Source organism: Halyomorpha halys, unplaced genomic scaffold, assembly GCF_000696795.3.
Source record: "Halyomorpha halys isolate HHAL.00 unplaced genomic scaffold, Hhal_1.1 Scaffold54.1, whole genome shotgun sequence".
Lineage (NCBI taxonomy): Eukaryota > Metazoa > Arthropoda > Insecta > Hemiptera > Pentatomidae > Halyomorpha > Halyomorpha halys.
The window spans coordinates 878,047-950,135 of record NW_027108734.1 but is presented as its reverse complement, the minus strand read 5'-3'; the positions used below and the strand labels follow the sequence as shown (position 1 = coordinate 950,135).

At 31.1% G+C, this 72,089-nt stretch overlaps 3 protein-coding genes and 1 long non-coding RNA gene across 16 annotated transcripts in view; 2 read left to right on the top strand and 2 right to left on the bottom strand.

The window, feature by feature from the left end:
- Window positions 1-5,138: 5,138 nt before the first annotated feature.
- On the bottom strand, window positions 5,139-7,024 carry LOC106692366 (uncharacterized). Its single transcript, XR_001344951.2, has 3 exons — window positions 6,855-7,024; window positions 5,913-6,031; window positions 5,139-5,268 (listed from the first exon to the last, which is right to left on the bottom strand). It is a non-coding gene; the product is annotated as an uncharacterized lncRNA (long non-coding RNA).
- An 11,258-nt stretch (window positions 7,025-18,282) lies between these two features.
- LOC106692385 (ezrin) lies at window positions 18,283-23,655 on the top strand. Its single transcript, XM_014438313.3, has 2 exons — window positions 18,283-18,369; window positions 22,476-23,655. The coding sequence occupies exon 2, from the start codon at window positions 22,494-22,496 to the stop codon at window positions 23,559-23,561; it is 1,068 nt and encodes a 355-aa protein (XP_014293799.1). The 5' UTR covers window positions 18,283-18,369; window positions 22,476-22,493; the 3' UTR covers window positions 23,562-23,655.
- A 2,566-nt stretch (window positions 23,656-26,221) lies between these two features.
- Window positions 26,222-64,181, top strand: LOC106692383 (tubulin polyglutamylase TTLL6). 13 transcript variants are annotated; one of them, XM_024358515.2, is made up of 18 exons: window positions 26,222-26,319; window positions 36,918-37,094; window positions 37,160-37,286; window positions 39,338-39,490; window positions 40,615-40,768; window positions 41,316-41,446; window positions 42,194-42,350; window positions 42,738-42,838; window positions 43,280-43,408; window positions 43,490-43,715; window positions 44,504-44,703; window positions 46,008-46,215; window positions 47,792-47,857; window positions 57,107-57,160; window positions 58,273-58,395; window positions 60,048-60,194; window positions 62,028-62,119; window positions 63,972-64,181. In XM_024358515.2, exons 2-18 carry the CDS (start codon window positions 36,986-36,988, stop codon window positions 63,982-63,984), a joined length of 2,190 nt encoding a protein of 729 aa, XP_024214283.1. In that variant the 5' UTR covers window positions 26,222-26,319; window positions 36,918-36,985; the 3' UTR covers window positions 63,985-64,181. The 13 variants fall into 13 exon arrangements, 12 of the variants coding, with proteins under 12 accessions (XP_024214283.1, XP_014293793.1, XP_014293792.1 ...); XM_014438307.2 differs by lacking the exon at window positions 26,222-26,319 and adding an exon at window positions 31,753-32,073 and having other exon boundaries at window positions 36,918-37,064; XM_014438306.2 differs by lacking the exon at window positions 26,222-26,319 and adding an exon at window positions 31,753-32,073 and having other exon boundaries at window positions 64,001-64,181.
- Window positions 64,182-68,055: 3,874 nt separating this feature from the next.
- Window positions 68,056-72,089, bottom strand: part of LOC106692372 (elongation factor-like GTPase 1) — a 422,109-nt gene continuing 418,075 nt past the window's right edge. The window contains exon 18 of the mRNA XM_014438286.3: window positions 68,056-68,635. Coding sequence (XP_014293772.1) covers window positions 68,447-68,635 — 189 coding nt within the window. The 3' untranslated portion in view covers window positions 68,056-68,446. The remainder of the gene's footprint in view (window positions 68,636-72,089) is intronic.

Genomic DNA, 72,089 nt, shown 5'->3' with positions numbered 1-72,089 from the left:
CATAAGTGAATGTTTTGATATTTCGATTCGTCATTTCTTTGTTTTTTCTGATCCCTGTAAAATAGAAAAATCCCATTTTTATCTTAAGTCTCCTCCTTCTCGTTTTAAGTAAATGTTTCAAAAGTGATAAAGGACCGTCGCTAAAGAGGGATTTTAGTGGGGCGGTTCGGCCGGGAAGGATTGCCTTATAATATTTTTTTTTGTATTGATCTCCTCTTGTAAGGTTGTGACATGTAAATAGATCAACATATTCGCTGTAAGTGTCTGTTTCAAAGGTAACATAAGTAAGGCTACCATGACTATTATAAATAAAATACTCTTCTTTTTTTTTTTTTTTTTTTTTTTTTAAATAATATGAAAAAATATTGTTTATTGCATTAAATAAGTTCTATTAGAAAAAAAATATAATTCAATTCTTTCCGGCAAACCCAACTAAAACCCCGATAGTACTTTGAATATTGCTAATATTATTTTTTTTTCCGTGGGTATTAGAAGGTCTGAGTAAAATACTTAACTGTTGGTTGGGTTGTTTTTTTCTTCAGAAACTATTAATAACTGGGTGGTAAGTTTCGATTCGTCGTACAAGCTGTTACGACTGTATTACTGTACAATAATAAATAAAGTTTCAAGAAAAATTACAAGCGAAAATACCAGATATAATTTAATAGAATTATTAATTTTCTTTAAATTTACAAATAAAATATACAAAATCCAAATAGTCATAAGTATCGTATTTGAAAGCTTGGACCGTTTGTCTAGTAAGGGTAGTTACGATTTGAATCCTATTCTTATTATCCTCTATCCCTTGGGTCTACGATTAATAGGGTCTTCTAACTCCAGCAATCTATAGATTCAAACGAATCAAGAATAACTGAGAAGTAAGAATGCTTCAAGGTAGAATATGTAGATTATCACTGATATCGATAAAAAGTTATCTACTTAAGTAAATATACTTCAAGGAAGCAATCTATAATTTTCCTAATAAAAAATGTATCACTTCTACATTGTGGATAGATTATATTGACTGCTGTATTTATATAGTAAAAAATAATCAGGCAGCTATTAACTTTTGCACTGCTAAATAAAAAACAAAAAAAAAAATCATTGAAATCTCTTAATGAGGCCTTAAGGCTGAAAATACGAGTTTTTGTTTAGCATTTTCTTTTTCTTTTGTCGAAAAATGGAATCAAAATAAATTGATTCTAAAGGTTTTTTTTTTTTCGACTTTATTAAAAAAAAAAATACAATGAGTAAATGTGATAAATATTCCAAAATAGATGATAATCTTGGGAACTATTCTTTTGTTTGTATATATTTTAAGAGAGTTTTTTATTTTATTTTATTTCATTTTTTTTTATTTATTTATTTTTTTTTTATTATTATTTTTTTTTTTAATTTTAGTATGTATGAGATAATTCATCAATATTACCTATTGCCCACAACTGTGTGGCAGATTGTAATATCTATCAATCTAAAAAAAAAATCTTGGGAAGGAACCACTCTATGGTGGGTTGTATTTCAGTCATCGATTTAAATTAGAGGATCCCGCGACCATTTTCTTTTCAGACGCCTCGGAGGATTATCAGGGATTGTTATCAGATGGAATTAAGAACTAATAGCTTTGGGCAGGTAAGGATTTTGGAATGAAAGTAGGTATATCTATTTCGAGCCAATTCTGCAACTAATTCGATCTTGAGGTCTTTGTGGACGAGTGTATTTGTTACAGCACCAAGAATTTTACAGAGGTGTTTGAATCATGAAGGATTGGATACGGGTGGAATTTGATCGTTTGGTGGAGCTTCAAAGCTCTATCATACAGTATAAGGTTTTTTTTTGGTAGTAAAAAGGATTTTTTTGTTCGTATCCTCTTCTGGAAAAATTTTTAGCAGGTACAAATATAAATAAAAAAGTATATACAATTGCTCAATCCTTCTAACCCGGAGGTATTCTAAAGTTTATTGATGTATGTTCATTGTGTGCAGAGAGTTGCAGGCGGTATGTCCCGCTTCATTTATGTATATGTTGAGCTGGAGTAAATGGGAAATTTAGAGCATATGTCAATTAGGTGTTAAAGCAATCGGAATTTACGAATACCTAAAGCAATTCTAAAGGTTTATTTATTTATTTTTTATATTTTTTTAATTACTTTTCAAATATCAAATGAAATAATGATTCTTACTAGTCCGTTGTTTAATTCCGTTGATGTTCCCAAAGTTGGTCAGAAAAGTAATCTCTAATCTAAAAAACATTAGGAGTAAACAATCCATAATATGGACCGGATTTTTTAGTTATTTAAATATAAGTACTTTCGATCATTGAAATTCTCATGTCTTACATAAAGAAAAGTCTCGTAAAAAAATCTTTCATAGAAAAAAACAAATACCTGAAAATAGAGCTCTGCACTTGGCCCTAGTGATCTAGTTCAACTGAGGCATTCAGGTTCAAGCCACGCTCTGAATATGGTTCTTCCTGGGTTCAACAAGAACGTAGCAAAAATAGACTTCGCCTAAGAAATTCTACGTTTTTATTTTATTATTAAAATATATTTAAAATTATAAACAATTGCCAGCCTAATTAAATTACGCAATATTAAACCGGAATATGTTCTGATACTCTGAAAAGTTCTTGTTGTTCTATTTATTACTGTTTTACAAAACAATTGATTATAAATTTCTATATATCGGGTGAAGTGTGGTATTTTCATATTCTACATATCCCAAAATATAAAAATGGACCCTTATATGTTAGAAATCAGAAAAGTTAAAATAAATCGATACGCGACCTTAAAAACATCGATAGCATTTTCGTTTTTGGCATGTTGAGAAACATTTTAGAGGACCTTAATATATCAGAGACCAGAAAAGTTAAAATTAATCAAATAATTTTTTCGAATAAGAGATTATTTGTCCATAAAATTGACGAATACAAAAGTATTCAAATGGTTATTCGAATTAATTATTGGTGTAAAATAATGACGAATAAAAAAATATTCGGATGGTATATGATTAACCACGTTTTTGTACGAATGATTGATTATTCGAGTAGAAAATTCACGAATAAAAAAGTATTCGTCTCTCGTCAATCGAATAATATTTGCCCGACTAATTTATACTACAAATTAAAAAGTCGTTTTTCTAAAACTAACATACGAATTCAGCTGATTATTAGCTCTCGGAGTTGTTAAGTAGCACCTAAATTGCGTTACGGTATAGTTTAAGAGATTCCAATTAATTAAAAAATCAAGAATAATAAAACGAAACTTTGATAATTATTCCTATTTAGCACTTCCACGTTGTTGCAAAGCACACCAATAATAATTAGTGGACTCTAAATTATATTTGGATGTCAAAGGAATTTTTTATAAAAGTTTTAATTTAATAATATTTTTTAAATATATATTTGTTGAAATGACTTTAAAACATTCAAAACTATAAAAAACCTAGTGTAAATTATAGTGTACTCTACAGATCATGACCATTTTGAAGACGTTGGCCCAATCTCAGGCGCAAAAGGATACCAGACTGAGTTGGATATAGTAGAGTATAGTATATTTTTGTAAACTTCATTTCTAAAAACCAAATTATGAGTATATTTATATAATATATTTAATAGAAATACAAAAATTGTGAAGCCTCAAAAATCCCTTCGAGTGTTCTACAACTATTAAGGGAGTCTAAGTATAAATAGTAAAATAAAGTATATATGATACCCCCTTCCTAATTATATTAAATGTTTACATATTTAATCAAGTATATACGATGTAATTTATATATATAAATATAATGACAAAAACACACACAGCATGCAATAGTTGTACTCACATCTTTTTGTTGCTGCTCTGTAAAGATCCACTCAACTCTCATGTGTACCCAATATATAAAATTTTATATTTATTTAATGATGATAAAATTTAAAAATAAATTATTTAACAAGATTACTCTAGGAAGTGTGTTATTTTGACACTAATTTACTCAAATTTAAATTATTAGAAAAATTTTAATAATTATTAATTACAAAATTTTTACTAACTTTATACCCATCTGATAGTAATCTTTAAATTAGGAATGTTTATTAAAAAATAGAAAAATCTTTTATAAAATTAATGAAGTAAAATTTACTAATGTACAACAAGAAAATTGGTGTTGTGTGTAATGAGAGGAGTCCGCTGCTGTAGACTGAAGATCATGAAGAGACTCTCAACTCTCACATTAAAATAATAAAAACAATAACTTGAAAAAATATTTAATATTTTTATTTTATTATTTCAATAATAATTAATGAAAATACTGACATTAATTAACTGTGATATATTTCACAATCTTTAATAATTTTTAATTCATTCCAAATTTAAGATATATTTAAATAATCTAGATTAATAAAAAGTTGGAAGTAAATATAGTGCAAATATTGATTTTAATCATAAAAATGTAAATTGCTTATTTATTTTTTTAAAACAAATTTTAAAATATGTATATGAATAATAGTGATAAAAGAAACTAACAATATGTGAGAGGAGGTCGCTGCCGTAGACATAAAAAATAAATTACATGCGCATGCTCCATGCAACAAACACTGCCCACTACGGATATGTCAACTACCCTACCTTTCATGTAATAACTACTTACAATCTTTATCATGAAATAATTTATTCATATATTTTTTATTACTTTTATTCACTTAGTAATGAATTTAACTGGGAATTATCAAACAGTAATAATGTGTTTAAAACAAATGTAAAGAAACTAAATCCTTTTAAAAAAACATTTAATTGAAAAATCAATTAAAAATAATAAAAGAATGTAATATCACATTGTAAAGAAAATAGTAAAAACGTGGTTCCTATAACTTCAGTCTACAATGATCTAATATATAGATGTTCATTAAATAGTTATAGCAGTCTAAAATAGTGTATGAAATTTTTATTACCTAATAAAAAATAAACTTAAACATGCAAAATCCAAAGTGGGCAGGCACTATGGTCCGGATCAAACACAATTTTAAAAGTGGTAATTAATACATAATAATATAGTTTTAATAGCCCAATTTGTATTAATAAGAGAATATGCTGAAACAGCATTGATCATTTAATTAAATTAATCGTTAACTTCTTTATTTGTTAAAAGAACATTTTCTAGCAAAACATTGTTTGAGTGAAGGACCATAGTGAACATGCTTAGAACTTGTTCCACTGACCTCGCACTTTATGAGGTGTGTAGTCCCATAGAGTTGGTTGCTAGAGTCGAGGCCTTCTACATGTATTTCTCAGTCCTGTAATACAAATAAATATTAAAATAAAACAATAACAAACTTATATTACAATCTAAAATCCTCATTTCTTCTTAGTACGTCAAAAATATAATCATTAATTATGTTTCATATTAGATCTGGAAAAATATTAACCTTCAGCAAATTTAAAAACCAATCAAAACCAATAGTTCTTTAACTTGCTTCTTTAGAGGCCAAATAAAAGAAAATGACTACAAGACTTCTACTACTATAATGACATTTATTTTATTTGGAGTGTTTCTGATGGGTGGTATGTTTTTAAGTCACTGTCATGTCATATTAATCAGTAAACATATATAATCATTGTATTTTTTAAAAGATCTTCGATATAAAAACAAATTTAAAAAAAAAATGACATTAAATAATATTCCTCTATATCCAGTTCCTGATATTGCAGAGGAAGAACTATTCAGGACATTTTTCCCCAATGAAATACTGATTAGATTTGCTAATTTTTAGTCTCTTAAATACACGGATTATATTATGGAATCTAACTTGCAAATGAGACAATAAAAAAATTTAAAAAGAAATTAGATTAAAGAAATTTCAATAAAGTTTATTAACTTAAATTAATATTAATAATAAAAATATAATCAATCAAATGTTTAGCTAGAACTAACTCTTACCTCGCTCCAGCTCTGAAGGTTGTCCCGGAGACAGGAAAATCTGCATGGAACCGGATGATCTGCGAAGAAGATACAAACTTCTGGCAGATTGCAATAGTTTTGTGTAAATGTTTTTGATCCTGGAATGAAGAAAGGTTTAAATATAACAACACGCAATAGAAGTAGTATTTAAATGCAAAAGCAAACCATCATGACAAGATATCTAGGATTATTAGGTAATGAAGGAGAATGCAGGTTAGAAACGAGTTGGTTTGGGTGGTTTGGAAGTTTATCATGGAAGGATTGGAATCTGGTTCTGGCCAAATCGGCAACATATGAGACATTGAGATCCTTATGGATGACTTGATTTGTGACAAAGTGAGGAGCATTAAGGATTTTATGAAGGATTTTGGACTGTAAGAATTGGATTTGGGAGGAATTTGATGGTTTAGTGGAGCCCCGTTGCTCAACTCTGTATGTCCAGATAGGCCTTGTAATAGTCATGTAGATCAGTCTTTTGTAATGAATTGGAAGTTTAGACTGTTTGTCTAGTAAGTGCTGTAATAGTTGGAATTGAGCAGTTACCTGTATTTTCAGTCTTGTATGAGGATTCCATGTCAGTCGTTTGTCCAAAACAATTCGACTTAAAATAAACTCTAAATTAAGATGGTAAAAATAAAATTTATAAGCCTCCTTATATATTAAATTATTTATTTTAAAAAAAAAACTTATTTTATTTTTGTCACTTTATTCAGTTTTCTGAATACTATTAAATAAAGTTTCTAATAATTATAATTGCAAACATCACTTTCAAAAGTCTTTTTGACATATACAGTCAGTACCTCTTTTACATCAAGATCCTTTATTTAGAATATGGTACTTGGTAAATAGTTTCATTATACGTTTACAGTAACACATAAAAAAAGTATTTAAAAATAAATCAGGACATTGCAAAAAACTTACTTTATTTACACTGCATCCATTGTTACACTGCTTAATATGAAATCCTTATTCCCAGCTGGACAACAAATGGTATGACAATTTGCGGAACACCTCCTAGGAGATTCTATGACTCACTTGACAGAAGAAAGCTCTTCTTGGTAAATGAAACGCTTCACACTCTTGATGATCGGACAAACTATCTTCTGAAGTCCATCTCATCCCTCTTGAGCAGTGAGCAACTTCTTTCTTGTAGGATGGTCGAAAGGATCCGACTCTAACTCTTTACTCGGTCCGTACAGGGAAGGGCACCATGATTACCAATGTTCTTCAAGTTGTTAATCTCCTAGGAGTTCTTCTTTCGGGTATCTGTCTTAGGTGCAGATAACTTGTACCACAAAGGGTGTGAACATCAGTGAAGATCCTATGAAGATATTCTACAATGCACTCGACAGTGGAAGATCTTCTCAGTAGACGCAACGATTGACCATCTTCTATAGTTCTATTCATTCCCTTCTGAGTATTGAGCCATCCTCGATTTTGCAGGACGATGGGAAGGATTCGAATTCAGCACTTCTGTATTGAATTCTTCTCGAAAAGGATCCGTTGTCTTCAGCGTTCTTCAAGTCCTCAACTTCCTATGGAATCTTCCTTCTCACCATCACATCACATTTCTCCTCTTCCCGAATTTCCTTCTCTTTAAACCTATTCTTTCTCTCAAAGCTAATATTATCCGACCAGTTGTCCCGTTCTATCAAGAAAAGAGGGTAATGTACTGTTGAAACTGAGTTATTTTCTTATCAACGCTTACAAGAAGGAAATTATAACTATATTTTTAAAAATGGTAACCGTAATATCCTCAAATAAAATAAATAATTTAATTTTGCTCTCCATCGTGTGGTCATAGTGATAATACATCACATTCCGTATCTTATAATTTTATATCTATCAAGGATCTCGATCAATCAATATTTTTCCTAATGTACAGGGTAAGGTAACAAAATAATGTTTATTAAAAGTATTTCAAGGAAGTTATATATTTCTATTGATATGGAAATAGAAGTTGAACTTTTCCATTAGTCAATAAAAATAAAATCCGTAAATCAACACTACTGTAACGTGAGACTGTATCCCCCGAATATAATACAATCGGAAACGAATATAGATAAATAAATATAATACAATATTATAATCATTTTCTTAATTAATTTTTTCTTAGGAACACAGCCCCATTCTCAAGAGCCAGTAAAACACCAAACCAGGTTTATGTTTGAGGTCACCAGGTTTTAGGTACCCCTCAAATTAATAAAAATACCTCTCTACTATATCTAACTTGGTTTGATTTCCTATAGCACCTGAAAAATGAAGTGTTGCACTAAGACTAACGAAAGCCAGTGTTGGGTTGGGAACAGCATTTTAATTAATACTGAATTGCTTAAAGGGGATACTCCTGACAGAGCTCTACAACGGATGGGGTAAGAGTAACTTCGAGAGAAAGAATCGATCGAAGGAGAAGGAAATCCGGGAAGAGGAGAAATGTGATGGGGTGAAGGAAGATTCCGTAGAAGCAAGATTCAAGTCGAGGACTTGAAGAATGATGAAGACAACGGATCCTTTTCGAGAAGAATCGAACACAAGATCGAGGATGGCTTACTACTCAGAAGGGAATGGATAGAACTTCAGAAGATGGTCAACCAGGTCTTCCAGAGAGCCAATCGTTGCGTCTGCAGAGACGATCTTCCACTGTCGAGTGCATTGTAGAATATCTTCATAGGATCTTCACTGATATTCACACCCTTTGTGGTACAAGTTACCTGCACCTGAGATTGATGCCGGTGAGAAGAACTCCAGGGAGATTAACAACTTGAAGAACATCGATACCGCGGAGTTCTTCCCAGTACGGACCTAGTAAAGAATTAAGAGTCGGATCCTTTAGACCATCCTACAAGAAAGAAGTCGCTCAATGCTCAAGAGGGATGAGAAGGACTTCAGAAGATGGCCGGTCCTCAAGAGTGCAAGTGAATCGTAGAATCTTCTAGCTGGTCCTCCACAAATAACCTTGCAATGTGTACTACCTGCTAGACCTAGTTTCGCAACTTCCAATCAGTCGGCATTGCGGTACTAATTCGTAGGTTCTGAAAAAAAATAAAACAAAAGATAATTATTTATCTATAACAAATCATTGTGATACTTTGATAAATCTCAATGTCTATGTTTATGAACATACTAATAAATACAATTTATATTTATGATATTGATAGTACATTTATTTAACCATCCCTATCACTAGATAAACCCGAGATAGGATTCAGAATAGCATATTTTGTAATGTTTCGAAACTATGTAAATCGATATTGTTATATAACTATCTAGTTATAAAAAAATATATTTTTAAAGATTTATTCAGTAATGTACTTTTCAGTTCTGCGTTAAAAAAAAAAAAATTGCATCCACATAGTATATAAAATACTGAAATAATTAGATATAAAAAATATTTATGAAAAATAAAGAAAAAATAGTTGTGAACATTTGGTTAAGAATGATCGTAATAGTACGTTACGTCAGTATTTTAATTCATAAATATAGATTTCTATATTAATAGTTTAAATATTATTGATTTAGAAGGGTACTGAAAACTGAATTTAAAAAAACAGGATAATGTAACCAAAGTTGCGAAAATTAGTTGTATCAAAAATTAAATTTAAGTTAAATTAATAATTAAAAGATAAGTTGTTATTTGTTCAATCGTAACTTCTTGATGATAAGAAGATAGTTGACCGTAGATAATATATATGAGGAGAAGATTTAATTAGATAACTTAAATTTAATTTTAGCTACAACTAATTTTCGCAACTATGGTTACATTATCCTGTTTTTTATATTCAGTTTTCAATACCCTTCTAAATCAATAATATTTAATCTATTAATATAGAAATCTATATTTATGAATTAAAATACTGACGTAATAAAATAAGTTATTTCAACATATTTGTGTTATATTCTGACCGCACCACCAACAATCTTCTCCTTCCAACTTCTTGTAACTAAATTAGCTATCAGCTGAGATAAACAACTAGTTACTTTTTTAGTTATAAAGCATAAACAATTAAAAATATAGTCCACATTATAGTATGTATATATACTGTTAATTTAGGTATAATTTTAGCTACAGCCAATTTTTTACATATAATGTACAGACAGTGTTCGCCACACTAAGAAGAGTATAGACTAAAAAAAAAATATATATATATAACGGGAAAACTTCGACGTGTTGCCCACAAATTAAATTAAATATAAAAGTATTATATAATTCATTATATCATTTTCAATTGATACTTATATCTATGATTACGTGAGATAGATCTTCAACAAGAATGATTGGATTACCTAAGTCCTAAGCTACAGAGAACAGTTTGTCTCAACGTTCAATGTAATTGTATTTATTTAAAATAAAGACATCTCTTTAATTTTTATTAATAAATAGAACAATGGTTAAATATTTACGAGACTGCGATAAGATTCGATTTAAATATTAGGCAGTATTATTTAATTTATTCTATATATTAATTTCGTTGAATTATCTTATTTATAAACTACGCAAGAGTTGTATTAGTTTCTGCAATAAATTTCCCTTATAAAGATCAACTATAATAATTATTGGAAAATGCATCACTACAGAGGTTGGAATAAACTGAATGTGGTATGAGAAAAAAATTAACCGACTATTTTTTTTTTTTTTTTTTTTTTTTAATTTACGAATCATACAAAATTTGTAGTACAAGCTTGTACGTCTGCAAGTACACGAAGAATTTGTTAAACTGGCTAAATCTATTATTTAGAAACTTTATCAGTATCTTACATCTAAATACCAGAGGAAAAATTTGTTTATTTTTTGCTAAATAGATTAAAAATTGTGGATCATTTGTAGATAAAATGAACTCATGATATAAGTAATTATTATAATAATTGGTGCGCAGAAGTGGGCTTATATCACAATAAAGAAATGCATTTATTTTTCAACACGTAATAACATAGATCAATAAACATTTTATCATATCAGTTTGTATATCGGGTAATTTACAAGTCAAAACTATTTTTTTTTAATTCTGTAACTACCTCGTTTCGAAATTTCAAAAGAAGTATAATGTTACTTCATTATATATGAAGTTTGAAGATAGTAAAGTAATATATAATCCCATTACAACAATTAATTATAATTATTATTGCGAAGTGCGCCGGCATAGAGCTGGGACTAGACTGAAGGCGAAGTACAGGATACTCGAACATGCACGGACCTGTAGAGTCCGAAGTTCAATGTAATGGGATATGAGAAAATAAAATGTACAGTTGAAATTTAATTTACCAATTATAGATAGTAAAATCATTTTTTTTTATTTAATAACACGTAATGAAACAATTGATAATCATTTATTGTAAACTCTTAAACGTATACCAAGAATTGGTTAATTAAAAAGAAGGAAATATTTTTTATTTATAAATATTACCAGCATTTCATTTCTAAATAGTAGGATTATTGTTTTATTTTCCCAGACGTCGAAAACTTTGATTCATTTTTAGGTTGAATTAAATTAATTAATTAAGTAATACCTGTAATAATTATAGTGAAATATAACTTTTATTACATTAAAATAAAAATATGTAGTTATTTTTTAAACAATTAAAAGATTGATTGGTAAACTTTAGTGCTACATGCCTATGAATAAATCAAGAATTTGTTAAATTTTATTTTTTTACTATTATTTATTACAGTACCTTATTTGTATATTGGCGAGAACTATTTTGTTATTTTCTAAGATACATAGTTCATTCATTTTAAGTTCTTAATAGAAGCAATAAATTCCTTTTATAAAGAATAACTATAATAATTATTGCGATGTTCATTGGTACAGAGCTGGGACTAGACTGAGAACAAAGAGCATTGTGCGAACCTGCACGGACCTGTCGAGTCCAAAGTTCAAAGTAGCCGTTGAGAAAATAAAACGTTTAGTTGCAATATATTTTAATTTACGAATTATATATGTTAAAACGACTTTTTATTTATTATCTAACACATAATAATAATGGAATAATTGTTTATAAGTTGAGGTACATGATTATGTAACAAGAAATAATAATAATTTTAAATGCACTATATCATTTATTTAAAAATATTATCAGTACCTTATTCTTAAATAGTATAATTGTTTAAATGATGTGGTTTTACTTCCTTGGATTGTTTAAAAATCATGTTTCATTTTCAAGTGGAATTAATTCTAAATATAGGAAATAATTATTGCAGTAGTGGGAATAGTAAATGAAAATGAGGAAATTTATTCATTTTTTTTTTAAACATATTAAAGAACAATAAGTAAATATTTGTGGTAAATTTCAATGAATAAATCAAGACTGTTAATTTAAAACCCAATATTATTTATTAAAATATTTTATCAGTACCTTATTTATATGTCATATTATTAATCGTAAGTACTTAGAAGAATTAATAAATTTCTTTTATAACGAATAAATATAATGATTATAGAGAAGTGGACAAGTAAGAGAGGTGGGACTTGACTGTACGAAGTACAGGACACCAGAACTACCACAGAGATGACGAATACTAAGTTCAAAGTAATGGACTATGAGAAAAGAAAAAATATTATTGAAATATAATTTTATTTAAGGACCCGGGTTCAAAAATTGTTTTCTGTTACACTGTAGCCGTGAGTCAATCCTGTTAGTTCTGGAGCTCTCCTAGCTTCATAAATAGGGTACACTTAATTGGGTAACAATCTGACGGTCAAGCATGATTCTGACCAAATCACCCTTGACCCTTCATGGACTGTAGTGGTACAAATTTTAATTTTAAATTATTATTTAATTTATTATCTAACAATTATTGGAACAATTTTTAATGATTTGTAGTACCTCCCTGTACGCACAATTGGCCAATTATATTAAGCCTTCAAACCGTTTTAATCTATTTAGCACAATCAATGTAGAATTAATCAGGAATAATTAATAATACTCTAAAATTTAAATATTTTTTTTATAAATTTTTAGATTGATGGTCTCGATCTATAACAGCCTTTGTTATACACAAACCTTCAAGCGATAGGAAAAAATGTAATATTTTTGACCAAATTAGCATATTTGTATATATTAATTATAGGCTAACTAAATTAATTTACGACAATTAATTAACTACCGAAATAACAATCAATATCCTTTATTTAAAAATAGTATCAGCATCTTATTTCTAAATATTAAAGAAAATATTGTCAGATAATTTTTAAATTCAGCTTCATTTTGATATGTTATGATAAACACTTGATATAAACAGTAATTATAATTATTGTGATGTAGTGGGTAGTATATGAAAATGGCATTTCTTTATATTGCAACACATGTTAGAACAATTGTTAAATATTAGTAGTACACGCTTGTTCATAAATAAACGACCAGTTTAAAAACTAATATTTACAGAAAATAATTATCTATCACAGGCGGATTCGAACCCGAGAGACAAAGAGTTAGTATCATAAAATAAGAGAAAAAAAACCCTGCAGATTATTCGGTTTATCGTTCGAGTCTTTGAGTCAATTATTTATTATTCATTATCAGAATAGATATATTTATTTATTGATAGATATTACAATCTGCCACACAGTTGTGGGCAATAATTATTAAGTAGAAATGTTTTTACCATGGGCCACATTAAAAAAAAAATAAAAGTTTTTCCAGGGAAAATTTGGTTTTTGTGTCGCCACATAATTCAGTTGTATGACAACATTGATTGGTGTCATAGTGCGTTGGCAAAGTAACTTTTCTTTACTCCATTTGATATTTCATCTAAAAGATATGTATATTCATTTCATTAGTTGTTTTGTGATTTTGTTTATTTATCATGAATGCAAGCATTAAGCAATATACCTTAAAACTTTACTCGAAAACTAACCCAAAAAGACAATGTCACATTGTACCATAGGACGTTGCTATATACTGAAAATAATTAACCATGAAAGGAATATGGTCCGGGTGCGGTCAAGAAAAACTCAAATAGTAGAAATATACTATTTTAATGAGCCAACGTTTCGCCCCACGTTGCAGGGCTTCTTCAGGGCTAAAAAAGATACAAACACATAGTTACAAAAGTATAACAATATCCGCCGCAGTGCTCGTCTGTTTAACCGCCACTTTTGTAACTATGTGTTTGTATCTTTTTTAGCCCTGAAGAAGCCCTGCAACGTGGGGCGAAACGTTGGCTCATTAAAATAGTATATTTCTACTATTTGAGTTTTTCTTGACCGCACCCGGACCATATTCCTTTCATCTTTACACACGGTCAATCAATAATCTTCCAATATGTCCGAAAATAATTAACGCGTTCCCTATAAGGCGAGGATCTTACCTGTTACTTTTCAGGTTTTGAGATACATTAATAAACAAACTATTTTTATTTTATTTATTTTTTTTTATATATATTCGGGCATATCATTTAACAATTTTCCGTTTATCCTGTGCTATTGTGTTAATCAATCATAATTAAACATGCTATTTAGATAAATATTGCCCAAGGTACATAGAGAGTCACCCAAGGCATAATTACATTAACTGTACCTAGAGTCATTACTTACTCATTAAAAACAAATTGTTTGGTCATAATCTGAAGACAGAATACTCTAGGAATCACCAAATCATCCACAAAATACGACTAACAACGCTCTATCTCGAACATTTGAAAATTGTTGTTACTTCAGAAGTTATAAAGGATTGAAAAACCGGCCCATTGTACACTAATCTGCCCAAAATAAAATATCTGGTGTTTAGATACACAAAATGTACACAGAACAAAGAAGAATTAATAAATACAATAAAGTAGTTTTAATTAATTAAAAAATAAGAATGTTCTTAAGTATAAAAATATCTTTTGTTTATTAATAAAGGAATATCGCACACACTTCGTTTCCACCACAACATATCATGACAAGAACTTGAAAAGTGAATAAGAAATACATGACAAGGGCCCAGACACATTGTGACCCGAGATGTGAAGCGTAACTGACAAGTCCTGTGACGGATTCGATTTAGCGTGACTCAATCTTGAGATCAATGCTCACTCTTGAGAAGGGGTCGCGAAGATGATCGCACGGGTAAAATCCGCACCTCTGAGGCCGTGTCCTAACTGGACGCAGCGCGACCTGGCGACTGCGACGGTCGCTTAGGCGAAGAAATCAAACACAGGCAATATAGTCCAGTGTTCTAATTAAACACTTGAAGTTCTAAAGGGATATTAAACTATATAAGGGGTATTCATGATTTTTAATTTAACATGCTAAAGCGTGTTAAATGGAAAAACTTATGTTCAATGGAAAAACATGTCCTTCTTTTCCATGTTAAAATGATATAACATGGTTGAGAGTCTGTTACTAGGTCTGTTAAATGGAGAATGACTTCACGCAACAGACCAGCTGAGCTCGTCAACGTTTTGTTTGTTAATTATGAGAGATAGTTGACCGTGGATGATAAATGAGGAGAAGATGGTTGGGGGTGACTAACTTATTTTAATGTGCCGACGTTTCGGCTAGAGTTTCTAGCCTTCTTCAGGGCTAAAAACAAAACAAGATAACAACCACAGTAAGTATAGAAATATAAAAAAATAAAAAAGAAAGTATAAACAAAATAATTTTACACATACAATGAATAGTTTTACAAGATAGAATTAATAAAATTAAGTGATGAGAGAAGCGGGAAATAAAATGTAGACATAGGTAATTGAAAAAGTGGGTACAATAACTTAATTAAGCAAATGAAATAAAATTAAAGTTATATAATGTAAAGAAGTATGAACATATTATTTATTATTAATTTGAAATTTAAATATGGAAAGAAAATGAAAATAGAGAGGAAGAAAATATATGTAACAATAATAGATGATAAAGAGGCAAATTATAAGTATAGTGTACAAAACTTATAACGCGGGCAGGAAAAAGGATAAAAGTGGAGTAAATAAGGGGAAAGAGTAAAATAAGATAAAAGTAAAATAAGGGGAAAGAGTAAAATAAAGAAAGGGGAAAGAAAAACAAAAAAGCATGAAAACCAACCTGCTCGCTGAAAAGTTGAGCACCTAATGTTCGGTCGTAGCGCAAAATGGTCAAACTGAGAACTAAAAAAAGCCATTGTTTTGTTTGTTGTGTTAGATTACTTGCTCGTAGTTTGTGTTTTACGAGTATAATAATGTAATGACAGTTGTCTTAGTTCATCTTTATTTTCTTCCTCACAAGATAGAAGATCAACAAGACACTCAATAGCCAAACTTTCACTTGTCCTTAAATTAGATATGTTGTAATAAATTAATTTAATCAAAACTTAGAAGTAAACAATAACATGAAGTTTTGGAAGGAAAGGTTATAAAATAAGTTGCTCAGAAAATCCACCAGGATCTCTTATGCATTGAACATTCAACATGACTCTAATAGGGCTGTTCACAATCCTATACATATAAGATTTAACATGGTAAAACATTTTAAATTTAACACAACATAATTAATACTTCTATTAAAGGTCAAAACGGCCATCATCGATCCACTGGTCCAGGTCTAAGAAAAGATCTGAGAAAGGATAGATCTACAGTAGCCTCAAATAATCCCATCGATCCAAGATAATGTAAAATTCCGGATAAGAAATGATGTGATCAGTGAAAAAATATTGATATTAAATTAATGAGGAGAAAAAAATTCCAAGTTTTCAAGTTAGTAGCTTTCTTACCCTTTCTGATAAATCAGTTATTTCACACCAATGTTTGATTACTTTAATGAAATCTATGTATAATTACTAGTCAAAACTGACGAGTCTGCCAAGTATAGGTAGGGGGAATAAAAAATGGCGGCTGTTTCAAAGCGATAAAAAAAACTGATTTTTCATTCGGAGCTCTATATCTTAAAAAGTAGGAACACAAGAAAACCTAAGAGAACATCATTTAAAGAAGAGTAAATTTGCTAAAATATGAGCCCTAATAGAGTTATTTACGTTAAATAGTTTTCGAGATATACCTTTTTAAAAAGCAACATTTCATAAAAATTTTGTATGGGACGTACTGAAATATCAGTAGTTAGTGAATTAATTTTGAGAAATCTATATCTGAAAAACCATTCGACGTACAGATGTCTATTAGCACTCAAATTAAAGCTAGCTTAATGGACTATTAATGCAGTGTAGGACATTCATCTTCGTAGGAGTAATAGTTTTCATGATATTTACTAAAATAAATTGATTTATAGTTGTTCGGACAAATTTTCATTTGCCAAATTTATATTCATATGTGAATATCATAAACACTACTACCCCTACGAAGACAAGTGCCATAAACTACTTTACAGTAAGTTAAATTTCCTTTATTCTGAGTGTTGGCAGACATATGTGTGTCTTATGGATCTAGAGATATATTTTTCAAAAATCCAACATTTTATGCGAAAAACTAGAAATTAACATTTTGTGAGTTTATTTTGTCATATATCATAAAAACTACTACTCCTACAATGATAAACACAATTATCTATTTTGTAGTAGATTTAACTAGCTTTAATTTGAGTGCTGGTAGACACCTATGCGTCCAATCGTTTCTGAAATAAAGTTTTTCATAAATCAAATTTATTGTCCGAACAACTATAAATCAATTTATTTTAGCAAATACTATGAAAACTACTATTCCTACGAAGGTAAACTTCATAAACTTTTATATAGTCCATTACACTAGCTTTAATTTGAGTGTTACTATACATCTGTACGTCACACAGTTCCTGAGATATTGATTTCTCAAAATAAATTAACTAACTACTAATCTGTCAGTAGCTTTTTAAGAAATATTGATTTTTAAAAAGCTATATCTCGAGAACTATTGGACGTAAATAGCTCTTTTAGGACTAATATTTCAGCAAATTTACGCTTCTTTAAATAATGTTCTCTTAGATTTTCTAGTGTTGTTGATAGTTTTTAAGATATAGAGCTCCGAAAGAAAATTTAATGTTTTTTTAAGGTTTTGAAACAGCCAATATTTTTTATTCCCCCGACGTATACTTGGCAGACTCATCAATTTTGAATAGTAATTATACATAGTTTTCATTAAAGTAATTAAAAATTGGGGTGAAATAACTGACTTTTTTCCTCCCCGGTGCTACTTTTTAAGTACCACCTGCACTTCAAATTTCAAAATTTTCCATTAATTTTATTTTTTATTTATTTAATATCATTATTTTTTTTATTTATTTATTTATTTTTTTTGATAACCGGGAGTCATCTGAAGACGGACTATTTTATCCGCGATGATTCCCGATTTCTATAGAAGCCCAACTAAATGTCAGTGATTGCTCTAGCGGTGTGAAAAAGGAAATTGTCAGTATTGGGGGATATGATAGTTGCACAAGAGTCATTACAATCTGAATAGAGCGACCTCGGTTACGGGTTGGGTCTGTTGGCGCAGGTTGCGACCTAGTAGTCTGCTGGAGCTTGTCCCGTTCTAAGGTTGTCAATCCAAACATAGCATGTGAGTTTCACCTATTGCATAATTTTTATATTAGGATTATAATAGAAAAAAAGGATTATATTCCTTACAATATCCTCTATGTACGAAAAAATAAGTCAAATTCGCAAAATAAATAATAATGAAAAATATACTTAGCTATTCCACTTCAACAGTGTAATATCACAAAAAATAGTTATTTTAATACATGCACGTAATCTTTGCAATAAGCTGTAAAATCTATACAGTAAAACACAGAATCATAATAAAACTAATAAAATCAAAGTTCGGTGATATAGATATAGAGGAAATACGTTTGAACAGGTAGATGGGTTGAAGTATTTAGGTTCTAAGGTAACTAGAAAAAAACGAAATTTATGAGGAAATAAAAGCTAGGTTGAAGGCGGGAAATGGTTATTTTTCAATTTCGAAACTGCTTAGCTCGCGCCTTCTATCGAAAAACGTAAAAATTAGAATTTACAAAACTATCATCCTTCCCACTGTTTTTTATGGATGTGAGACGTGGCCTCTTACACTAAAAGATGAACAGCGTCTTAAGGTTTTCGAAAATAAAGTATTACGCAAAATATTCGGACTAAAAAAGGATGAATTAACAGGAGAATTTAGAAGATTACACAACGCTGAATTAAGGAATCTACATCCGGTAAATATAATTCAAGTTACAGCATTGCGGCGTATAAGATGGGCATGTAAGGTTGTAGGGCTTAGTAACGAGCGGATCCTTAAAATGGTAATAAACACTGAACCAACGGGTAAATGTTCGCGGGGTAGACCGAAACGTAGATGGGAGGATTGCGTTAAAACTGATTGGGTTTGGCATCACTGGAAGGATGTATGCAGAGAGCGTTTAATGGTATCGGCATCGAACCTTCGGATTCGTTAGGCCTTTATTATTATTTTATTAGTATAGTTTTGAACTGTATAGATCTTACCCTTATGGCTAAGTTTACATAAATATCACAAAATAGCCATTTTTTGAAATGTTACACTGTTGAACTGAGACAGCAATAAAAAACTGAGTCCTTCATTGTTGAAAACATAATAATAAAACACATCACGGGCCTACCCAGCCGGGGCAGGAGGGAGCAGCTGGCCCCCTATAAGTGGAAAAAAATATTACTTTAATAAAAAAAAATTTTTTTCAAGCAATTAATAATTGTTATTACAAATAAAGAACTACGAAATTGTATATAATTTTGATTTCATTTGCCTTTTCTGTACTGCAATGTCACAACCTGATTAATTATGGCTTGCCCCCCTGATTGACTATGGTTTACCCCCTATGCCCCCCTAAGTTTTGATCCTGAGTACGCCCTTGGAACATGTTTAGGAGATATAGAAGCAGTCCCTGCCCACAAAATCGATCTCAAATCCCGACAAAGGATTTAGCTTATTTTTTTAGAAGAGGTTGTAAATCAATCATACTCTTTCACGAATAAGTATTAAATTATATTTCGAGTTTAAATCATTTCATCTTCAAAACTGAAATATAATTCACAATTAAAAAAAACTATTTTAACATATAAAATGGTTTTTGAAAACATATCGCTGTTCGCTTGAATAGCGGCACATCTGACGAAAAAGTCTTTTTTTATTTATTTGGTGTCCAGAAATTTCAGAGAATGTACTCAAGACTGGAGAAAATATATAACAATTCTAATAGCTTTAGGAAAGTCTGTGGGATGACCTTAATAAAGAAAGTAAATGCAGTCTACTGTACTATATTTGGAATAGTACAATACTAAATAATCATTAAAAATTAAAAATAATTAAAAAATCACTAACTTTTTATTAATGCTAAACACATTTTCTTTACCATTCATCTTCGTTTAACATCTCCCCTCCCTTTATCAACAACAAACCGTCATTTTAAAACAATTGTTTAATTAATATAGCACTATAACCCTATGAAAAAGTTTTAATATAAATTCATTTTTGGATGAATAATGATGTTTTTTGACCTCTGAAATCAATTGGCGTCGCCCTTTACCCCAGGAGAACTATGTGAAAAACAAAAGCTTCCAGTCAAATCTCATTCAAAGAGATTTTTCTTTATTTCTCATTCATTAATTTATTTTCAATTTTATTACCTCTTCAAAAGAGAGCAAAACTTTATTCAAAAAATGTTTACTGCCCAACACAGCTTACTTCCCTAGGTAGGTAGGGATACCTAGGTAGCACACATTCCTAGGTAAACAATTATTTTAAAATTCTTATAATGTATAAGCAGTGTACAATAAGTTTATAATATATAATAGTAATACATGATTTTTTTATTTTATTGTTTTTTTTTTGTTTTGTTATTTTTTTCCTGTTTTCTTTTTTTTATATTTTCTCACTTCACACAATACATCTCTCCTTTTCTTCCTCCCTCTATAACAAACATAGAATAAAATAAAAAAAATAAAATTTCATAATAAAATAATAATATAGACACATAGAAGTCTTAAAATCGTATTTTCGCATATAAGTGCTATTTAATTAAAATTTTTAAAAATAAAGAAAACCTCAACAATTATCTACAAGGATATAACTATATGCATACATTCAAATACAGATAGATTATATATATATATAATTTAGTAGATAAAAATTATAGATGAAAGCTACTGCTTTCTATTTACTATAAATATATATAAAAAAAAGTAATAAATAGAAAAATAAAGTTTAATAATAGATAATAAAGTCATAATGATGAGAAGATAGTTGACTGTGAATAATATATATGATGAAAAGATGGTTGGGGGTGCGGTCCGTAAAGAACATAAATAAGTTAAAAACGTATTTATTGGTGCCAACGTTTCGATCAGTATTTCTAGCCTTCATCAGGGCTAAGAACAAAAAATGAGATAAAATTAAGGATATATAGAATGATTAAAGTTAATAATTGTAAAGAATGAATATAGATAAAATTAAAGTAATGAAAGAAGTGGGAAATAAAATGTATATATAGGTAATTAAATATGTAAGTAAAATAACATAATTAATGAAATAAAAATATAAAGTTATATAATGCAAAGAAACAACGAAATATGAATAATTTAATTTAATAATAATCATTTACAAAATAAAAGTTGGTGCCAATAAATAAGTTTTTAACTTATTTATGTTATTCTATGACCGCACGGCCATTCATCTCCTCATAGATAATAAAATCAATTTTAGATGATTAAAAAAGTAGTAAGTGTTTTATAGTGAACTTTCATTTTTAAATTTGTCTGATGATTATAGACAACATATTCAAAATTTGTTTAGTATCTATCAATTATTTTTCAAGGGTTATAATAATTATATTATATCAAGAAAAAGTTAAACCCTCCACACTTCTTTAGACCTTTATTATATAGAATGTTTCAACTTTTTTAACTCATTTGGACATATATATTACTTCTTATATCATGTATCTATTTTATCTATAAAATTATATTTGTTATATAATGTTTTATATTTTCTTTGTATCAATATTATCATCCAAATGTTTAATTTTAAGATGATAACATACAAATTTAACATTCGATGATAATATTGATAAAAAATGAAAAAAATAGAACAAAATGAAATATCAAATATAAAGTTATAGATGGAATAAATATGATATAGAAGATAAAGCATGTTGAAAATGATAGGGTCATAGACTCTGGCAATCTATGTCCATATTGATAAACCATATATTGGAACTTAATTTAAATTTTTTTTTAATGTATCAAACATCTTCGATCATATATTATAGACTAAATTAGATCATAACTCTAATAAATAAAAAATATACATAACATAATTTTTAGGACCTGATTTTTTAGTTAACCTGACTTCCATTTTAGAATCACATAAGGAAAAAAAAGTGGTCAGTCCATCCCATTTCCTTACTCTTTAAATCCCAAATAACTACCTAATTATGCTTAAAATTACATTGGAAACCATTCAGTAGTTCAAAAAGGATCAGAGATATTTCAAAATAGGATTTAACATAATTTTTAAAAAAATTCAACCAACTTTCAAGATTGGAATCAATTTAATCTGTACATTTTTCCAAGTTCCAATGTAGAAGGTTTCAATTAAAAATTTATAAAGTTTAAGATTTTTTTTTAATCCTTTCTTTTTACCTACAGGGATAATGTTCAAGAGCAATGAAATCTCTGAAGAAAAATTCTTCCAATAGTTTTCAAGTCATCATTCATTATATAACAGGGCAGTTGAGCTTACAAATAAATACTAAGACAACTGGTAAAGAATTATTTATCCAAGTTTGCTGTTGCCTAGGAGTCAAACAGTTTGAATATTTTGGTCTACAGTATGAAGGAAAGAAGAAACGTGTAGGATGGCTGCGACCAGGAAAAAAAGTATATCATACTATAGGAAGTAATGGCACAACTCCATTATTCTTTCTGGTAAAATATTTTCCTGAAGAGATAGGAAAACTGGGTGATAATGTGGCGATTTCACTGATATACAATCAGTGTAAAAAAGAAATAGTGGCAGGCACAATATTCTGTCCTCCTGAAACTAGCATTCTGCTTGCCTCTTATGTACTTCAAGCAGAAGAGAGTGATTGGCCACACGTCGATCATTACTCCATAGATCCAGCATCCATCATCCCGAGTAATGTTCTATCCCAATACACTATGTCACCTACTGCCTGGGGAGACAGTCTCAAAGATTGGCACAAAGATCATGAAGGGCTGACTCCAATCGAAGCGCAAATTGAATATCTCAAGATTGCCCAGTACTTAGGGATGTACGGAGTGAGTTATTTTAAAGCTGAAAATGGAGGCGAAATGGTTTGGATTGGGATCCACCCCAAAGGTATCAACATATACAAAGAGACCCTTTTGTTTCCAAAGACCATCTTGAAGTGGGTCTTCATTAAAATGGTTCACTATTCTTGCAAGAAATTCATTGTCCGTCTCGTATTACAGACTGTACAAGAATATGTTTTTCAAATGAAGAACATGAGAACAGCAAGACTCATTTTTGAGCTTGCTGTTGGCTACCATCACCTTCATGTTCAGAACAGATATTTGCCAACACAACCAAGGCATTATAATGAATTAGAAAAGGAGAAATTTAAAGAGTCTACTGAAGAGTTACACTCAGTTGAGACAACAAAAGGTGATTCCATCATGAGAAAAATCAAAAAAAGAAACTCAACCTACATACAACTGCCCACACTGAAGGAAGAAGATATTTCAGACTGAAAATAATTTTAAAATAGTTCTGTCATTCAAGAATCTATGTCTTGCTACTTCACATTACATTATATTGTTATCAATAAATTATTTTATAAATGTTTTTTTGTAATCGTTTACTTTCACTTACCTTCTTCTTCCTCTAATTCCTGTGTGCCATCAAGCATGGAGTCACAGTCTCGGTCCCTATCTCTGGTTGGTCTTATCATCTCCGGGATGATGCAGTCTCATGCTGTCCCTAGTTTTACAATGTACTCAGACTACAAGCACCTGGGTCTGTAACAAGAACATCTTCCTTCCGACCTAGCTTCAAAATACCAACTGGTTTTTCTGGTATTGTCCATTCTACAGACGTGTCCATTGCACTTCAGTTGCCACTCTTGCATGGTGCCACGTACTGATTTCATACTCAGATCCTCCCGAATCCTTTCATTTCTGACAGTCTCTCCTGGTCTTACCAAGTATTCTTCAGAGGAATCTAATTTCTGCTGATGTTTATTTTTTTTTCTTTGTTTTTCTATGTGCTTGTCGAGGGCTGGGCAGCTTTCTGATCGAGCTGGGAGGAGCACAGATATAAATATCTGTATTTTGGCATCTCTGCTTACTTCTTGCCTGCCTATAAGAGTTTTAGAAATCTGATGGTACACTCCATTGGCCTTCTTCAATCGAATTAGATCCCCCTAGTCTATTTTACCATCTTTACTTATTATGGTCCCTAGATAAGTATTCCCAAGTTCTATGGGTACACCATTAAACAAAATCCTAGTCTCTGCATTTTCTCTTCCGACATACATAATTTTGCTTTTGTTAGGGTTTATAAACCTCTTATCTTCAGTTCCTCATTGCATTCATCCAAGGATGTCTGAAGAGCCTCTTCAGAGTCAGCTATCAGTAAGATATCATCTACATATATCATGGATTGAGCCAGTATTGGAGTTAGGTTCCAAAAACTTACTAGTGCTCTTGGGCATCTCCTTTTACACATCTTCCATATCTGATCCATAAGGACGACAAACAGTAGTGGGCTTAGGCTGTCTCCCTGCTTTACTCCCTTACAAAAGTGGAAAGGACACAATGTTTGACCATTAAGTCTTACAATGCCCTTTAGGTCTTGGTAAACTGATTTGATTGCACTTACCAAATTTGCTGGCACTCTTCTTGTTATTGGTGTGTTACTTTCACTTAACTAAATATGAAATATATGAGCAGTTTGGTCATAAAACATGGTAACTGAAATTGTAGAATTTTAGGAAACATGTTATCTTCACAGAATGATGTTGATATTAAGTTAAGTGATTTCTGGTTGAAGGTAAAATATTGTAATTAACTAAAATGTTAACAATGTAAAAGTTTTCATTTTGTCAGCTATCATGTTTTAAGACTGAATGCCTCATAGATATAAGTAAAATGAAGTATGTTGTAATTAAAATGATATTTCAATAAAATATTATATTTTATTTAAAATTTTTCAGTTTAACCCTTTGCTTAAAAGAAAAAAAAAATAAGGGCTCGTGAGAAGAACATGATAAGCCACATAATGTAAATTATTAAATTAAACTTTTAAAACAAAATTAACCATTTAACCATTCAAATTAGTCCTCTTATTTTTCAAATAATCCTTTACTCCAATTTAATCTCAATCTAACTGAGAACTCAAGCAAACTCCTATTATAATAGCAAACCAGACAAAGTTTCCCCATAGTTAGATTTGAGAAAGTAAATAGATTAATTGAACACAGTTGAAAGTTTGATACCAATCAATACATTTAGTTAAAATTAAAACTACATTTTTATTTTCATTCACACATTTGATTAATGATTGAATTAATTATTTGTTATAATTACGGTTTCCATAAAACTATAATACAAAAACTGTTTCACATCTCATTACTAATATTGGTGCAATAAGGATCTATCTAGACCATTAACTATCATTGAGTATGATCATTTAGAATGTTTTGTAGTGTACAGCTTTCAAGTTATAATAAATAACAAACGAAGTGAAAATAGAACCTACCAAAAATTCTAAAATGTTTTTTAAACATGGATAAAAGTTCAGTAGTCATAGAAAATAAAAATAAATTAGATTAGAAAATAGATTTATTTCTCTCCCAGAGAAAATAGATTTCTCCATAACTATAATAGAATAGAATAGAATAGAAACTAAATAAAATAGAGATCCAAAACAGAATCGGATTTGAAATAAGGTAATTTTGGTGTAAATTAATTATGTATGAACTATCTAGGATAATTATTCTCAAAGTGGGTACCATGAAGGTTTTACAGAATTAAATTAAATTAATTTTTTTTTTTAAAGTTTTGGTGCTGTTTGAAAATAAACTAACACACTTTAAAAAAAAAACTACTATTTTTTTATCTAAATTTTATCACTCACATCTTTAAGATTCTTGAAAAAGAAAAATAATGGTATTAGGAGTGCCCCAAATTCAGTTTAATAATCTAAATGTTTCGTCAGACAAATAAATTTAAGAACCACTAGTCCAGCAAACAGCATTATTTGTCTCATCCACGTAAACATAATTTTACTTTGGAAGAGTTGGCAATAAAGCCAAGTCCAATGAAAGATCTGATTCTGTTATTGAATTCTTTAAAATATTTAATTACCAACAGAAATCAAACAAAACTTAACTAAATAATCTAAATCACATGTTATCAGTCTAGTAACCACTTATATAAACTTTTAGGTTATTCAACAAAATTAAAAACATCAAAATTTCTTGAAAAGGAAAAAACGCTCATTTTGTAGGTAAGTTATTACTTCATGTTTGCGTATAATAAATCTAATCTAAATTATTTTAATTTATGACAAAATTGTTAGTATTATTTTTAAATATTTTTGTTGTTTCGATGAGCATTTTTTTATTTTTAAATTATACTATTACTTTAATACTATCCTATCACAATATAAAAATTATTATGCAATAATTGATCAGTGTTGTTCCACCCCCCCCCCCCCATACCAGTTCTGTTTCACATCACAAAATAAATTTACTCTCTATAATTATTTTTTTTCTTGAGTTGTAAAAGGTTAATAGATTTTTATAAACTTACAATTGTTGAACTGAATTTCAACAATTTTTTTTTTTTTAAACAGAAACAATATTTGCTAACTGTAGGCAATTGTAATTATAGATCAGTTTTAAATTTTATAAAGTATTTAGAAATTTATGTAATTAAATGCTAAGTGATAATTTTGAGTACAATATTAAAGTTTAGTTCAAAATTAAAATTTCCATACCTATTAACTGTTCAGGGGGAATTCTTGAGGCATTCTTGTTAAGCTCCTCTAAGCAAGGCAGTAAGTAAAATAAAAAGTAATATTTTTATAAAGAATTAAATTTTCTAATAACACGGAGCATATTTAAATTTTTATCAATTAGACTATTCAGGAACTAGACGAATGAGCTGTAGTCCATTTTCGAGCATATTAATACCTGATAAAGTTTAAGAAGGCTAGATCTATCGGCAACCCAGAAGGTATGGCTTAGTAAACGGATAATGTTTAGTTTTTTTGTGCAGTTAGTTTTTATTGCAGATATATAGTATTGCCAGGTAATTCTAAGTTTGTGCGCTGAATCTGGACTATCGCCACTTTCGTTCAGAAGATCTAAATTAGCCATAAACTATAGTTCAAAATTATATCCACAAACAAAACATCCGACACATAAATATATTTTTAAACCAAAATTTTCTATTCTTTTTCGACAAAAACAAAATTCAACACTTCCGTTATCAGAAAGACTCCTCGGCTATCGCTTTTCTTAAAACGATAACAATTGACAAATGCAAAAACAATCATCCACCATGGAACTTCCAACGTCCTAAAACTATTCTCGACCTGTCCAAATACTCGAAAAATAATACCGAACCAGTTGAATATAAAGCCCAATTTTCTCGTCTAATTCAAAACATGCCTGAATCCTTTATAATCTATACAGACGGATCAAAATCAGACCAATCAGCAGCATCATCCTTTGTAACTAATGACTCAACGTTCAAAATTAAACTCCACAAACTATGCAACATATTCGCTGCTGAACTAAATGTAATAGCAGCAGCACTTCACTTCTGTTTGTCTTTGAACCACACCAACATAACAATAATTACAGATTCATTAAGCTTGATAATTAAGATTGTATGTATCCAGAGCATCCGAAAATTTCCTGCATCCATTTTCACTTAAAAACTCTACACAATATGGGTATGTAAGTTACATTTATATGGGTTCCAAGCCACGTAGGAATCACAGGGAATGAACTAGCCAATCATGCTGCAAGAGAAGCACTCGTGCTTCCAAGACGAGGTAAAGCAATTTTAACTCCATCAGAGATGAGCAACTTCTTGGAAAGGATGTCAAAGATAAAAGGCAATCTTTGTGGAATGAAAGCCCAATGAGTAAATTAAAAATTATTAAAAAGGATGTCAAGCCCTGGAGTACCTCCAGTCGCAAATGCCATAGAGAGGAAGTTGTACTGACCAGGCTGAGAATAGGTCACACAAGGCTCACCCACTCCTATCTTATTTCAAAAGAAACGCCTCTGAACTGCCAGTATTGCAACAACAATCTAACAATAGACCATATTTTCCAGCAATACCCATACTTTACACCACACCTCAATAGCTTAGGACTAAACCAAGATATCTCAAAAACCCTAGGAGACGATGATAAAACAATAGTCTGGTTGATGACAAACATATACAAATCGATTGGTTGAGATCTGGTGTTTAATGAATAGACGGATGATCATAGAGTGAGGAGATCAAGGGTATAGATCGGTTTTTTAATTTTAAAAATTTGGAATAGGAAAACACCAAAGAGGACTGCCTTCGGGAGGTTGGATAGAGCCACTTCGACTCAGTAGACCAATGTGGAACATGAGAGCGCCAAGGATAACCTGAAGATAAATCTTATGAAGAAATTTATGAGTCTCTTCAGTCTCAACTCTAGACTTGCAGATAGACCAAGAAACCATAGTCAAAGTTGGGGAAAACAACAGAGAATACTAGGAGTTGATGGATATAACAAGGAATGGAATCACGGAATCTTAGGAATTGTTTGAGTACAGTTATGGATTTTCGTGTGATCTGAGAAACATGATTATTCTAGGAAAAGTGTTGGTTGAAGGTGACTCCAAGGTTTTTTATTGTGGGTTAAAAGTGAATCGATTGGTTGTTAAAGAAAAGTAAGGGATAGTAAGGGAGGGAATAAAGAATGCATCAATTGTTTCAAATATTTACAGAATACGTCGATCTCAAAAATTTCTAAATAGAGATAACACTTTCTATTATGGCTAGAAAATTATGTTCAGTTTTATTGATTTACAGTAATTCTACCTCATGTTCCATCATTTTTATATATTTCATATAACTCAATTATAAATCCTACAGTAAAATTTAGAATATAGTTTTGTCTAAAAACCTAGCGTTAAAATAGAAGAATAAATACCAATACAGAGTGTAAATTAATTTGAATTAATATTTATTGATATTGTTCAAATAATGCTTTATTAATCTATTGAAAATATAGAACCATACTATTTCGGTTGCCACAGCAAACTTAATGTGACCTCCAACTGGGACCTGTTTCGTAATGAAAGTCAATAGTAATAGTCCATAAATACAAGTACACAAACTATAAAATACAAGCACTAATACATTTTGTTTCATGATGGGGACGATTATCAGTGATATTATATTAATTTAAAAGTAAAAAATTATCTGACAGAATTGTATAAATCTGTGAAATTGAGCCAAATACAAACTACAAGATTAATAGTATTAGTTTGTAGTTTCTTATGAAACAGGGTCCTGATATCTTCCTTTCTTACCATCAGCTATCATTGCATAGGGGCTACCATCTCTCTCCATGGCCGAACCACTAAAATAGTTGTTAAAAAAAAGAAAAGAAAAAAACTGTTATAGATTTTACCATATTTAACATTAAAATGACTGATTTTAAGGATTCAGTCATTCAGTCAGCTAAAAGGTTCAATTATACAAATTCGACTTGTCAGATTCTCTTTAAGAAAGATTTTTATTAAGATTTTCTCATAGAATAATTATTTAAAATTTACAAAAGAAACAAACAAGTAAAAATTAATTAAGATATATTTTTATAATTTCAGTTTTACAAAACTTATAGAATATAAAATTCTTGTTGGACTTCATATTGAAAAAGCTCTCCAAAAAAATTTAGATTGGCATTAATAATTCATCTTTTAAACTAACAACTCGATTATATTTAAACAAAATAAGTTTATTAATTCAATGTATTTATGACTTGTAAAGTATCCCTCTTATTTTAAATTTCTCCAAATAAATTATTGGACAAGGGTAGTATTTCATAATCTCTAGTAAAAACTGATTTTTTTTTTTCATATTTCAGTGATATTATTATTTAAGTCAATTATGTAAAATTTTAATGTCTTCAATCATTAGATTATCACAGTAGATTTAAATTATTATACTTATAGTTAATAAACCTCAACACATTTCTTAGCAATTTCATCACAAAATTGCCTCAGTAGTAGATAAATATGTCCTCAAAATATTTCTGAAAGGAAATAAATTAAGAAATATCTGGGGCAACTCACCATTTGACAGCTCTACACAATATTGAATTTTTATATGTGTTTCAAAAATAATACACATAGTTATATAATAATAATGTAATGCAGCACAATTAAGAAGGTATAATATAATTAATCGGTAATTTTTAAATATTTTATTTTATTAATACTAATTTTTTTTTTTTGGTGTTTTTTAAACTTATTTATCCATTCAAGTGTTTCCTGTAACTGGTTTTTTATTATATTTTCCTTTTAATATATATGTTAGTCTTATTCTCGTAAAATGTATCTATTTGTTTGTTCTTGGTAAACTGATCTACTGCTGTGACTATGAATGATGGTCTGATCTCACATTAACGTCTAATATTGAATTTGTTTAGCGGGTCACTGAAGAGGATCTAGGAGGGTGAATTCCGGAGAGCTAATTTGTTGATCGGGTGAATTGAATAATTGTGAAAGGGTGAAATTGGAGGAGCAGAAATGAGAAAGAAAAATAGGAATAAATGAAACATTTGTATTTGTTGTACAGACCGAAATGGATTGTAAAAGGAAACTGTGGGGGGGAAAAAAATTGTTTATTATATCTTATTATTGTATCTCTTTTTTTTTTCTGATTATACCATGTATGTGTAATTTATATATGTCCGATTACGGATTGATAAGTATGCTGTGAGATAGCAATCTAATGTATTTAGGCAGCATTGATAAATAAAGTATTTCTCTCTCTCTCTAACACAAATCGGTTTGGACAATAAATTCGAGGCACTGAGTCGTAAAACATATTACTGATGTTTATTGTGAATATAAGTTTTTGGATTTTTCTTATTCTTCAGGGCTGATTTCAGAGATGTAGGAAATTTGTATTTTTAAAAGAATAATAAATTATGATAGGTGACTCCAATTTTAAGAGAAAACATTTTAATTAATAAACATTTGAACACCGAAAATTTTCCTTTTATCAGTTACCATATTTTATGGACAAATATCTAAAAAGAGTTCACATATATAAATTGTTTTGATTACATATTTGTAAAAAATTAAATAAAAATTACAAATTTCATGTTTTGTAGGCGGTCTAATGCTTTTAATTATCATTTCAAAAAAATTGAAATTTATATATTTGAATTATTTATCAGTTCATAGATTCACAAACCAACAGGACAGGTTCAAGACAATGTTCAGCCAATTGAAACTTTTAAAATTTTAAAAATGATTACAAAAAAAAAAACAATCCCAATTAATAGTTTGCAATAAGTCATAGTATCATTGTACTAAATTCTAAGGGACCTGTACAAGTTCCTAACAGAAACTGCTTATTAATTATCAAAAATTGGATGGATAAAATTATCTGTTGTTAAATAAGGTTATAATTGTTGACTTTATTGCTTAGTTAATGAATAAACCTGTTTTTAATATTAAAAAAAGAAAGAAGAATGACTTACCTAGCGTAATTAACATCAAGCAAATTTAATTTATCACATTTTGTTCTTAGAACTAACAATGAGAAATAGAAAAAAAAATTGATGTACTAAATAATTTGTAGCACCAGTGTTGCTAAGCGCCCACATGCAATTTTTCATTCTCATATTTAAAATTGTTTAAGTATTAACTCAAAATTTAAAAAGTAAATAGTAAATAGTAGCGGATCCATAGGCAATTGTATGTTAAGAAAAACTTATTGCTTCTGTTTTACGGCTGATTCACAAGAATTACTGTTTTTTAATAACAAGTTGATCAATCACTCTGAAGAACTCCCGATGTTGACGGAACTGTCAGTTGGATGAACCCTAAAATCTCTTTTTCTCTGAGCCAACAAAGTTAAAGTTGAGCACATTCAACTAATGGTTACACGTAAAAAAAAAACTTCCATGAGCTTTGAGACTTATCATCCCTATTTGTGATGGATATCAGAACAATCCTAAAAATGATAGGTGAGCAATATCACCAGAAATGGAAATGGTAACATTTGTGTTTGTATTATCTTGTTGATTATTTGGCATTTATAATTCGTCAGTAGTTTTAAAAAGTTATTTTTTTCCCCTGTCTTGACCCTAATCTTGCTTCCGATCAACCTTGAAATGTTAAACATTATTTTTAGGCCGTCCGTAGCTCACATGGTTAGGCGCAGTCTTACCAATCTGAGATCTACTGGCGGGGCCGGTTAGAATCCGACCTGGGACTTTGGACTTTTTTTCATTGAGTGGCAGTCCCACAAAATGAAAAACTTGACCCCCAACTTGGGCCGAAATAAAAACACTGTGTTCTTCTATTTTGGATCAAGTAATCGCTTATTAAGGCCTAAACTTAGCAACCTCGAATTGAAGTTATAGCGGGATGACTTATTTCGTGGCGATCACACGGAACCTTCCCACTCTGGCTAGAATAGGTAGATAACCTGTCAGATAAGCATTCCGTATGCCAGAAATGGCCACTTAGATGTAAAAAAAAAAAAAAAATCATTGATAAAATGTGCACGTAGTCTTTCCGACTAATAAGCGGTTCCCATTACTTGAGGGCAGAGCATCATGAGAATCAACTAAGGTGTCCGTTTTTTAATCCACTCAATTGTAGTGCTTTTTTAAGACCAATTCAATTGACTTCAGCTACCCGTTATAATTTTTAGTAACTTCCCCAAGAGGATGATTCATTTACCAGCATTCCTAATTGTTATACCGTTTATCCATCCTTCAAGATGTGTAACCATAATTTTTGGATATCTTACTTAAATAGATTCTAAATGCCAGAAATCTGAGAATCTCTAAGGCATTATCCAATTTTGAACTACTTTCAGAAATTCTATTTTAAAAGCTGAAAAATAAAAACTAGAAAAAATATTTCCCTAAGATATTTCTGATTACCATTGGTGATTGATTATCTTCTTCCATCAAACGGGGGAAGTCCAACTCGACGAGGGCGAAAATCCCGGCCTTTCCATGGCGGAGCAATTTGTTACTAAGTGTTCTGCTGTTTCAGGAACTCCGCACGTGGGGTAACGGGGGTCGATGTTCTTTCCAAAGCTATGCAGCTAGCTTTTCCCGGAATCCCCCGTGTCCTGTTAGGATCTGTGAGACCCAATAGTCCGGGAGGACCCACTTAGCCTTCAATCTAGAAAGTACGTTGGGGAAGAATTTTCTCGAAGCAGCGCCCTTCTGGCTTGCTACCCACCGTCCATTCCACTCCTCTATTGAATCCTCCCGCAGCACTTTCCTCCATAGGTTCGGAGTCTCACCGATCCTCTCTCCGAGTTCCTCCGGTAGCGCTTCCAGTCCCTGTCTTTACTTCATATTTAAAGACATCCTCCCTAAGGCTGAGGTCCAGAGGCATCGCTCCGGCCAGCACTTGCACCGGCTCATGCGACACCGTTCTGTATGTCTTCGTGACCCTCAGCAGAGCAAATCTCTGTATGGTGGTCAGTCTCCTCTTCTGGGCCTGCGTGAGGATTCGCCTCCACGCAGGGGATGCGTACTTCAGAAAACCCAAGATAACACCTTTATATATGGTTATAGTTGCAGGGTAGCTGAGGCCCCAAAACGCACCCCTATCCTACTTAATCTATTAAGTGACAGGGTCACCCTGTCCTTTAGATATACCAGGTGAGAAGTGGCATCAAATCTTCTCCTTATCCTCTCACGAAGACATGTCACCTTCTCACCCGGTTTAACCCTCTCCTCTTGGATATCCAAGATAATAGGATGATCCCTGTCCGTGGAGCCTCTTATGAGTAAGACCTGAGTCTTGGATGCTGCCATCCTCAACATCCTTTTCACGCACCACTCTCCTACGAGACTGGCGCACCTCTCTGCTTTTGTCTTTAGTCTGGCTCTTCTGTACTTACAACGATGACTGCAAGGTCGTCGACGTAGGCCGTGGCAAGGAACCCCTTGTCCTCTAGTTCCGCCAGCAACGCATCGAATATAAGCTTCTACAGAGCTTACCCTGCGGACATCCTCTTTCGATTTTTCTCTCGACCTCGTGATAGGTAATAGGTATCTTGACACTTCTTTTATTGAGGTAACTACCTACGAGGGAGTATAGATTACTAGGGGTGTTGAGCTCTTGCAACCGCTGGAGTACACGGGGCCACCAAACGCCGTCGAAGACGGAAGTGATGCCAAAAATGATGAATAATACATATTTCTCCGCCCTCACCTCCACATTCCTACGCTCTCTAAGCAGCGCATTCGTAGTTCCCTTGCCACGGGACGAGCCGAATTGCGATGGATGGCTTGCAGCACATAGGATGGGTCTAAGGCTGTGGACGATCATATGCTTCAATCCGCACCTTAATAGCTACTAGGAGGAAGCATATAGGTTGGTAGGCTTTTGGCGTTTCCTTATCCTTGCGACCTCCCTTGTAGAGATATGCTTAGATTCTTCTCGGAGTGCAGACCTCCTATCCTCGTCTCTACACTCCTGGTACCTACGCCTGGCCCTGTAGTATTCTTTTTTTAACTGCGTGCTCAACGAATTGGTATCGGAACAGACTATCATGCTTTTATACTTAAGCGCGACAGCCTCCATAGCAGCTATATTATCCACTGCATTAATATTTACATTCACCTGTCGCGGCGGCATGTAGGCTGAGACCGGAGCGAAGGCAACTCTGCCCCACCTGACATAACATACCTTGCCCTCCAGGTCGCCAATTAGACCTGACACCCTTTAAAGTGTGTGGGAGACCCATTCTTTCTTTCTTAGACCGTATACAGCTCCTATGGCGTCTCCTATAGCCTTTGCCACCATAGGAGCTACAATTTGTGATACCTTTTTCCCAACTATTCGGTGAAGTTCGTCGTTATTTGCTGTTTTCTTCACTATTTCTGGGATTATGTCTCACTGGGCTTCCGACCCTGTTATAATATTATACAGTTCCCTGGTCTGCATGTCGATATATCTCTGGCATTCAACTGTGATTTTTTTTGCTTTCTAAATACTTACCGACCAGATCCTGTATCCTGATGGCCCTTTGACTAAGCTTTCCTGCTTCTGGGGACTTTGGGGTGTTTCTTCCTCCTCACATGCCCTCTTTCTTTTTGGTCTCCTGTGTTTCGTCATCATTTTACCGTCTGTCAGGCCCTTAATCTCTGTCCGCCTCACTGCCGCTTCCCGTCAGCCTTGGATTACCCTCCCTCATTTTGTATTCACCATTATAAATTTGGGATTTTATTACTTTTGGTAATGGTTTTTCACTGCCACCACTCTACTCCCATACTTCAATTACTTTTTTGTTCACACCCTCATAGTCAATATTGAAAAGACCTTATTTTACGTAAGAAATTAAGTAAATGGGGTGTTTTTGGAAATCACTTTTTTCTAATTGTCTGATTTTATTGCGAATTTGAAATTACAGTCCCCACTCAAGATAACAATTTTACTATAAAAAAAAAAAACTCCTGTCCACATATACCCACCTAGGTCCAACAATAAAAAAATATAACAAAACACAAAACCTGGTGCCACGGGTAGTGAACACAAAAAATATTAACGAATACGCTATCTCCGTACATCTAGAGCACCTCTATTCGGAGCTGTGGAAAAACACCTCTTACCTGCTCGAGGTGTGGTAGCAGACTGAGCTCTGAAAAGGCGATCTAAGGTGGGGATAATCCTTAAGAGAGCATCAATGTAGGTCCTTGTTCATCGACGGTCGGAGCACTCCTCCCAACTTATGTTTTGTAATACAGGGCTTGAGTTAAAAGGTTCTCCGTCAACATAAACGGCAGGTTGGGTTATCTGTTATACCAACGAAGTAATCCTCCAGTACCCCACTCCACCACTTTTCTGACCATATTACTCCTTCAATTTATTATGAAGAGTCCGTTAGACTATTCTTTTAGCTGAATTTATTTTTAGAGGAGGATTTGATTCATTTCATCCCAGAACCTCCCCAAAACCGTTTGATTGCCACGTCGTTTCTGTACAGTTCGCAATCGCCTGGTAACACTGGAAAGCAAACTGTGTCCTTTAACTGGATTAAGTATAGTTTACATGCAAATTTAGTTAAGACATAATTGTTACAGAACACGAAATTCAGCAAACAATATCAAATTGTCCAATCTTTTGACCAGTTGAAGATAAATGAGTATGAAATATAAACTTTTGAAGAAAATAAAATAGTTCTTAACTTCCTTTCATTTGATTATTTTGTAAAATTAAAGGGTGGGGAATTAAAAAGATAAGTGTGACAGATAAGGTGAGAATCAATTTTACCGCAATTTGTCGGATTTAAACTATATCGAAAACGGTAGGATACGAAAAAAATAGTATAATCATTCCTTGAGGAAATTTTGTGAAATTTCATTTTTAATAGAGCATATTATTAATAGAGCGTTTCTGAGGGACGCACCGTTTTCGAGAATAAGTGAAAAACCGAACAAAGGGACACTCATATTAGAATAGGGTTAGGGCCGAGGAATTAAAGTGTGCTCATCTTCCTATTTACCCTTAACAAAGTCCCTAATTCAAAAGCTTGCCCTCACACCATGTCCCCTACAATTCTTTCGTTGAGTGGACAAACTGACGATAAGTAAGAAAAGCGTAAGGTATAGAGCTTCAATATGATTACCATACCATTCAATTCCCTTGCTGATGAAGTACATTATACTTTAGTATAAAATAAGTGTATTAATTTAATTTTATTAATTAATATTTTGAATAATTCAAGTTTAAAATTAAAATTTGTTCTTAATTAATTTACTGAGCCCAATGAAATATTTCTATCTTGTTTTTATAGTTTTAACTAAATTGAAATTGTAATTCACTATTTTTTTTTCAGATAGTAGACAAAAAATCAAAAATAATAAAAAATGTATAAGAAGTAAAAAAGTAAGAGCTAATCCTGGGATGATGCTGAATAGTCCTATTCTTCCGAAGCTTGGGCCGTTCAAATACCTTTCCGACGAGGACCCTCATTTCTACAATGGTGAATTGTGCATTCATTGCAACCTAAGTGGTAATATATTTTATGAGTTATTTGGCCAATTAGAGTTGCATCAGTCACCTAAAGTCTGCTTTTAGGGAAAAAATGTTTGGATTGTTTACAAAATGGAAATGAAGAATTCTGTAAAATGGAGAAAAAAGAAGATACACAAACAGGTAAAGGACCCTCCTTTAACCCACCAGCACCGAAACCGAAAAAAGTCAAGTAAGTACAATATTCGTTTCATAATAACAGCAAATATACTATTATAAAAAAAAAAATGTATATACATCAATAAAATATAAAAAGGATCAGGAAAAAAGATGCTTGATTCTTTTTTCAGTCCTAAATTGGATTTCAGATTCCCATTTATCACTGATAATAGATTTTACGAAATACATAACCTATCTTATGAAATAACCTGAGTTAAAAGCATTTTAGGTTCTGATAAAGATCGTTAGTTAGTCTCGAGTGCAAAAAATAACAAGAACTCAACTGCAACAGACCTACATCAGTAATTGATTAAATTTTATGAAATATTCTTCACGATATCCAATCTTGATACTGGAAGACATTGCCAGCCCAACTCTTCTTCCATGAATTGGACAACGTCTTCAATAGGCAAGAAATCGGTAACTGCTAGAGTAGAGAAATTGGTTGTTCTTAGATGAAAACACGCTCCCATCAGATGGAGTTCACTAGGTTCCCAGGAAACCATGTGGTTTGAGAAATCCCAGTTTAAGGACAGCTGAATCATGTTTTAGGATACTATATTACACGACCTCGTAACTGAACTGAAACCCAAAGAGCAGTGGTTTCAAGAGCAGCTGGGCCACGGGAAGGGTTCGATACCATATATTTTATGAGTTTATAGCAAAAACTGCCTCATTGTTTCCTTATCTGATGTTTTAGTATTAACTGAAAGGTTCAATTGCTAAATATATTATTAATGTGCCTCAGAGTGCACCACTGTTAGGCAACCTAATGATCAACAAATAGATTTCAAGGGAGACTCCCTTTATTGCAAATCAAGAGTGGGAGTTGATAATTCAATTTTGGGCTTTCTGGGCTGCAGAACTCTACGAGTTGAACCATTCAAATGGTTGCCATGAATACTAAGGTATATCCAAGAGATATCTTCGAATTCATAGTAGCAAACAATTATGGACAGAATTTTCAACTCAAAAGGATCACCCAAGCGTGAATTTGTGAGACAAGTACCGACAGAAAGGAGTGACAACAATCCTCTTCTGACATGAACCCATTGAACTTGTTGAAGGGTATGCTTCACAGAGCATACCCTTCGTCCACCAAACATTCCATATAACCACTGCCCAGGAGATCTGGGAAGTAGTTGAAGAAACATTTAAAAAAAACTGGACCCAAACGCCATCAATCATTTTACTTCTATGCCTGACCTATACAGTGATGGTCTTAATAGTGAAACCTTGGTAAAGGCTGTTATCGGGTCATATCTCACCAATTTTGGGTAAATAATCCTAAGTATTACAAAATCAAAGCCTGAACACGTTATTTGGGAATGCTTTTTTTTTTAAATAGATAAAAGTGAAACCAGAAAGCAGGGGCTTTATTGGCGAGATGGAAGAATTAGGTATAAAATAACCATTTGCAAAATTTTCTTTGTTTAGTCACGAATTTGTCAAGAACAACGTAATGTATTTCCATTTTTGAAGTAGTAATATATTACTTAAAATAGCATTCGCTACATTTTATATTCAGTAAACATTTGGCGATTAAATGGACTGTTTAAAAGATAATTACATAAATGGAATAAATTCCTATTTACCGCAACATAAACTTGAGAAGGTGGGAGTGATCAACTTCTTTCTTTTGGGCTTCTCTTTCCATTTGAAGTTTCTGAGAACCATGGTTCAGCAATGGGTCCAGGCACAGTAGAATAGTCATTTTTAATGACATGAACATGACAGATTGGTCAAGATTCGTGGATTATGGCAGGATATCTCAGACTTGAGTGTCCCAGAAAATTATTCAAAATTTGAGTCACTGGGGTTAGTGTAAGTTACCTCCAGTAGGCTGATCTTCCTCAGGTATGGGAAAGTAAATATGAAAAAGGGCAACTGTACAATAAGCATTAATAATTATAACATTAATCTGTTGATTATATACGTCTATTAAACAGTAATTGTAGACTTATTGAGAAGTTTTTGTAGAGAGGTTTGACCAATTTTTCTGACCACATCTTATAGTTTATTTGGTTTAACTGCTATCATATATATTTTTTTTTTTTTACCCAGCCTAAATTCATCATGGAAGGATATTATCAGCCGACTTAGTCCTTTTTTGGGCAGGAAAATTGTCATGCCTAATCTCTACAGAAATTGCAAGTTAACTACTTCATCAAAGCAGAAGAATCGACTTGATAGACGTTCACCTGTGCATGTTAAGTGGTATGCCATTTCACCTTCCAGTTTGCAGAATCTGAAGAACTGAGAGTCATTTAGTCTTAACAGGTTTCAGATAACAGATTCTTATCAGGTTTTACTCCTTTCCTACCTCTGATGGTCTCTTGATTCAATAACAGTATAGTTTTTGCTGAAAGAGGGCCTCCTTTAAAGCAGCGTAGTGTGGAGTTTATTTGACATGGTCCAAGCAACCTGCACAGACCCAAAAAAAAGGCTGAAATAAAAAGAAAAAAATATTCATTTAAAATAATTTTGTTTATATCAGGAATCACAATCATCATAGGCATCCATTCCTGTCCAGCTTACAAGGCTAAGCCACTTATTTTTCTATTAATTGTCATGGCTACAATACATCATGAGTCTAAAATGACTTTTTAAATCTTTTTTTCTTACTTCTCATTCTTCATCGATTCCCCTGATTTAGTATGCCATTTATTCTGGTTATAGTCCCATTTCCTTATTACTGAATCAGCTTTAGGTTTTCTACAATAATTGTGTTCCATTACTACATTAATGTAACCCTCCAGCTGTTCAGAAGCTTCTCTCAACACTTTTATATTTGCGTTGTATTGTTGAGATCCAAATAATCCTTTATTGATCATCTTAAATATTAATTAGCAAGTAAGCCATTTGTTAACTATATATCGTAAAACAGAATATATAATTCATTGCTTAATTATAAGAATTAGTCACTCATAAAATTGTGAAATTATCATTAATTAATAATTTTTTCATCACTACAGCATAAATTTGCTTGAGGCGCAGGCAGATAACTTGTATTTCCACCCAACCATATAAATTAACTAAAACTTTATTTTCTCATGAACTATTTATTTGATAGATTTATTAATGATCTGCTCTGCTAATAATAGCCAACCTGATTTATTAATGATCTGCGCTGCTAATAATAGCCAACCTGATTTATTAATGATCTGCTCTGCTAATAATAGCCAACCTGATTTATTAATGACCTGCGCTGCTAATAATAGCCAACCTGATTTTTCTTTTAGGACTGCCAAGAATTACCCTAGGGTTTGGATGCCCTTTGCTTCCAAAACCTGTGATATCTTTGTCCTCAATATTTATAAAATTATTCATTTTTTTTACAGGCCAAACTATATCTGTACGGCACACTGCAGGTATGATATTGTTCGACAGATTGCATCCAAGTTTGGAATGAGGGAATCTCAAGAAAATTGGAACATTCTATGGAGTGATTACATTGTAACATGCGAAAGAATTAAGAATTTACGGAGATATCAGGTAAATTTGGATTGAAGTATCTATTATATTAAAATATTTTAATGTATTATTTTAGAGGGAAAGGGGGAAGGAGGGAAGTTGGCGGAAATTTAATTTTAGTTTTATTTAAAATCTCTACTGTCTCAATCAGAAGCATAGCTAACCTGTTAGTGTATCACTAATTCAGACACCATCAAAGCTATAAACTACAATATAACTGAAACACAAATAACTTAACACTAAACTTAAAGAATTAATTTAGCATTGCTACATTGTATTTGATTGGTCACAAAAATAACTAATGCACATTAAACTAAAGACAGCAAATCTCTTATCAATCAAAACATATTAAAGAATAAGGGAATTTGTATTACAATAGTGAATCAGTAACATTAAAACTATTGAAATAAAAAAAAAAAAAAAGTTAAATCAAAACATTAATATTATTTTATATTAGTTGAATAAATTATAAATGAAATTTATTTAAACAATTGAGAATTAACTACTGTTAATCAGTATGAAGAATATTTTATAAATATCCCTACATCTTTTTTTTTTGGGTTTGCAGAAAATCAATCACTTCCCTGGAATGGCAGAAATTTGCCGCAAAGATTTGTTAGCAAGGAATCTAAACCGCATGAGCAAGCTTTTTCCAAAAGACTATGACTTCTCACCAAGAACGTGGCTTCTACCAATAGAGTATGTTTTATTATTTTATTGTTAAAATTTGCAAATTGTTAAAAAGTTTATTTGTTTATTAAATTGGCTTATTCCCCCAAAATTTGCAATGGTAAAGTTTTTAGTAGATGCCTGTTGTGGATCAGGGGGGGTTTTATAAAAAAAAAGAGTATGTGTGCACTGATAGATGCTACAAGCAAACAGATTCAAACACAATCAAAGAGCCAAGCTTTCCCCTGGACTGGAGAAGTGTTGCCATCAACAATTTTATTCATGATTATAGTTATAAAGTAATTGCAGATGAACTATTAATTAAAAATCAAAAAATAATACTGATTTTCTACAATACCTAGTTTTATCACACGAAATGTTGATTTATTGGAACTTTTTGGTCTGATGGGCACTTAATATTTGGCTAGCTATAAGGACTACTGATTACTAAATTACAATATAATGAACTCCTATTATATTATATTAATATCACTCCAAAAACTAGCATTTTATATGAAACAACTGAGTGGTATTTTAAAATAATTATTTTCCAGACAGCACACTTGAATTTATAACATTGATGGGATACTTTACAGTGGAGCTAAGTACATTGCCACTAACTTTATGATAAATATAACTAAAGGTTTATTTTAGACAAATTACAACTTACTTTTCAATATTTTTTTTATACCTAAATCTGTGTACCAATGTCGATATAGTGTACCAAGACTATTAAAGTTATTTCAGTTTGTTATGGATACATTTTTGTTTTTAAAGTTTAGGAGAAGTAACTGAATACTCCAAAAGACACAAAAGCACGACATACATTTTGAAGCCAGATGTTGGTTGTAAAGGGAAAGGAATACAGCTGACAAAGACCGTGAAAGACCTAGTTAGTCTGGATCGTACTATCTGCCAAGTCTATGTTCCGAAGGTATGTAATTATTTGACAACTAAACAATAATATCGAAAAGACTAATGAAATCAAAAAGTTTATTATAAAAATTATATCTCACTTACCTTTAAATCATCAGTTTTTCTACTATCAGTTCTCTGTCGCCATTTACTAGAAGAAATTTTAAGAATTTATTTAATCAGCATTCTCCTTCATTGTTGCTTATGTTTTATTTTACTAAACATTTTTCATTTATTTAGTATCTATCTATATTACAATTTATCTTCATTTTTATAAATACTTTGTTTAATAGAACTAATAATCATATGTAGTATTACCTGTTTCAAAATCATAAAATCAAGTTGAACAAGTTCTATGGATATTGAGGGCAAAAGCCTTCATTCACTTAAACTGTTTTCATTACAGCCTTATTTGATCGATGGTTTTAAATTTGACTTGAGGGTTTATGTGTTGATAACATCTTGCGATCCACTAAGATTATATGTTTACAACGAAGGTCTAGTTAGGTGAGTACAAATATAATTGTTTAAATTTTCATCTATCATATATACTTAATATATATAATAAGCTTTTAGGGAACTAGGACTCAGAATAAAGATTATTTTTCAATCAAATATATATATATTGTAATATTCAAAATTCAAAATTATTCTGAAGTAAATAAAAGGAATTTTATATAGTTTTAACTTAATTCATTTATTTCTACATGTAAAGAATGTGTGAGGGTTCGCTATTGCAGGCCTAGTTCAAGATGCCTGTTAGGAATGATTGTAATTGTACGTATTAGATTATATAATGTATGTGTTGTATTGTATTGTATAAAATATGATAATTTTCTCTATCTCTAGTAATTAAAAGATGTAATAACATTGTTGAGTAACAGCATTCCCATTGATTTATTTAATAGATGATTTAATTTATAGTAAAATTCTTTATCAATGTTCTAGGTTCGCTACTAAACGTTATAAAGAGCCTAATAGAACAAACATGTGCAATATGTATATGCATTTAACGAACTACTCAGTTAATAAATTTAGCCGGACGTACATAGCAGATCCAGAAGAGGGAAGTAAGAGGTCAGCTAGTTTTATTACAATCACGATCCATGTTAAATCTAAAAGAATATAAAATTTTTAAAAAAAGTCTTTAATTTAAAGGAAATTGAGCACATTAAATGATTATTTGAGGAGACAGTTTCATGATGTTAGCAAGCTATGGGATGATATTGATGATGTCATAATAAAAACGGTTCTCTTAGCGCTACCTACATTGCAGCACAACTATAAAGCTGCTTTTCCAAGTCACCGTAATAGGCAAGCTTGTTTCGAACTTCTTGGATTCGACTTGATACTAGATAATAATTTAAAACCCTATCTACTAGAGGTAAGAAAAACTTAAATCAAAATTAATTTACTTCATACTTCATATTGGTAAAATCAGATTACAGTATAATATGCACCAAAATTAGATTCGGAGCTTATGATGTGTTTCAAAAAAATTATAAAAATTTATTCATAAAATACTTTTAATGGCCTCAAGTCTCTCTAATTTTAAGTATTAGAGGCCTTAAGTGTCTCAGATTAAAAATTTGTCAATATTTCACTAACTTTAGGACTGAAATTACGTCTCTGTAAAAAAAAAAAATCATACTTAAATGATCATTATGAAGTTATATTACAGGCACACTATCATACTTGCATGATCGTTAAAAACATTTTGGACAGGAAAATTCATTGATTTTATATGTGCATTTTTATTACATACTTCAGCAGACTCCAAACATTTTTTATCATTGCAACCTTCTTGGGCTAAATTAAATTTGTAAAAAAAATTTTTTTTGGCACCCTTGTTGAGTAAAAAACATTGTGGCACAATTATTCTGGGGACCATTGAATAGGACAAGAATAAAAAATAGTACAAAGTAAATGCTAGAATGCACTGCATATTTGCTACATTAATTTTATTCTTTGTAATATTTTGAGAAAATGGCATTCATTTGTGGCTCCCAGTTTGGGAACCACTGATATAATTGATAAGATCTAATTCTATTATAAAATGGACAACAATAATATTTAAATAATCATCAATATTAATATTTATTTAATTAAAAATTTAGCTTTTTAAATTTTATTTTTGCTAAGGACTGACACAAATTGATGTATATTTTTCAGGTGAACCATTCTCCTAGTTTTCATACCGATGCACCCATCGACCGGGAAGTGAAGGAAGCTTTGATTATAGACACCTTTAAAATTCTCAATTTACCAAAAAATATAAAACACAGTGTCATGATTGAGGATAAAAGGAATGTAACAAATAGACTTTTGAAGGATTTACAAAATACCCCAAGCTCTCCTTTGAGCAATCACAGGTTAGTGAAATTTTCATTTTAATTTTACGGTTATATTAGCTAAACCAAACACTGGCGATATCTATGTAGATAATGGGGTGATGCCGAGTAGAGGAATCATAAGAGAGGGGGAGATCGTGAGACAGTGACTGGTGAGGGATCAAGGTAATGCAGATTTGGATTGCACTTTCGTCAGTGTGTTCTAGATCAAAGACTTGGCAGGGGTCATCTTTACACATCTAGGGAAGGTGAGACGGCAGCCGAAAAGGAGATAATGGACAGTTCCGTATTCTGGCTGTACATCCAAGGTCTATGTGGGGTTTGAACAAAACTTTTTCTAATTTTTTTTTTGTTTTATGTTCCTTTTTTCTGTTGTGGAAGAGTGTAATTTAGTTAATCAGCTTAAACAAGGGCAGTTAAGTTAAGGTGAAGTCAACCTATAGGTTTTGTTAGTTTTACTGTTTTGTTTTTTTAATTGATAAGATATTCTTTTTTTTTTTTCTTTTCCAGTCTGTATACATGTATTTCTTTTCATTATTTAACTTTTGTTTACATAATTCAGTTATTATTTCCTATGCATGCATTGTTAATTTACTTGTTTTTTTTTTTGTTGTGCACTTGATATTATAAGAATTCCACAGGTGGGTAGGTATCACCCCTATATTTACTGTGTCTACATGTAAAGGTATTCGCCAGTGGTCATAGTCCGGTAATTGTTTATAATGGGGTATATTGCAGGTATATTGTGGGCATATGAGGGTTTTCGGTATTATTCCGGGATTTTGGTTATTTCCAAGGAAAAATAATATGGCGCCTTTATTTACATTTTTTTTCTCCTTCCTTTTTCGATTATATCTACTACATCAACTCACCCCTTCTCCGCTGAGTGTGGGCATTTAATATAAGTGTTAAAAATTAATTTCAAAAATTTACGGTTGTTTTATTTATTTATTTATTTTTTTTACTAAACACATTACAATTATATTAAATTCTTACAGAAAAGTTTTATGCTTAATGAACCTAAAATTTTCAAAATAGTCTTAATTTTTTTTTCAATCAATAAACATTAAATATAAGTGTAATAATTTTTCTGTCATTTTAAAAAATATATGAAGTTCAAAAATGGGGAAGAGCATGTAAATGTTTAAAAACATGAATTTATTTACCATGAAAATATTTTTAATTTTGATACATCCTATTTGACCTCTTTATTTTGTTTATTCTTATAATTAAATTTTCTGTTTAAAGAAAAAAGTATCATTTTACCTAAACTTTAAGAGTCTTATTCAATTTCTAATGTATGATTCAATTACTGTTTTATCTAGTGTGAAGCCAATTTCATCAGAAGAACAGTTAAAGAAATTGGAACTATATGAAAAAGAGCACAGAGGGAATTTCAGGAAAATTTACCCGAATCACAAGATGCACATGTATTCAGTGTTCTTCTGCCAAGGCACAAGCTCACTGTTTAATGAAACGTTTGCATCCCGTGCTAGAGAAAGGGTGTCTAAGCTAATGAAGGAAGGAATTCAGGTATATTTGTGTAGAACTTTTATCAATATAGTTGATACTTCATAATATTTTTTTTTTCATAAAAGATAAACATTGTTGACATTATATTTAATTAACAACTTTGCTTAAGAGAATGAGGTCAAATAGCAAAATGATATGAGGTCAAATAGCCTAGTGATGGTCATAACTCTGGGCGAGTATAGGCTCTGATGTCTTCTATAACTTTTGTTGTATACCTTACCAAAATTCACCAATTACAATTAAATAATCTATTAATATGATTTTGATGATTAATATTTATAGGCCTCAATTTTGGGTAGGATAACAGGAATGAGTGAACTGGATTCATGTTAAAAATATAGATCATCAAAATTGGCCAATTGCTATTTAATTGTTGTGCTTTGAATCTAGAAAATAATTTATAAATTCTTATGAAACTAATTCTTCCCTTTTATTATCTCTGTTTCTTACCCATTCATCTTTAACTATTCGGGATCTTTTCAACATCTTCAGGACTAAATTACCTTTTTGATTAGTTTCCTCATAAATTTTATCTATATAATTTTTATATCTTATCCTTATAGGATATCTATGATTTGTTCTAATTTTAAATCAAATTGTATTGTTAAGTTAGAAGTTTACAGATAGTTTAAGTAGGAAAAATTTACAGGTAAAATTAGAACAAATCATACATAGGATAAGATATAAAAATTATATGGATAAAATTAATGAGGAATATAATGTAATCCTGAAGATGGGGAAAAGACCCCAGAAGGCAGAAGACAAATAAATTAGAAATAAAGAAAATAAAAGGAAAGAATTATTTTTTTAAAAAAATTAATATATTTAAAAACAACTTTTCCATTAATGAATATAATTATTTTCTAGAAAATAATGAATGTAACAATTAATTAAAAAAATCTAATTAAAGCATTTATAAACAAATAAAACTATTCCTTATTGATAATAAATAAAAATATAGCAACAATGTTTTAGAAAGAAAAAACTTAAGCGTAACAAAAATGAGTTTAATGTAAATTAACTTATTCGGACAGCAGATTATAAAAAATAAGCAAACTTAATATGCGATTGCATAAAACTTTGGTATCTGAATAAGATATGCATATTATGTAATTATAAGAATAATATAATATAAATATTAGTTAAATTGAAAATCTAGTAGTGCCTAGTTTAAATTATTGAATACAAATAATTCAACTAAATATTAACTTAATTATAAGTAATTCTAAATTTGGGAATGATTAACATACTCTTTCATGAAATTTATTCTCTAATGGTGTTTTTCTATTATCATTCAGTTTTTCACTGGCTATTTTCCTCTTAAGACAAGTATTAAGCAATGATAAATGCTGATTAAAATTATCGCTTGCTAAAAAAAGTTATTGAATATTTGCTATAGAATAATATATTTTTATTTCCAATTTTATATAAAAACAATTAGTAATTAATGCAGGAATTTATTAGAATAAATTTTATTAATTAAATAAACTCCTAATTGTCATTTACATATTAAAAATATTTTGAAGTTTAATTTTATAGTTTAATATTAAAAAACATTTTAACAATTATATTTCAGGAAAGTGATATTGACAAGCTGAAACCTTTCGAAGCTATCACTCAGTTGACTAAAAGATCATTACCAGTAAGCTACAAGATTTAAGATGTAATTTGGAAATATTTTTATTTTAACCGAAAATATTTAATGTTTTATCATTATATGTTTGTTACCAAAGGTTTGATTGAAACTGTATGATTTGAGATGCTAAAACCAATGTTGTTTTTTAAAAGCCATGTTTATTTTTTAAAAACCATGTTCATTTTTTAATATTGTTAGATTTTCCAACATTTTATTAATTCCTGGGTTTAGTACAGGATAAAGGTAAATGCTCACCAGTTAGACATTACCTGTGATAAGCTTTTTTATCTCTATTATATAAAGAACTAACTTTTATGGCTCTTGGTTATTTTATAGGGTATTTTTTTTAATTTCTTTTTTTCTTTTTATATATAGTTTAATTACATCGGCTTCTGAGCAGCTTATAGATGGATATAATTATTTTTTTACCATAACTTTATAATAAAAAACAAACTTTTTTGTAGTTGCTTGTTATAATACTAACCAGCATCAATTATAACACAGGGTGAGTTAGTAAGAATGCCACAAATACTAGACATCTATTCTAGGCATACAAATAATTTTTAAGATTCAAGTATAATCCAATTTTGTTGATATATATAGAGAGAATTTCTCCAAAACAATTTGTCGTATTTAATAAAGATTTCAAAATAATATCACTGAGTTCTAAACATTTTCTTTTTAAATATGAATTCTGATTTTCTAAATTATTGTTAGTTTTCTTGAATATTGGTTGTAGTATTAATACAATATCAAATCGATTCATTCTTGAAATCAATTAATTCTTTATAATGGAAGGTGAATGAAGAAGGAATATTCAATAGTCAATATTTTTGAATATTTATTTAATACAAAGTAATATATGTTAGTAATAGTGTTAAAACTTGAAAACTGAACAAAAATTATTTGTACGTGTTCAGTAGACTATAGAAGCATGAAGCATTCCTTCCTACTCACCCTGTTTATAGACACTAATTTTTAATCACATCTATTAATGTGTGTGGTTTTGCTCCTGGGGTACAGCTAAATAGAAATTTAATATTATGACATCAATAAAGTTCCTGATAAATTGGATATCTCGGTATTGTGAGAATGTAATAGATGACCACCAAGTAGAGTTCAGTAGAGGAAGAGCATGCTAAACCAGATCCTAAAATAGATATTTGAAAAACAATAAGAAGTAAATTAGAATTTGTACGCCTAATTTGTCGATTTCAAAGCAGCCTATGATTCTATAGACAGAAACTGCCTTTGGAAGATCATGATTAAGCTGGGTATCCACGGCAAGTTGGTATGACTGACAAAAGCGTGTCCAAATGATCACCAAAAGTGCAGAGACCTGATACAAGAAGTATCTTAAAGTCTTTGAAGTCAGAACAAGTCTGAGACGAGGAGATGGATTCTCACCAATGCTGTTCACCTTACCCATAGAAAAAGAATTAGAACATCACCTGAAAATAGAGTGGTGCACGTCAGAACTTAAAATCTTGCCATACATAGAACACATTGCGGTCCTAGGAAGTAGGAAGTTTACATGGAAAAACTTGCAAAGATTCTAATAACAGAAGCAGAGAAAATTGGCTTGCAAGTAAATGAACATGTAACAAAGTATATGATTGTAATCCATGGTCCTAATGACATGGTCTGCATGGATAACAAATCTTTTCCAAAATTAGACAATTTTAAATACCTCAACTTCACAACAACCTCAATAAATGATCAACGTATTAAGATAGATCAGTGTATAATTAACATGAATAGTGCCTTCTTCTTTCTGTTAAGAATAATGAAATCCTGGGTTTACTGCTATGATAAAGCCAACTCCAATATAGAGCTGTGAGACCTAGGCTCTAACAAGTACCCTAGAAAAAAGAATTGAATGAAATTTGAATGGAAAGTCCTCCATATTATTACAGAATTGGGGTCAGAGCATGGAGGGGGGGAGAAGAACTGACAGTGAACAGCTTGCAAAGACTTGATAGTCAATATCTCATGATATGAAGGTAAGGAGGTTAAGATAGGCGGAACATGTGGCTTGAAGCAATCCATCAGGACACCTCTACACAAAAATGAATGCCAGTATAGTTGGCAAAAGACGATGTGGAAGGCCAAAAGCCAGACGGATAGAAAGAATCAATAAGGATGTGAAAGAGCAGCATGAAGCAAACTGGAAAGTAGTAGCCCAAGACACATAGAAAAGTTTGGTTTGGTCCGGACAGCCTAAGATCTACAAGATCTGTAGAATCAACCGAAAAAATATATATATATATTAATAAAGTAAATATTAATTTATACCTGATCCATTTTTAAGGAATTATGTGAAAATGAGGTAAATGTTTTAACCTTAGTTAAACAGCAGTTACTGAAAACTGCACGCAGATTCCGACTATTACAGCACTTACTAGACAAATGGTCTAAACTTCCAACATGTTACAAAAGACTGATCTACATGACAATAATAACCCCATCTGGACATACAGAGTGGAGCTTTGGGACTCCACTAAACCTTCAAATTCCTCTTGTATCCAATCCTTACAATCCAAAATCCTTTGTAAAATCCTCAATGCTCCTTATTTTGTTACTAATAAAACCATCCATAAAGACCTAAATGTTCCTTATGTAACCGATCTAGCTCGAACCCGATATCATTCCTTCCATTATAAACTCCCTAACCACCCAAACCCACTAATTTCTAACCTTGCTTCCTCTTCTATTCCTGGCAATCCTCCGAGGCGCCTGAAAAGAAGATGGCCTCGTGATCTTATATTGTAAAATGTTTTTAGTTCTACTACTGGGTAGTTTCTCTACATGCTGTATCATATCATTATGATCTTACTTCAAATTTTCTTTTTGTATTTTATATACAGTTGTAAATATCAATAAATAAAAAAATATATATATTTTAGCCTTAAGAGTGGACCTCTTTGCTAGGCTAGAGTTGAATTTATGACATAAATTATTTATAAGATTGATCTTCAGCTTTATAAGGTACTCTCATGTCTTCTGCTAGTAAACTGAGTTGAAGTGGTTTTATCCTACTTTATGACAGCAATTCTTCCTTGTTAGCTTTGTTTTCCAAATATATAAAACCTCTACAATCATTTTATGTTCTACATTCATCCATCCATTCATTCAAAACTAGATGCGTCGATTGATTTATATTTATACTCTTATAGAACTGCCTTCTTAAGCAAATCCTTAGTCATTAGTGTAATCTCCATCTGGAATTCCCTCCCCATCTCTATTAGCGAAGGAAACACTCAGTAGCTCATTTTGGCACTTCCTACTCTATCACTTGAAGGAATACAGGATGCTTTGTTTTCAACCAAATAGATGGAGCAGTTCATATAAGATAAATAATTTCATTCAGTCGAATATTTTGTATCATCAGATATCATGATATATCAGACTATCAGAGGTAAAGGAGCATAGAATTTCAATCCAACACATCTATTAAAGTAGTTTTAATTTTAAAAATAATTTGATTCAATATTTGAAAATAATGTTTATAAAATGTTCTAATGACTTCTGTTGGCTTGTTGACTTGTTTTGCCACCAGATACCATTGCCAATCCTTAAATACCATTTCAACATCCTTAATACCTGTATACTAATAGCCTGGTATGTTATTATCGAAGCTCTTCCACTACCAGCAATCATATTCTGTTCATACCTATATAATTATCATAATCATAGGACCTCTTCTTCTATCTGTCTGAGATTCGCAGACAATTATTACTCCCTACTTTAAGGATCCTCACCATTTGTGCTAAAAACGTAAAGTGGTTGGTTTAGGCAATTAATCATAGCTAGGGGATCTCATGGTCAAGCATGTTTGATCAAGGGTCCCAGAGATTCTGGTTCAGAACAGAGTGGGTTTGATTCACAACTAGCCGCAATTAATATTTATTTCTTGGGGGTTCTAAAAAATCAATCTCGACACTTCTACTACCTTAGAACGAGGTGGTAACCTCTAGGTAGTGATCAAAGGTTGGCAAATAGGGCCACTAGACCCACTAGCTGAACTGGTTACCCCATCAATACCAGTACTTAATGATATGCTTAAAAATAAATATAAAAATAAGAGTTCATGAAGCAGTTTTTATTAACTAGTTTTACCACTAAACTTATACTAGAGTTCAGTTTTCATATTTAAGTTAGTTAATTTTGGTATTAAAATACTTGACTGATATTAAATTTTTTATATTTCCCTAAAAGTTAGAGATGAATGAAATTGTTTAAGTTTGAGGTACTAGTGTAGAAGATGGTCGACCAAGAGCGCCGAGGTTGCGATTACAAGAAACACTTTTTCGTAACCTTTCTCATTGGTTTGATTAGTTTTCTTACATTATTTGATTCTTGGATTTAAACTTGGACAGTGAGTTGGTATAGATATCCGACTTGTTGAAAACTTGATTTAAAAAAAGTATCGATACTACAGCTTATCGGAAGAATCGAAAAGTCGTTAGAGTTGGCCCTCTAATCGATGATGATCCGTTGAGGCTTTGTTAATCTCTTGAGCGAGCGGAAGTCGACAGCTCTGATCCAGTTGGAGAAGTGATAGGTTTTCTTAAGCCCCAAAACAAATAAAATCATTAAAAAGAAAGACAATACATATAAACATGCTGATCGATTCTGAAACAGGGATCAATTCTAAGGAATGATTGCTAAAGTTTTTATATTCTCTGCTGTGTTGAGTTTCTGACAAATAAGTTCTACAACCACTTTTAACTGTCAAAAACCAAGCATGTGCCATACAGGTTTTGTGTTCCTACGATTCCGGTACCAATTATCAAACTCAAAAATTTGTTTCGACCAACATAAACGCCAATCTCATAACCGTTTCTAATGGTCAAACAGTCCCTAGATCTCAGCAAAGATCGTTCTCAGAAATAGGTATCGTTCGTACAGAACATTAATTACTAGGTGCTTTCAAGTTCTGGATTTACCATAGATACAAACGTAATAGGAATAATATAAATATAACCTGCATAATATAGATTTTTTAATTCTGTAATTAATTTAGTATTCAGAATTATTACTGCGTTAATTAGATCACAACTGTCAACTTCTTGCTCAAGAGATTAACAAATCCTTTTAGGTAAATGTCAAGTACTAAGTTGGCATAAATACATCATAACGATAGAAATTGCTATAAGACGAAGAAGATAGAAGTTACCACCAATAAAAAAAAAGTCACAATATGAGTAACAAAATTCGGAAGTGATGGTAAAGGTTATCGTGGAATGTTTCTCATAACCGCCTTCGACCAAGAACCAAAAGGGGACGTATGAATAGATTTAAAAAAATAAACTTATTTTTATTAAAAATTGCCATTTTCATGGATGTTTCAATTTCCACATCAGATCGAGAGCAAACTAACGCATCACTAAGTCGAAAATAAAGTCCGCCTAAATAATAAGTTGATTCTCCGCGTGTAGGCATTAGACAGCTTAAGGGTTGGCAACTTTACTTAATTAGCCAGGCAGCTTTATAGATTTACAACAAATTTCAACAAGGCCCATTAAGGACAACTTGGAGTATCGTAGAGGAGGGAAGGGAAGGTTAAAAATTCACCTGTTACTTTGTCTATAAACATATTTTTAAGACTCAGCAATAAACGAATTTTTAACCTTTACTCGGCTGTTAATACTCTTTGGAAGGGACGAGACGGCCGTGCGGGTTGGGGCGCAGGTTCCAGTGCGATCGGTTCGGAACTTTGTGGGTTCGATTCTCACCTGGGGCAGTTAACATTCATTTTTCGGCGATCCCGAGGAATGAATCTTGACACTCCCACCTTGGTTAGTACACGGCGGCAACTTAGGTAGCCGCCAGGGGTTGGCAAAAATGACCACTAGGCCCACTTGCCGGACTTCTTCCCCCCCCCCCACCAAATACCAGTACCAGTACTCTTTGGAACTCAATCATATTGATAGGCACAAACAACAGTCCTGATTTCAGCATTACTCAATTATAGCATTACTGTAATATTTCAAAATAACCCGAATTCTTCACGTTCTTTCATTATTTAGGTAACCAGGAAAGATTAAGTCGATAGCCTCACATTATAAGATAGGCAATAAAAGATTTGGAACCCATATGTACGAAATTGTTTTACCGCTGTGAGGACTTGAAAGATCCGGAACAAATCATCCTTTCACAACCAATCATAATAATCCCGGACAGTTTTACTTCCCCCCTCGGACAGCGTTCCTGATACTGAGCTCAATTTCTGACTGTCTAGACCTACTGTAACCATAGTTCTACTAAAGATTTTAGTCAGTTTAGACCAGTGGTTACCAACCACTATTTCGCAACATAATTTAGGAATGGTTCATTCCACCGCAACTCGACAGTTTCGAACATTGCCATCTCAGAATTTCTTCAATCTTTCACAGGTTTTGTGTAAGTTTCCTAGCCTTTATTAGCTTTTGCTGAAAATAAGGCGTTTGACAAATGATAGTGAACGGGGTTTCACTATTTTCCTACTAGTACCAAAAGGGTTCCACTGCCAAAATAAGGTTGAGAACCACCAGTTTAAACTATCAGGAATCTTCATATTTTTATTTATTCAGCCTTAACGTGCTATTTTAGAAAGATGTCTTGCTCATCTTGGGTATGTAGAAATTCAAATAATATCCTCTTTGTGTAAATCTGATGATTTCTTTCAATATTTCAATGCATATAAGAAAAATAAGTGACCCGAATTTTTTAATGAAAACACAATATTAGATGAACTTACTGTCTTGAACAGATACCTGCACGTTTTTATATTTTCTTGATTATTTTATTGTAACCCTGCGAATTCAAATTCATAATTTTTTTTCGCTCTCGTCAGTTTATACGTGAGTAATTCATTTATAATTGATAAGAATCAAAATTTAGAACTCATCTCGTTTCGAGAGTAGGGTTATACAAATCATCTCAAATCATTTGTTTCAGTAGTGTATTGTTGAAAAGTGTTATCCATAAGGTTTGTTCCAACACGAATCTGGCAGACGTAAGCGCAGTACGGCTTTCCGATTCAAATAATCCCATACCCTGCATGCGCCGGCCCCTTTGGTGATAGTTTTGAATCGATTATATATTTTAAGTGTAGTTATAAAATGTTTTTATTATCCTCAAGAACTAAATTATTTATTATACCACTAAACAAGCCCTGAAAAACTAAATGTTATTCAAACTTACTAGTCCATGTTTGCTATGGAACATTGGCGCAGCACGTGACAAGCGTTTTAAATCAAATAGATCATTAAAATAAACGTTACTTTATTTAAAAATTATAAATCCACTTTTTGACGAAAATAACATAGAACTATCGATATATATATACACAACTTTTGTAATAACCGAGGTAAATATTTGGCTGAGTATTGAGTACTCGGAGACCCGCATTATGACATGCGGGGTTGCTGGCATTTTTAATGGCAGTCCATTTGCAGTAAAAGTTTACTAGAACCTTCCCTCTAATAATAGGAACATAGTCTAGGCTAGTATGTATATTCCAAGACCTATTCTCTGAGCACACCTAGTTTCGAAGTCCTCCAGCTTTGAACTTGTACTTAATACGAAGTGCTTTTTCCACTCCTGAACTGCTTTTTAAATGTTTAAGACCAGTGTCCATAAAAGCCGATGCTAAAGGTGTTCTGTGAGACATCTATAATCCTGTACATTCTATAGTCTGTCTTCGACTCTTTCTAGTCGTATCGTTCGGGCCAAGTCGAATATCTCTCCTTCCAACATACTTCGCCATGTTGGATTAATTGGTTGGACATAAAGGCATTCCAAGTCTTTCCTGGAAACTAATAGCCATTGTCGATTCCATGGGAATAACTCCTGTAACAGTACACATGACAGCCTTTCTTGATCGAACTAATCTCAGATCTGGGGGGGGGGGGGCAATCGATAATGTCTCTTACCAGAGTAACACTAGTAGTAGTCCAGTTCTCTCTCTTGATACAGAGAACGTCAGGACAGAGGACATTTTTAGAACCATCTGCTGGCATCTCCAGATGAACTCGAACTCGCACCTCCTGTAGGTCACGATTTTACTTCTTGCGGCGATCAGTCGCTTTTATCAATGCAAAAGCGATGCTGCCTCACCTGACAAAGCTATCTTGCAGTGTGACCCACCATGGTCTACTGCCTCAAAGCCATCAGTCGAGCTTCCTCTAGTTAAAAAATATTGCAGCCATGAGCCTTCTCACTCCAAGAGCCTTTGGATACTTCTTTAGGATATCACATTACCAGAAAAATCACAGAACACAATAAATCCCACCAAACGCTCAGTGATTCCAAAACGACTTATCATGTAGATCATATCAACCTAAGGTATTAGTTTTGTGAAGAAAAATAATCATGGGATGATACTGTAAGTAACGTTTGTAATATGAGGACTTAGTTTTAGTCTACCGTTTCTTTAATCTAGCCACTTTCTGGATCATCAATATAGACATGTTTCTGATAATATAAATATCATTTTAAATTTAAGTTAAACATAAGGATTAAAATAAATTCCAATAAGTCCCATAAAATCAATTTATCTTTGCAAACCTATGACTTCCTGCCCTACAGTATCCTTTAATAATACTCCACATATTACTGTCAAACAGATCCACTACTTAGGACTACATCTGAATAAACAACTAACTTGGAATCCTCATACAAGCTCGTCAATTCAGACTATTACTAGACTTACTAGACAAAAGGTCTAAACTCCCAAAAAATTGAAAAACTCCTTCATGCTCCTTACTTTGTCTCAAATCAAGTCATCCACGAGGAGTTCATTGTTCTATATGTTGATGATCTGACTAGAACCCGATACCAATCCTTTTATTATAAACTCCCTAACAACCCAAATAAGGTTGTTAACCTTGCTTCTCCTAAAATACCTGATAATCCTACTAGGCATTTGAAACAAGGACGGCTTCAAAATCTACTCTACAAATGTTATTGAAGTTCTACCAATGGGTAGATTATCCACAAGTCTATATCATGTCATATGACTCACAACATGTTTCCTTATTGTATATATTATAATACAGTTGTAAATATCAATAAATAAAAGTTAACAAAAAATTAGATTGGTAGATTTACCAGGACGTGAGCCAATAAAGGTCTGAGGTCCGAGATATATATTAATCTTTCTTCAGTAGAATATGCTTTATAAAAGCATTGAAACTGTAACCAATAAAATACCATTAATTTATTTATTTTTTCTTGATGTAAATTAAAATATTTTATGATTTGTCTAAGGTACATTCCAATATTTCGCCAACTATATGTGAAAGAATTACATCTCATAATAAGGTAAATGTTTAATTATATTATTTGATTTATTAGTATTATATTAAAATAATAAAAATTATCATGAAAAAAAGTGTGACAACTCGAAAATTTACTGGAATGTTCATTCATTTAGGTATTACTAATTCCAAAAAATGTATTTTAAAAATAAGTGTTACTGTCATAGATACCAATTAACTAATCCCATTTATATAAATTATATATACATTGAAATGAAATGAAATAGCCTTTTATTTATGCAATAAATTAAAATCATACAAAATACAATATAAACATTTAAAGAAGACAGAAAAAAAAAAGTGACAAAACATTAACTTCTATCAATTTTCTTTCCTTCTTTCTGTATCCTTTCCTGCATGAGCCTTCCTTTTCGGAAGTAATTGTCGGCACTTCCCGGGGTGACCAGCCTTATTGGGAGGCGAGTTCTTTCCATTTTTCCTTCCAGGCATCCCTGTCCCAAGCAGCTCTCCACCAGAGGAGTCCTGCCATCCTCTTGAACATATTGCTCCATTATTTCTTTTGACGCCCTCTTCTTCTTTGAAGGTCGTATAGAGTCTATTCTGAGGCAATTTTTGACCATCTGTCATCTATGCACCGAAGATGCCCTGCTCATTTCCATTTCCCCAATCTTTTCATCTTCAGTGTGTCAGTGAGTCCTGTTTCTTTCTGGATCCAAGCATCTTTTATTCGATCCCTTTTCCTCACATATGTATATTAAGTATATATTAATGTATTATAACTATAATAAGGGTTAGCCAATGCAGAAGTTCCATGCCAATATGATTAATAACCATTAATTATATACCTCTCTCCACTGAACAACACAAAAACCTGAATCCATAGTATGAAACCGAACACTTCCATCCACATCTTAGCCTATTCTTTTATGTTTATCCATCTATATTGAGAAACTACATATTTATTCAATGAGCTACTCATTTTTTCGAAATACTTGGCACAACCTATTCAACACCTGGCATAATCTCCAGAATACTGGGTTATACAGAACAATTAATTAAAAAAACTATTAATATTTTATGAAGGCTTAAGGTATGGAAAATAATTAATATGTCAATATATATTGTATAATAATTTTATTTTTATAAATATTCTAGATCCGAGACGCATTGAGCTTGCATTCAAATTTACCTTCATTGCTTCATGAGAAGAAAAGAATAGAAGAAACATCGCATTGGAGTAAATTTACCAATGAACAAAACAAGAGTTTTTTAAAAAAGGTAAAGTTTTATTTTTTATTTTTTTTTAGTATTGAAAAGGAAAGGCTATATAAAATTTATGAATCTTTCGAGGTTTTTTAGTTTGAAAATAGTTATGTAATATTTATACAAAGAACCATATCTGCTCTGTTTTTAAGGGTAAAAAAACAACAAAACGAGGACATTGACTCCCTTATAATAGGACAGAATTATAAATCATTAATAAAATACAAAAATAGGAACATAGACAGAAAAATATCTAAAAAAAATTACATATAACTAGGAATAAATTATATGCATTAAGTACCATAAAAGGAATTGATTCAGCCAGGTTTTAAGTTTTTTCCATACAATTTCTTTATTTACCAATATAATGATGAATTTATTTTCTTTTTAATCAGACGAGAACATTATTGTAAGATAACATTAGATGAGATTTTCTTTTTTTTTAATGGAGGCCTAGAAAATATATTGGCCCCTAGCACCAAATGGTTGCTATACCACAGTTCATGATTCATATAGTATATATACGTTCCATTTCACAGCCGCTAGAAATTTACATATAGTATACTATGTATACTTTTCAATTGTTTCAAATTTTTCTTCAGTTTCATTTCCATCGTATTATCTAATTTTGACAATATTTATATTTAATCTCTATTGATCTTATCTATAATTTTACTTCATGATCTTCCTTCTTCTACTGCTGAGCAGTGTGAGGTAACTTTCAATAGAGCCTGAGCCATATGCACCAGTACCTCTTTTTCCACTCAAACCTTGTCCGTCAAAAGCCTCTTACAGTCAGTACTTCATCATCAAATCTTCCTGGAACTTTCTTGGGGCCTCTTCCTCTCTATGACAGCTTTTTAAGTAGCTCTGGCTTTAAGATTTTCTAATATTCGATGAACTAAACACCTTAGGAGACATTTTTCCAGTATTTTCTCGATAGGTATTATATCAAGACTTGTTCTGATCATAGTGTTTCTTATATGGTTTCTTCTTAACTTGTCTTGTCCTTCAAACTTCCTTTGGTACCTCATTTCCATTGGTTGGATCTGATATTTGTATATAATTGTATTATAAAATAAGGATCAAACATTCACTTCCACGGATCAGAATTGGGAGGAACATCTTTTTATACACTATCTTTTTTAGTACACATGGAAATTTTTTGAAGCCTTTCTTTAGAGAATTAACATCTCCCCGGATCTATCTGCCTCATAATTTTTCTTCATATCCTCATAAACTTGGTTTTGTCTTAATTGATTACCATATAAATGTTATTTAACTCTTCTTGTATGATATTAAGGATTTAATCTAAGTCTCTTCAATTCTTAAAAACACAACCAGGTATTCAGCAAACTCTAGTCTTGTATAAAGTACTTGCTGGAGTCTTCAGGAACCCAGGTGAAACAATCTCATGCTTGGTTTGGATCTTTTGAGTATGGGCCTAGCGCCGATGTTGATCAAGAACGTTTTAGAACTGAGTTGTCATGTCCGGAATACACATTATTTACACTTTTATGGTTGTATCTTGGTTTTCTTAACTTTGGTGAAGACAGCATAGGCAGTGACATCAGCACAAATTAATAGAAGCATTAAACTTCATGAGTTTTGACCATCAATGATACCTTCATTACTAAAAATTAAATATTATTCATTGTTTATTTCAGGTAAATGAATATGCAAAGCAGGTTAAGATAAAGCAAGAAATGAATAAAACACAATTAATATTCAAGCAATCAAACACTGAAAAAGTGCCGATGTCGTTAAATAAAAGTGTTAGTAAATACAATGCTGCTTTGGACTGCACTTGCGATGTAAGTATTAATAATAATTCTTAACAGAAAAAAAAGTAGTTTTTAATTCTACTTATAGTAAATTTTTGGGGGGAGAGGGAGAGGGATGTTACTTGTGATGTTTAATGACCCTCTGGGTCTAAAAACTGATTTTTATGAAAATAAATTGTATTATCATTGTAATCTATTTTACTATCCATCAATAAAAATAAAAACATATATAATCTTGTCTCTAATTCTAGTGTTATTTCTTCTCTATTATTTGATGTTGTTTACCGACCAACCCGTATTTCATTTGATAACCCCTTCAAATCCTATCATTGTCCTACTGGTTTCCTCTTATTCCAATATTATCGCTGGTGATTTCACTACTGACAAGGTTTCTGAATCCAGTGGTAAATCCTTTCTTACTGAAGTAGTATTTTCCCTCAATCTTTACATTGTTCCTTTTTATCCTAAACAATCCTCTGACACATGGTTAGACCTTTTGATTAGTGACTCTCTTGTAAAAATCCTCTCCTCTTCACATCATACTCCATTCCCTTTCTCTCATCTTACCGTCCAATACTGATCCAAATATCGTATGACCTACCAGTCCTAAATCATATTATATTGTAGCTTGGACCTTCTTTCCTATGAATCCCTTCACCTGACCATCACTCTGTTCAAAGGGACACTATATATTCCTATAACTTGATCAATCCTATTCTCACCTCACATCTGCAGTCCATGTTAGACATTCATGCTCCTCACAAAATCCAAACCTGGGCCGCCTGTTGCTCAGATGGTTAGACCTAGGCCTATCGTTCTGAGATCTGCGGGTGGCGCTGGTTCGAATCCGGCCTGGGGTGTTGACTTTTTTCATTAAGTGGCAGTCCCACAAAATGTAAAACTTGACCCCCCAATAACCTGAATTTTTTCCACGAATCCTATGACAAACTACTAACCACCATTATAAAATCCCAAATTAACGACTATGGACCTGATTACATTCCTCTTAAATTGATTAAATACTGTATCCCAGTCCTTACCCGGTATTCTACCACATATACAATTTTTCCTTGCAAAATTCCACATTTTCTACTCCTCAGAAAATGACTTTAGTTTGACGATTAAATGAAATTCTAAATCCTTCCTCACCTAACAACTTCAAAACCGCTAGGACTTTTTTCTTTTAATAGAGGTTAATTATCTTATGATTTATGGATAAGCTATTTTATTTTTCTATTTCTATTTTAAATGTTCTGTTAATTATTGCTGTTTAGTTTCTGTTTCTTTTCCCATTTATTATTTTAGTTATATTTTATGATATTTTATAATTTCATTTTTATTTTTTACTCTAAGGCTCTAAAACTCATTTTTGATACCTGTAATATTCTAAAGGGACTAGTTCCAGAATAAATAAAAAAATATTATCATTATTATGTTAAGACCTTCTAAATATGACAAATTTAAGGGAAAATGATATTTACTGCATTTTACTTAATTATTTATGGGAATAAATAATTTTAATTTATGATCTTAACATCCCATTCGTTGCAGATTTGGCCCAAAACAGATATGCGTCTTTTCATTCCAAACTCCTTACCCATCCTAACCCATTAATTCTTAATCTCTCATCTTTAAAAATCCCTGATAATCCTCCGAGGCATCTGAAAAGAAGATGGCCACGGGAGCTCCTAATTTAAATTAATGCTTGAGGTACCACCAATGGGTGATTCCTTCCCAAGATTTGCAAGTGTAAATGAAACATACAACATATTTACTTATTGTATTTATGATTTGTATAGTTGTAAATCACATTAAATAAATAAATAAAAAAAAATTAAGATTAAAATGTTATTTATGTATTAGGAATGTGATAAAGACAGCATCAGTTCCTCATTTCATTGGAATATCCATTTTGGAGTAAATAAAAACCAGTACAAAATCGACTCATTTCCAAAGTAAGTAATAATTTATATTCCAGTTTATTTTCATTTTTATTTTAGATAGAATAGCTTCCTCACAGAGGTTTGAAAAGAAATCACTTAGTTCATGAAGTAGTTACACAGTGAATGTTCATTAATGAGAACAAATAACTTTAAAACTGAAAGTATGCTTGTTTAGTTTTTTAGGGCATCTATCTAAAGACCTGCTGATATACCATGGTATTCAGGTCTGATTTATAAACTAATGGTTGCTAATCAAAATTCTCCATAACCATGCAACAAATATATATTTGTATATATGGAGCGATCTGGGATAAGAGCCTTAACACATAGAGGAGAAGAACTAACAGTGAACTACTTACAGAGACTGCTCAATCAATATCTCACAATATGAAGGTGAGGAGGTTAATATGGGCAGGATATGTGGCTTGAAGGAAACCATCGCCTCTACAAAACAATGAATGCTAGTATAGTAAGCAAGAGACCACGTAAGATGCTAAAAACCAAGACATGATAGACAGAATCAATAAATGCGAAAGAGCTGCATGCAGCAAATTGGAAAGCAGTTGCCCAAGATAGGCAGGTGTGGAGAAGGCTGGTTTGGGTGGCCAAAGATCTACAAGGTCTGTAGAGCCAAAAAGAAATAAAATAATTATATATATATATATATATATGTATCTGCTTAACGTAATTAAGTACATTAAGCAAGATGAAGAAAGAAACGGGGAATCTCAAGTCGAGACTGTCTCAATAGAGATGAATGTAGGAAAAAATTAAGGAGGATAAAGGTCCTTGTGGGTGCCAGAGAGGTGAGAAAGGGGAGAGTATTGAGAGAAGAAGAAAGAAGAGTGCAGTCTGTAAGAATGAAGAAGAGGTGGGAAGAAAGGAAAGTTGTGTGTGTGGGGAAAGTTGGAAAGAAATGATATTTGCATGGTCTATAAGGCCATTTCATGTTAATATATATATGATCTTAAAGGATTTTTAGTAAGGGTATACAATATTGATAGAGATTCCTTCCTGGATCCGAGTTTGTGCCCAGCTGTGTTTATTTATTCTGTTACTTCAGCTGTGGATCAACCTTCTGAGACCTAGTCTCAAAAAAATGGGTACCCTTTAATTAGGGGAAAACCTGGAAGGTTGAACATGATACTGACCATAGCACCTCCCTGCACAACCTTTCTCATAAAGTACTAAACTAAAGAACCTTCAGAAGCTGTAAGGGGAACTTTTTTAATAGTAGAATATAATAGAAGACGTAAAATTACTTTTAAGCCTCTTTTTTCCACACTATCATTGCAAATAAATATTTAAATAAAATACTTATCAATTTTTTCATGAATATTATTTCTATAACAATTTCTTATCTATATTGATAAACTGTAGGATGTGATTCACATTTAAATTAAAAATTCGTAAGCAGATGAGTAATTAATTAAAAATTGGCATGATAACTCCAAAGATGACTAATAAAACCTGCTCGACTAATATTCTTGTATGCTCTGATGATACAATCGATTGTACCACATGCAACTATTTGGAATAACATTAACAAAACAGAAATAAAATAAAAAATTCCTGTAAAATAGTTTACATCACAAGGCCAATTTTAATTCATTATTAATTGTATTAAAAAAAAAAGTTTTGAAAGAATGTTATTCATTGATCTGGTAGGTACAGAAGAACTAATTTTTAAACAATGGAGATTTGGCAAAATGGATCTAAATTATTAATCACATAGGAGAATGGGTTTTTTGTTATTATTCAAAATTAAAGTTTTTCTTTAATTAATAATTAATATATATTTACTTATTAATAAGCTTTTATTAAATATTCTCTCATATACCATAATTTCTTTTGTTTTTAAAAGTTACAAGAGCTGAGTCATTGTTTATGTAGATGAAAAGAGGTTGTGCAAACAGAAATTAAGATATAGCTACCGGTGAAGCAACTTTACATCATGGCGGAGAAGATAAAAGGAGATTGATAACTTACATCAAGATCATCTCCAAAACCTATGAATACATTAGCTACTTAACATTTTATAAAAGTTATTTAAATAAATTGTTTTCCATTTTTTTTTTTTTTACAGTTTCGAGAAACATAATTGTAAGACTAAAAACAAAAATATTTAATTAATTCTAGGGAAAAATAGAATTTATCCATAACCCAGAAGCTTATATCAATCTTAACCATTAAAGTAACTTTATAGTTATTTTATATGTTCAATTTGGATTTTTCTTGACTATATTCTCGATATGGTGCCATGGGTAGTCACCCTTACTTTGTTGAATACTAAAATCTCCTAAATATCTAGAAAATAAATGTATAATGAGCAATCGATAGTTGAAATCCTTATCTGACCACTGTTGTGACAAGAAAATGTTTGAATGTGAAAAATAAATATCAAGTTAACGTTATCAGAGGTTCAAGGAAACCTGCCAAGATCGAAAAAGAAGATAAATTAACAGCTTTGTTTTATTTATTAATTAACAAAAATATTATTTTTGAAACTGATCGAGAACAAAAAGTGATGCCAGACTTCGTTTAAAAAAGAGTCTCTAAATCAATAAGAGAAGACCTTTCTATAAAATCTACAGAAATAAAGCCATAACATTTTTGTTTTACCACATACTGTTTATTTCAACCATAACAAAAATAAAAACAAAACTGGTGGTTTATTCAAGGGTAGCCAAAAAGAGGTTTAAGGTTCATTTTTGAAAAACTTTGATTAATCTAATTATATTTTTAATAAAATATGAAAAATTAACTATGAAAGAAATAAGGTTCTGACATTTATTTTCTTACATCCCTATCCCCGCAAAATTAAAACTGTTGCAATTTAAATTTAAAATAAAATAAATATAGATATATATATATATATATCATATATAACTGAATAGATCAATAGTTTTAAATAGGATAACATACTTTTATTCAATTGGTTCATGAGGAAGTATTTGATTTTCTGCCAAATGAAAATTAAATATACCATGATTTGAACCCTCAGTTATGAAGCCAACTCTAATCACTGTTTTAGTAATTATACAATTAAACCTGAGGCCTGTTTGTCTAGAAACAGCACTTCCATATAAAGTACTGAATGAAAGACTCTTGATGAGTTGTAAAATTACACTTTTTTTTTAAATTTTACTTTTCTATTGGTATATCTTACTATATGTTGCTAACAGAAAAAGAGTCTACATACTGCATTTTAATAACAGAAACAGCAAAAGACTAAATAGTTTTAGTGTTTATATTGCAAACTGACATATATCGACTATTTAATTTAAATCTGCTGACAAAAAGAATATGTATGAATTTTTTTTTTCTGTTTTATTTAATTAAGAGCATAGTATATATAAATGGAAGATAATAACTACTGCAGAAAATGAACTAATGAATTGGAGAGCAAAAGATCCAATAAATAAATTGTAATTAAAAAAAAAAGGATCAGAACAAAGATTATAAAAGAAAAGGCTGAAAAGAGAGAAAAGCTAAAGGAAGGGAAAGAAAATATCGAAAAAATGTGACCGGCAAAGGAATTCTTATTATATATAATAGTACAAGAGCTGCGAAGAAAAAAAGGCAGATATCTCACCCCAATTTTTGATTATTTCAATGAAAACTATTAATAATTACTAGTCAAAATTGATGAGTCTGCCAAGTATAGGTAGGGGGAATAAAAAATGGAGGCTGTTTCAAAACCTTGAAAAAACAAGTTTTCATTTGGAGCTCTATATCTTAAAAACTACCAACAACACTAGAAACTCTAAGAGAACATTATTTAAAGAAGAGTAAAATTGCTGAAATATTACCCCTAAAAGAGCTATTCACATCCAATAGTTCTCGAGATATAGCTTTTTAAAAAGCAAAATTTCTTAAAAATCTACTGAAAGATTAGTAGTTAGTTAATCTATTTTGAGAAATCTATATCTCAGGAACTATGTGTCGTACAGATGTCTATTAGCACTCAAATTAAAGCTAGTTTAATGGACTATAAAGAAATTTATGACATTTACTTTCGTAGGGATAGTAGTTTTCATATTTGCTAAAATAAATTGATTTATAGTTGTTCGGACAATAAGTTTGATTTATGAAAAACTTCATTTCAGAAACTATTGGACGTGCAGATTTTCTGCCAGTGCTCAAATTAAAGCTAGTCAAATTTACTACAAAATAGTTAATTATGTTTATCTTTGTAGGAGTAGTAGGTTTTATGATATTCGACAAAATAATCTCACTAAATGTTAATTTCTAGTTGTTCATATAAAATGTTGGATTTTTGAAAAAATATATCTCTAGATCCATAAGTCGCACATATGTCTGCCAACACTCAATATAAAGGAAATTCAACTTACTATGAAGTAGTTTATGGCACTTATCTTCGTAGGGGTAGCAGTTTTTATGATATTCACACATGAATATAAATTTGGCCAATGAAAATTTGTCCGAACAACTATAAATCAATTTATTTTAGCAAATTTCATGTAAACTATTACTCCTATGAAGATAAACATCATAAACTACTTAACAACTCATTAAACTAGCTTTAATTTGAGTGCTAATAGACATCTGTACATAAAATGGTTTTTGAGATATAAATTTTTCAAAATAAATTCACTAACTACTGATCTTTCTGTATGTCCCATACAACATTTTTATGAAATGTTGCTTTTTAAAAGGCCATCTCTCAAAAACTATTTAATGTAAATAACTCTTAGGGCTCATATTTTAGCATATTTACTGTTCTTTAAATGAAGTTCTCTTCGGTTTTCTTGTGTTGTTCCTACTTTTTAAGATATAGAGCTCCGAATGAAAAATTAGTTTTTTTTATCGGTTTGAGACAGCCGCCATTTTTTATCCCCCCTATCTATACTTGGCAGACTCATCAATTTTGACTATTAATTATACATAGTTTTCATTAAAGTAATCAAAAATTGGGGTGAGATAACTGCCTTTTTTCTCTTCTTGGGCTCTTGTACTATAAGGTTCGTTAAAAGTCTTGGCTGTTATCATTGCATAATCGGTTTATACCTTACTAGTTTTTAATATTCAAATGGTTAATAGGAAAAATATCTATCACATTTATTATATATTGTATTGGTTCGAAAAAGGATTGCAGGGGAGGCTATGTTCAGTAAGAGGGCCTATTGGTCATTTTTCTATTATTATGAGTAAAATAATGTAACAATATAATAATGTAGAAGATGCTAAACCGTGCAGTTAATATGAAATAAAAAATAAAGCAAAATGTTTTAATGTATTGCTGATTCAATGATTCGAAAGCGAGATTCCTTCTTTGTATCTAGTTTTGATACATACCTTTGTAGTCATGAATAAGGCTTACGTCGAGATACATTTCTACTACCCTTGAACATTTATTAGATTATATACAATATAATAATAATTAAGTTCCAAATTGCGTTTAAACAAAAAAAACTTCCTAAAAGAGAAATAAAAAATAGTAGTAAAAATTATTTAATCGGAAATAGAAAAAAGTTCTTGATATTTCAGGAGGAAATGTCAACAATTAAGGAGGAAGATAGTTCCAATTAAAACAAGTTATTGTTTTTTCTCATAAAAATTCCAATTTCTCTACTATAATTGAACATATCTCGACTTTTGTGACTATTTAAGTAATAGGAATCGAATTAGAGGAAAATATCGCTTATTTATGAGATCGTTATTTCATAAAAAAAAGAGAAAAAAAAAAAAAGGTAGTGAATCTATATACAGCTTGAGGTTGTGGATAGTAACTATTATCTGTTTTATTTAAGATAGTTTCAAGGATGAAATAAGACGTGCTTACTAGATAGTACTAAATGAACAATAGTTTTAGTATTTGATTCCACTTTATTTTCTAGTTACCTCATAGTTATAAATACCTTCACCACTTAACAAATAAATAAAAAGTAAATTTTTGGGGCAGGTAATAAGTATATATTACGTACTTGATTTATAAATGTATAATATACACATATAATTTAAGTACAATTATAAAAAAATACATTTTTTCGCAATAAATGTAAAATGCCGCATTCATTCTCATCAGCTCATATAGCAAGTAAATTATAAGTTATAGATGTTTTTGTATGTTTGATAATGGGTATTATACCCGAAACCTCAAATGTTTATATAGGAGAAAAGAAGCTTAAATGCTTATTTTTGAACTTCCTATATACTTTGAAGTACTTGGAGAAATAAATTGACAGAAAAGAAATTTTCAATAAAAATACAGAAACCATTTAATCTAATATGACCATACAATAAGAAAATAATATCCAATTATTAAAATTCATATTAAATAATAAAAGCTAATGTAAAAATATAGCCGGAAATAAATCATTTATTTTTCGACAAAGTGCGTTGCTTTTCGGCAAACTGCACGATCTTCTCAGCAACCGGGAGACCTTTCCTTCTACGAACTGAATTCATGTAATCTCTCGCTCTGTTACCTGTATCTGATTTTTCGCCGAAATGAGTAATTTCTTCTTCGGTACTTGGGGACCAAAACGGGTCTATGTCCACAACCTGAAACCAAAAAAGGAGTTAATGCACATATAATTCTATCTGGAAAGAATTTTTTCATCTATCTATTAGTCCAAGGAATAGAATGCTTTATAGGTAATAAAAGTATGATAATGCTACGGCAGAAATTAAATGAATCGACGAAATAATCGATTAATCCAAAAACTAAATATGATGTGATGGTCCATGGTCCAAATACTACATATGAGATGAAGAATTCCAAAAGGCTTTTTTAAAATTCCTTATTTTTTTTTAATTAACATTTTTGATACTAAATTATTATGAAGTAAAAGGTTTTAAAAAAAAAATTAATTAGTTATGAGAACAATACAATGCTCCTTGGTTTGTAAGAAACAGCCAATTGCATCGGGAATTCTGAATAGAGACAATAGAGGATTACATCAAAAAAGGTTCATGAAGTTCCACTCTCAGTTACCTACAGTTTAAGGAGCAGTGATCAATAACTTGGGAAACCCAACCACAACCCGGAGACTGCTGTAGGACATCCTGTTATAAGTTCTATATTTATCACTCTAAAATTTTATTTTATCTTAACTTCTTTTTTTTCCCCTCTTCATCTTTTTCTTAAATTCACTTTTTTTTTTTCCATTAGAAGTCAATTATTTGTTTTGTTAAATCCATAAATTTCATTGTTTTTGTTATAAACTTTACTTTTATCTTTTATTAAGAATTATTATTTTAATCTATTTATTTTGTCTTACTATTTTTTCTTTTTATAACATTGTATATAGTTAGGGGTGACTTTTGTATGAGAATATACCCCCCCCCCAATAATCAATTGTTAAAATAAAAAATGTACCTCTTATTTTAACCATGGAAGGCCCACTAGACCAATCTGGTATTAAATAAATAAACAAATAAAACAATACATATTTTGGTCATGTTAATATTTATTATTTGCTTGTGCAGAGAGCAAATCTGGTTGATTAGGAGAAAAAAAAAGTCTTTGCACGACAAATACAAAAAAAAAAAAAAAAAAGGAATAATATATCACACAAAATATATCAACAAAACAAAAAACATCACACAACTTTCACTTATCATCCTATATACCACATTGTAGTGGAAAGTTATAACTATTTTGTGATATTCGAAAAAAAAAAAATAAACATCAATGAAGGCTAAAATTATGAACAAATAATTTTTATTTTGCTGTAGATGTAAAATTAGTATTTTATAGTTTCTTGAGGTAGGAGTAGGGAATATAAATTTTATTCTTGACGGAAATACGATAGTTTAACAAAGATGTTTTTTCTCCTTTAGTTATTCATAAAATTCTTTAATATATTTATTTATTGTTTACTATTAGTAACAAGGAGAACTGCTTCTTTTTTTCAAATGAACAAAATTAAAGGTTCTTTAGAGGAAGAAATTTTAAAAATTCGAGTTTAAACCTTGCTATATTTCAATGAGGATAAAACCTATCTGGTATTAAAGTTCACTCATTGATTCACCGAGTTTAATCAAAAGCTGTTGTAGAGAGATTCGAAAAAAATGTGAAAAATCGATTCGACAAACTAGTAATTCCAGGCCATCGATTTTAGCGAAAAAGTTTCATTACCTTCAAAATGAGATCACCGTTTCTCACGGCTTATCGGTTTTGAGGTAGGCTGTTCATAAAAAGACACAGACCATTTTGCGAGACTAGATCTTTTGGACTCATGGGACCTCACAACATGTATTTCAGTCGAAAACTAGAATTCGAAATTTTTCACGCTCGCAACACTCCCCCTTTCCATATATTACAGATATAAAGAGAGACAAGTGAAAGTAATATAAGACAGCTTTCTTTTGCATCTTGAGCGCGTGCCAATCCCTGGTTAATGTGAACAGTCAATACAGGATATACGTAAAGAAGTTTATATACCTATTCACATTTTTTAAAAGTAGTCTTAAACTTCAATGCATTTATGGTAAGTTGATAGTTAAAAAAAAAAAATAGTAAGTTTCTGTCTGAAGCTATTTCAGTCTATAAAAAGCAAATTAAGTAGTTAATTAGTTAATAGAAAATTAAAAAGTCTATAAAGCAAATTTCAGTCTATAAAACTACCAACACATAATAAATGTATCAAACTTCATGATTCACTCAAAACTTCATGATTCACTCAAAACTTTACTTTAGAAAAATTTACTAATGAGATTTTTGAATTAAGTACTCGATATATATATATGTTATTTATTAGTCAATTAAACATATTCGACACTGACGAATGGTCGTCTTTCAACGGATAAATTTTTTTATAAGTGCTAGTGAGAAAGGGAGTCGGCTTAAAAAAGGAATTTTGCTAAAATATGAGCCCTAAAAGAGTTATTTATTAAAAAGCATAAAAATGTTGTATGGGACGTACCGAAAGATCGGTAGTTAGTGAACTTATTTTGAAAAATCTATATCTCAAAAACCATTTGACGTAGAGATGTCTATTAGCACTCAAATTAAAGCTAGTTTAATGAGCTATATAAAGTAGTTTATGATGTTTATCTTCGTAGGAGTAAGAGTTTTATGAAATTTGCTAATATAAATTGATTTATAGTTGTTCGGACAAATTTTCATTTGCCAAATTTATATTCATATGTGAATATCATAAAACCTACTACCCCTACGAAGATAAGTGTCATAAACTACTTTATAGTAAGTTAAATTTCCTTTATTTTGAGTGTTGGCAGACATATGTGTGTCTTATGGATCTAGAGATATATATTTTCAAAAATCCAACATTTTATACGAAAACCTAAAAATTAACATTTTGTGACTTTATTTTGTCAAATATCATTAAAACTACTACTCCTACAAAGATAAACATTATTAACTGTTTTATAGTAAATTTAACTAGCTTTAATTTGAGTGCTGGCAGATATCTGTACGTTTAATGGTTTCTGAAATAATTTTTTTCATAAATCAAACTTATTTTCCGAACAACTATAAATCAATTTATTTTAGAAAATATCATGAAAAGTACTACTCCTACGATGATAAACGTCATAAACTACTTTATAATCCATTAAACTAGCTTTAATTTGAGTGCTAATAGACATATGCACGTTACATAGTTCCTGAGATATAGATTTCTCAAAATAAATTAACTAACTACTAATCATTCAGTAGATTTTTAAGAAATTTAGCTTTTTAAAAAGCTGTATCTCGAGAACTATTGGACGTAAATAGCTCTTTTAAGGCTAATATTTCAGTAAATTTACTCTTCTTTAAATGATGTACTCTCAGGTTTTCTAGTGTTGTTGGTAGTTTTTAAGATATAGAGCACCGAATGAAAAATTAGTGTTTTTTAAGGTTTTGAATATTTTATTACAGCCAGACTCAGGATTTCGTTTCTGCAGAGCGGAAAGAGGCGATAGTTGGCAGTCCAACTAAAGATATACTTTTCGTTCGCTCAGTAACGAACATATTTTCCATGCTAACGAATTCGTGATTTCAGAGGTG

Bases quoted from the DNA above. Each gene is read 5' to 3' on its own strand.
- LOC106692385 (XM_014438313.3), top strand. From the start codon at position 22,494: ATGAAATCTCTGAAGAAAAATTCTTCCAATAGTTTTCAAGTCATCATT.
- LOC106692383 (XM_014438305.2), top strand. From the start codon at position 32,043: ATGGATATCAGAACAATCCTAAAAATGATAG. The intron at 42,351-42,737 runs GTATGTAATTAT...TTTTCATTACAG, and splicing joins GCCAAGTCTATGTTCCGAAG to CCTTATTTGATCGATGGTTT. The intron at 60,195-62,027 runs GTAAGTATTAAT...TTTATGTATTAG, and splicing joins CTTTGGACTGCACTTGCGAT to GAATGTGATAAAGACAGCAT.